The sequence below is a fragment of the Dendropsophus ebraccatus genome, chromosome 7, assembly GCF_027789765.1.
Source record: "Dendropsophus ebraccatus isolate aDenEbr1 chromosome 7, aDenEbr1.pat, whole genome shotgun sequence".
Lineage (NCBI taxonomy): Eukaryota > Metazoa > Chordata > Amphibia > Anura > Hylidae > Dendropsophus > Dendropsophus ebraccatus.
The window spans coordinates 42,727,463-42,799,551 of NC_091460.1; the positions used below are offsets into that span (position 1 = coordinate 42,727,463).

General features: G+C 44.0%; 1 protein-coding gene across 1 annotated transcript; it reads left to right on the forward strand.

Moving 5' to 3' along the window:
* The first annotated feature begins 10,619 nt into the window (after positions 1 to 10,619).
* Positions 10,620 to 16,990, forward strand: DRD5 (dopamine receptor D5). The gene is made up of 2 exons (XM_069976151.1): positions 10,620 to 10,679; positions 15,674 to 16,990. The coding sequence occupies exons 1-2, from the start codon at positions 10,620 to 10,622 to the stop codon at positions 16,988 to 16,990; spliced, it is 1,377 nt and encodes a 458-aa protein (XP_069832252.1).
* Positions 16,991 to 72,089: the final 55,099 nt, after the last annotated feature.

The following is a 72,089-nucleotide window of genomic DNA, read 5'->3' on the forward strand; positions in this document are numbered from 1 at the left end:
TCCTCTAGGGGCCCACTCCCGTTTGTTACTACATTTTTTTTGTTAGTAAAAAAGAAAAAAAAGTGTAGTAACAAAGGGGACTGGGCCCCTAGAGGCCGCATGTGACAGTTAGGGGCCACGCCGATCCATACTGGGGCCCCCGAGCACCTGTCTTCCATCACAAACCTTCCCTACAGCCGAGTAGGAAAGAGGACCTTTGAGTCTGAAGGACCTTTGATGATGTCACGGGTCATGTGATCGGACACATGACCTGATCGAGGACAGCAGGTAGGCTCTGCAAACTAAGTGTCCTGTATGTGCTGGTTCTTCTACTTGTTTTGTGTATAGAGGTCCTGCTGTAATATATCTATATCTATTACAGCAGGATATATATATATATATATATATATATATATATATATATATATATATTACAGCAGGACCTCTAAACACAAAACAACTAGATATCTGTATCTCCTATCTATCTACCTATCTATCTATCTCCTATCTATCTATCTATCTATCTATCTATCTATCTATCTATCTATCTATTTCCCTATCTCCTATCTATCTCCTATCTATCTATCTATCTATCTATCTCCTATCTATCTATCTATCTCCTATCTATCTATCTATCTATCTATCTATCTATCTATCTATCTATCTATCTCCTATCTATCTATCTCCTATCTATCTATCTATCTATCTATCTATCTCCTATCTATCTATCTATCTATCTATCTATCTATCTCCTATCTATCTATCTATCTATCTATCTATCTATCTATCTATCTGCTATCTATCTATCTATCTATCTATCTATCTATCTATCTCCTATTTATCTATCTATCTCCTATCTATCTATCTCCTATCTATCTATCTATCAATCTATCTCCTATCTATCTATCTCCTATCTATCTATCTATCTATCTATCTATCTATCTATCTATCTATCTCCTATCTATCTATCTATCTATCTATCTATCTATCTATCTATCTATCTATCTATCTCCTATCTATCTATCTATCTATCTATCTATCTATCTATCTATCTCCTATCTATCTATTATCTATCTATCTCCTATCTATCTATCTATCTATTTCCCTATCTCCTATCTATCATATGAACATGGTGAGACCTCTAGTTCTCCTATATACAGGCCCTGCAGTGATTATATATATATATATATATATATATATATATATATATCACTGCAGGGCCTGTATATAGGAGAACTAGAGGTCTCACCATGTTCATATTATAAATAAATATATATATATATATATATATATATATATATATATATATATATATATATATAATGCTGGTGCTGCTAGTTCTCTAGTATACAGCTCCTGCTCTGTGTGTGTGTATGTATATACACACACACACACACACACACACACACACACACAAACACACACAGAAGGAGCTGTATACTAGAGAACTAGCAGCACCAGCATGATATATATATATAATCCTGTCACTGTGTCTGACTCCTCCAGAGTCCTGACTACTGCAGAGATCAGGAGATGCAGGAGGAGAAAGATATGCAGCAGCCGCATGTTTCTTCTGCTGCAAATCTTTCCTCGCCTGTATCTCCATGATTTGCTCCTCAAAGGGGCCCGCCGAGGCTCTGTCGCCCAAGGGCCCACAAAAAGCTGGAGCCGGCCCTGGCCGGGACGATTCCGCTTTCTGCCAAAGAATGGACATGTCAGTTCCTTTAGCGGAATGTGGAATCCACCCGGCCATAGAATGGTGTCTATGGCACTGGCGGATATGTGCGCCGCCGTGAACGGGTATGAGCCACGGAATCCACCCAAACTTCTTTGCGTGGATTTCGTAGTGTGAACCTACCCAACAGCAAAAATATAAAAATTTTCAATAATTTTTTTTGTGAATGAATTGGATCTTGATTTATCAAAACCAATAACAGTGAAACCTTTGGACTACGAAAGAATACTGTATCAGTAAAGGAGTGGGTAATTAGTTATCTCTCCCCTCCCACACAACGCCCTAGGTGGCTGCAGGGAGAGGATTTAGGAGGATCTCTGCAGTTCTACAGGGTTCCCTGACGCGAACAGGCACCAGAGGAGAGCTGGAAGGCTTCTGATTGCTGGCAGAGTTGATCAGGTAGCAGTGGGTTAAAATCTTACTTACTTTCCAAGTTACAATTTTTAAAAATTGTTAGCTTGTCATGCAAAACGCTCACAGATCGAGTTACTTGTAGTCCAAAGTTTCACTGTATGTATCATTGTAAAAAGGTTGACTGCTAGTCTTTAAAGGGCTTGTCCAGCGAAAATCTTTTTCTTTCAAATTAACTGGTGTCAGAAAGTTATATAGATTTGTAATTTAATTATTAGCTGCTGTTTTTCATGCAGGAAATGTTTTATTTTTAGTCGGACACAGTGCCCTCTGCTGACATCTCTGGTCGAGACAGGAACTGTCCAGAGCAGGAAGGGTTTTCTATGGGGATTCATAGAAAACCGAGACAAAGTTCCTGTCTCAGCCAGAGATGTCAGCAGAGAGCTTGCTTCACTGTGTGCAGGGGGAGGCTCTGATGCGGGCGCACGCTGATGCACCCGCATCAGAGCTCTGCGGCCAGACAGATCATCCGGATGATCTGGGCAGAGACCGGGCACGGAACGCATGGTCTCAATATGTTGTGTAAACATAGCCTAAAAATAAAACATTTCCTGCAGCTAATAAGTAAGGGAAGACTTGAGATTTTTTATTAGAAGAAAATCACAAATTTATATAACTTTCTGAAATCAGTTGATTTGAAAGGAAAATATTTTCCCTTGACAACCCCTTTAGTGCTGCCCATGGCTCAGGTAGCATGAAAGTAATTTTAGCAATTAAAGGTATACTCCGTACAGTACTTATCAGCTGCTATATGTCCTGCAGGAAGTGGTGTATTCTCTCCAGTCTGATACAGTGCTCTCTGTTGCCACCTCTGTAGATGTCAGTAACTGTAGAAAATCCCCATAGAAAACATCTTCCACTCTAGGCAATTCCTCTTATGGACAGAGGTGGCAGCAGAGAGCACTGTGGAAAGAATACACCACTTCCTGCAGGATATACAGCAGCTGATAAGTTTTTTTTTTAATGGAAGTAATTTACATAAAAAAAGTATCCTGAGTACCCCTTTAACCCAAGATAAACCATTTACAGATACACTTACTGTATTACTACCGTATGAGGGAAATACTTAACAAATATTCTCATATAGCTATTCTAATATATCTCTATATTATAATTTTGTACAACTAATAGAAGAAAAGTCAAAGCTCTGTAAAAGCAATCTACCATTATGACCCAAAACATTTCCTTTCTTAGCCCTATCCAAGGCATTGAACTCCTGATTCATTCCTTTGTTACCTACAACTTCATACCCATTAGATATACTATTTCACTCCATTTTCAACCATTTCTTGTTCCATTTCATTAGGAAGCCATACAGTTGTTCATTTATTTCAGGGACATGCTCTGTTTGCTCTGGATTTCCCTGTTAATGGATCGGCCCAAGACTTATCCAGACAATTGTTTGTATTGATCCTGCATATTATAATGCACATGAATGAGGTCAGCGTTAAGGACCGAGAGCTTGTTTTAATTTATTGTATTAACCCCTTCCCGTCAGTAATCTGTATATATACGTTTCTACTGCACATACCCCGTGTAGGAATGTATATACACGTTCCTGCACTGACGGGGTTTCCTGATGTGAGCGGGACCGCTGCAGTGAGAGCAATCCCGCTCACATCAGTGTCCGGGCCGGAGGTGATGAGAGGCAGCTGCAATCCCACAGCTGCATCTCATTAACCCCTTAAACGCTGTGATCTTTAAGGTGCTCAGTGACAGATCAAGCATGTGCTGTGCTGACAGGTGGGGGTAAGCTTCTTACCTCCGTCCTGTCGGATCGGAGATAACACTGATCTATGCTATGCTATGGCATAGCATAGATCAGTATATAAAATCTAATGATTGCCTCTTTTACGGTGAATAAAAGTGTAAAAAAAAAAAAAGGATTAAAAAACCCCTTATAAACCCCCCTCTCAATAAAAGTTTTAAAGACCCCCTTGCCCATTATAAAAATAAAAATATAAAAAAATAAATAAATATATTATATATCGTAGCGTGCAGAATTGTCAGATCTATTAAAATATAACATTATTGTTCCCGCACGGTGAACGTGGTAAATGGAAAGAAGAAAAAAAAAAAAAAACGGAATGGTGATTTTATTAAATTATATCACAAAAAAATTAGCAATCAAATTTTTTCTGTTACACCAATATGATATTAACCAAAAAATAGAGATCATGGCACAAAAAATGACACCTCAACCAGCCCAGTAGGTGGAAAAATAAAAGCGCTATGGCTCTTAGAAGGCGGGGAGGAACATTGCATTAATTTGACCTAGACTTTTGTGCATCAAAGTGCTCTGTCTTGAAGGGGTTAAATAACACAGAATTAAAGGGGTTTTGCCATCTTGATATATATAAGCACAGCATATGCCATAAATCAGGGATATCTTATATTGGAAGTGACAACCCCGCTACAATATCTCTGTCAGCGTTTCAGCTCTTATAATATAGCATGTTATATGATTTCAGGTAAAGTAAATGAACCCTTTGGAATTTCCTGCATATCCAAATCCATTACTAATATAATGTGGTCTGCTTGTTACTGTATGTATGTTACAAGTATCGACAAATGCTAACTAACCTAAGAGTAGGACAAAGTAAATGAATGTTTCCTGCAGCTGCAAATAAAACTTGTACAAGATCGAGAAATAATTTCAGTTCATCAATTTTTCCGTGAAGAATCTTAATCAAGTTAAAGTCAGGACCTTCCTTTTAACTACCGCTTGGTTAACTTATTTGAGGGCTTTGTGTCAGTGTTGTATCAGCCTTCATCTTTTCACCTTGAGGTCATGGCTGCTGCCATCACATTCTTTTGTAAAATATTTTGAATCACATTTGAATTAGTTGCTCCATTAAAGGGAAACTATCAGCAGGTGAGAAGCATCACATATCACGCATGGGGCACTGAGGGTAAAGGTAGATTTATGTGCTATTAGGAGTTTAATCGCTATGCTAATTAGGCGTTTTGGTGCACTGAGGGTGGTACTACAGTCTCCAGTGCACCAATCCGCTCCGGCAGACACACTCTGCTAACATTAATTAGGTAAATGGGCCAGTAAGGGGTCGATTGGGGCACTTTAGGGCAGGACTACCACCCCCATTGTACCAAAACACCTAATTAGCATTGCGATTAAACTCCTAATAGCACGGAAACAGGGCAGAGGATGAAGGTGAGAAACCTACCCTCATCCTCAGCTCCCCGTGCGCTATAGGGACAGATCAGCAGGTTAGATTCCTCTAACTGCTCATAGTTTCCCTTTAATTATTGCAAGGCTTCTGGGCCCAGAGGCAGCTCCAAACCATGCATTCCCTCCACCATGCTTTATACTAAAATTTCCTCTTATTCGTATATGGAACATCCAGGTGGTCTTAAGCAAACCTGACACACAGGGCCGGCCTTAGCTATGTGCCAGTGGCGTAGCTACGCCACTGGCACATAGCTAAGGCCGGCCCTGTGTGTCAGGTTTGCTTAAGACCACCATAGAGGCAGAGTAGGCAGTTGCTATGGGGCCCGTGCAGGAGGGGGGCCTGGGGGAGAAGATAAGAGCGTGTTCTTCTGCTTAACCCCTTATGTATTGCAAGTGTATTGGTGTGTAAGTGACCCAATGTTTACTTACATGCAGCAACACAAAAAGGGGTTAACAAGCAGAAGACAAAGAGATCTCCTCTGATAACCTCTGACCTCTGTTCTCCAGCTGCTATGCAGATGTCAGGGGTTATCAGTGCACAAGCAGTAAAGCAGATATCTCTTTGTCTCCTGATCTTTGGGTCACTTACACAAAGCAGTACATAAGAGGTTAAGCAGAAAGTAGTCTGCTCCTGCACCTACAGTATGTATTTAACCATAAGGGTGCCTAATGGGCCCTTTTAGGTACAAACAGTGGGCTAACAGAGCAAGCAGCCATTGGCTCTCTGCTCTGCCAGTCACTCTTGTTGCTGCTGCCAGGATTCTGCCTCTGGCCACAAGAGATTACATTTTTTGGCCACATCACAGAGCATATACTATATATATATACTTATATGTGCAGTGCTTTGTGTTGTGCGTAGGGGAGGGGGGGTTTTACATTTTTTTGTTATAGGGCCCAATGAATCTTAGCTACGCCCCTGCTATGTGCGACCAGTGCGGTCACACAGGGCGCCGGCTGCCAGCCTGTAGGGGGGGAGGGGCATTGGGATAACATAGTAACATAGTAACCATCTACTTAGCCATCTATGGCGCCCCCTGCCTGCTGCTGTGTCCTTAACAGTAACTATTAGTGCTTGCAATAATTGCTCATAGTTATGCAGCAACACTGCCTCCCTGTGAGGCACTCCTGTGACTCACAAGAGGCTGCTCTCTCCCTGCTTTCTGGCGCCGGCGCTTGAGTTACAACACTCGAGCACCACTTAGAAGAGGAGAGGCGCACGACCCAGGTGAGTATAAAAGTTTTTTTGTTATGGAGGATGCCTGCAAGGAGGCAACACTTTGGGGGGTGGGTGGGGGGGTGTATATACTACTGGGGAAGCACCTTTAGGGGGGTCTATTTCTCTTTCTTCTAAGCCTATAGGCAGGGTCAGCCTTGTATTGCAGGTATTAGACGGATCTTGCATGCCCAGAGCATAGGCGTATTATACGCCATGGAGAGGCCATAGTATACATACAGTGTAGGGTCTGCCTCGATATGAGTCCTCCTTATCGTGGTGAGGCAGTTTACGCTGTTTGCAAATAGTAACCAAGAGACTCATTATTTTTGTGGGAATTTTTTGGGCAGTTGGGGGGACTGCTTTTAATTATTTTCATGTCTATGGTGGGTCTGTATCTTGCTGTTGCAGTGAGCTGTTGCATTTTTCTGTGTTTTTGTGTGTCAGCCTTGTATTGACTGCTGCCCTTTATTCCCTTCATATGATGTACTCTCATATAGTGCTCAAATACCCACAACAAACAAGCGTGTCAGTAAGGTAGCTTAGCATCTTTGCCTTACTGGGGATCAGTCCCTCTGCCTTTCTTTAGGGGGGATGTCCTGACTGTAGAATCCTCGGTGTAGACAGCGGTTTTCCTATTATCCGGTTACCCAACCTCTTGGGTTTAGCACTGCATTCTGGCTGTCTGTCTCAGCATACAGAAAGAAGTCTGGTTCCAGTTAAAGGCTCTGTCCTAAGCCAGGCCGGTTAAGGGACTGCAGCAGGAACTCTGGTCTGTGGTCTGTCTCCCAAACACACTGGAAAGAACTAAGAACTGAACTAGAATTAACTCCTGGCAGGAAACCCCTATCTTATATAGGGTGGTGTGACAGGAAGTCAGAGTGAAAGAGAAGAAGTGTATAGCGTGAAGGAACAATTAAGTTAACACATAGAACATAGCCAAACCTTAAGACTGCAGCTGTGCACAGGGGGAGTAAGACACCTAGTGGCTGTAGTGGAGAACACAGCTAAAATCACTTGGTGTGACACCTAAGAGAGTTACTTTACCTGGGTGGTATAAGAACTTAGGGAACTACCTGTGGTGAGACACTACATATACACCACACAGTATGGTGGTCAAATAACACTGCAATATGGTGATTAAATAAAACTTCTATACAGATGGTATGGTATTCTATACCATAGAGTTTAATATACTGCACAATAGGTGAGCAGCATAGTCACATAAAGAAATACCCCCTATAAAGTACCTACAGTATATGGTGTTATAGAAATACAATGATATGGCAGCTAATACAATACTGAAATAAGCTGACATCCCAGTCAGGCGGCGTGTAGAATAGATGTAGTCTCCTATTCTACACAGGCATTGTTTAGCAAAAGCACATCTGCTATATGAATATACATAGTGACAATGGTAAAAATTGAATTCTTTGAATCTATTTTATACTTTATAACTTTACCTTTCATTTCTCACCTGAGATAACATCAGCAGTTTCATGAATACACCTTCTGTATAATACATTTGAATAATTCCATCTGGATTCTCTATCATGTAAATTGTCAGAATCTCAGGTCAATGATTAAATGAATGGTGAATCCTATGCTGCACTATATCTAGCGTCTGATAATATGAACATAGACTGTATTGTCTTTTCCTAAGAGGAACAGCACGGTAGTTACTGTCAACCATTGTGACTGTCATTGTCATTAAAGGGGTATTCCCACCTGGGGTAGTTAGCCCCTATCCACAGTATGCACAGAATAGGGCCTAACTACCCCAGGTGGGAATACCCCTTAGAATAGGAATTGCAGGGGTCTGACTGCTGGAACCCCCACATGATCTCAAGGACATGGACCCAGAAGGACTGTAAAATCATTGCTCTTCTCAGGAGAGTGCGTCTTGAGAAGAGCATAATATGCATTTCCGAAAGGGAACCCAGAACCAATCCGTCCTGCCCCTGGTCGGCCCACCCCCCAGTGATTACAAATGGACGGGGCTGGCCGGGGGTGGAATAAACAGTGGTCGGGGCGGTATCCCTGCCCCCAGTGCTCCTAACAGCTTACTGGGCAGAGGATTTCAGAATAAACAGCACAGGAATGGTGCCAAGGATGAAGGTAAAAGTCATTTCTTTATCCTCAGCGCCCTGTGCAGTATATAGACCCCTTAGAGTGCTGCCTCAAGAAGTATATACACGCTTGTGTCCTCCCCCAGTAGTATATAGACCCCTGTGCGCTCCCACAGCAATATATAGATCCCTGTGTGCTCCCCCAATAGTATGTAGACCCCTGTGTGCTCCCCCATTAGTATCCAGACCCTCTGTGCTCCCACAGCAGTATATAGACCCCTGTGTGCTCCCCCAGTAGTATATAGACCCCTGTGTGCTCCCCCAGTAGTATCCAGACCCCCTAGGGTGCTGTCCCCAGTAGTATATAGAAGCCCTAGGGCTGCCCTGAACAATATGTAGGCCATCTAGAGTGCTGCACCCAGCAGTATATAGACCCCCTAGGGTGCTGCCCTAGCGGCATATAGACCACCTAGGGTGCGGCCCCCAGTAGTATATAGACCCCTATGGTGCTGCCCCCAGTAGTATATAGAGCCCCCTAAAGGTGCTTCCCCAATAGTATATAGACCTCCTCCTTAGGTGCTGCCTCCTTGCAGGCATCCTCCATAAAAAAAATGCATTGGGGTGGATAAAACTCAAAAATGTGTTCATGATTCAGTTAAATACATTATGGTGCGTATAACATTTACAAAAATAATACCTACTTGTTTCAAGTCTTGAAACTTAGTCATTGAGTCTAAAGCTTTACATATCTTAATGAGTTTATGCATGTAGTATTGCAGCTGGGTTCCATTGAAGTGAATAGAACAGAGTTGTAATATCGCACACAATCTGAAGACAGGGGTGGTGCTTTTTTAGAAGAATACCAAACCATGTTAGATAACCTCTTTAGGGTGTGCCTTATTTGATGGGATAAGGCAATATTCTTTCTGTAGACACACAAAAACATGAAAAATGCAATGGCTCAATGCTAATAGCAAGACATAAACCCAACACAGATAAGAAAATCCCTAAAAGCAGCCCCCCCCCCTACTGCTCTAAAAAAATCTCCATAAAAATAATGAGGCTCTTGGCAAACTATTTGCAAATATTGTGTACCATCCCACCACGGTGGCCTCATACACGAGATGGACCCAACACTAACTGTGGCCTCTCCTGGGCTAACAATAAGCCTATACTTTGGGCCTGCAGGGTCGAACTAATACTAGCCAAAATAACCCCCAGGGTGGGATGGGTGGAGTGCACGACCAAGCAGAGGCAGCCACTCCTCCCATATGGAACACAGACAAAAAGACAAAAAAAAAACAAACAAACAAAAAAACATGATCATCTCTCCTCGAACAGCATTCACACTAGGCAGGTGCACATTGCTATGGCTGAAAATGCATATCTGGGTTTATGTCTTATATAGGTATAGATCGGAGACTATTAGGAAATACTGCTGGAATTAATAGTTCTGCCATAATGATAAGTTATGCTTTATTATTTCCAAAAATATTAAAAGTAAACCTATTAGAGTAAAACTTGTCTGCTTGTAGGTATTACAGTGGGTATGTGATATTAAAGATTTTGGCTAATTGCGTGTCACATACTATTAAGGTATCTTTAAGCAGTGGCTTGGGCTTCTTCTATGATACATACAACCTTGTGTCTACCACAGTTACATGTTCTGTACATATAGAGATGATATACAGGTGTGATATATAACTGTTTGTTCTTCTTACAGTGAGAACTATATATCAGTTGAATATTCTTTGGGCATGATGGGACTTACAGTTCTAAAGAACTAAAGAAATTTACTGTACAGTATAATATGGTGCTCTAATATAAAGCTTCTAGAGCCCCTTATTGACTTGCTGTCTATAGTGTATACTATGACAACGATGTCATACCTCATTCACATGCTGCAGAAAAAATCTGTGCATAAAAATCACTGCATTGCAGATTGTAAGATCCGCAGCATGTTCTTTCTTGCTAAAATAAAAAAAAAAAGAAGAAATAATATAAGGGCAGACTAAATGGACCATGTCTTCTTTTCTGCTGACAATCCTCAAACTTCTAGCAGCTTTAGTTGGTAAAGTCACAGTAAGTTAATCTAAACCTGGGATAAACATATAGCTCCTGATCCTGGGATCATTTACATATGGAATTCTTCATACTGGAAAATAGTCACATCACATAAATGTTGCTATTGGTTACACTCTTTGTAAAAGCCTGTACTTTTAAGAGTAAGTGGTGATGTAGTAGTACCAGAGTTTTGCCACAAGATGTCGTTATTGCCAGTATGTATACCCAGATATTGCACAGTTGTAGTACCCAAAGGGTTATTGTTTTGTTTATGCACCACATGGGTCTGTACACCAATGAGAGTTCTTTCTTTTTCTCACCTATCATCTCTCTCTTTACTTTTACATTTGTACTCCTCACTCACTCACAGCACAGGTTACACATGCTGTAGGAAGTAAGTCACATGGGTAGAGGAAGTGTAGGGTATTTTGTCTTTGGATTCTGTAGAGGAAGGAGGTGAGCTAGAATGCTCTCTACAGCAGTCAAGTTGGGCACTGGCTCCTGCCAGGTCTCCAGTCTGAGTAGTGGTCTAGACAGACAGCACATGCAGCTAGACACAGTTTCTCCTCAAGCAACCTCACAACACACTATGCAGTGTTAAAGTGACTCTGTACCCACAATCTGACCCCCACAAACTGCTTGTACCTTCGGATAGCTGCTTTTAATCCAAGATCTGTTCTGGGGTCCGTTCGGCAGGTGATGCAGTTATTGTCCTAAAAAACAACTTTTAAACTGGCAGCCCTGAGTCAAACTGCCGTGGCCTAGATTGTGTATGCATTAGACTTGCACACCCTCTTTGTCCCTCCTCCCCACCCTCCTCATCATTAGGAATGCTCCAGGCAGATTTTCTACTATTCCTCACCTGTGTCAGCACGGAACATGGGCTGGATCATTAAGGCACCTGTGTAATGTTCAGACAAAAGAAAATGTGCTAGGGGCATTCCTAATGATGAAGAGGGTGGGGAGGAGGGACGCAGGGGCGTCACAATGCAAAGGCATGGGTACTCTAGGCCCCACCAGTTTGACTCAGGGCTGGAAGTTTAAAAGTTGTTTTTTAGGATACGGACCCCAGGACAGATCTTGGATTAAAAGCAGCTATCTGAAGGTACAAGTGGTTTGGGAGGGATAGATTGTGGGTACAGAGTCGCTTTGAGCTTCCACTAGAGAGGATAAGTCAGGGATCATCCTAACCCACACCATGGACAAAGAGGAACACAGTGCAGGACAGTATCCAAAAAGAAGTAAAGGAACTGATCCGGATAGAGCAAAGTTTCTAGAAGCCTATGAACTCTATCTTGCAACGCGGATGTAATCAGAGAACTCTGACCACTCTGTTAATCCCAGGTAACAAGGTCTAGGGCTTGTGTCACCCTCTAGGATGGGTCACCCGACACTAGTGGGCAATAGGTAGTGCAAAGACCATACAGTCAAAACACAGGCACAAGTATTCTCTTTACTCTCAAGTATTCTTCTATTTCTACCTCTGAAGTTCAGGAAGAACACAGTACTACTTTGCCTGGGACTCTCTCGAAATCATCCTCTTTACTCTTCCGATCCTCTACTGTATCACTCCCTCTACTCTCAGTACAGATCTGAACTCTAAAGTATTACATAACTTATCGAGTGTAAAGTATTGTATCAAGGCAAAGCTTTATTATCTACTGTCTACCTCAAGTATCTTCAGAGTAAACAAGATTATATTTATGCTAAAGAGACTCTGTGATTCCTTGTCAAGTACTGACACAGCACACACACCTTCCTTGGGTCATCTCCCCTTTCTGTGGGTGGCAGTGCCAATAGTCCGGGTGGGTCACTATTGCACTTCGGACGTTATAAGTACCCGACAGGTCACTGTCCACAGGGGGACAAGGTATAGTCTGCACACTAAAATAAAAGCAGGTGTGCCACCATACCTGTGTGCCCAACTGGCACTGGCGTCACAACAAACTACCACTGGGCAAGGCAATATCTCGGCCAACCACCACGGGAGGGGCATCATGCTTAACAATCTGGCAAGTGATCGGCCGTACCTCCACACCGGAGGTCACCACAGAGGCATGGCTACATATCACAGCATAAAGTATGCTGGGACTTGCAGTTCTACCACTGACACCTAACTGCTAACTGACAGTATTATGATGTATTATTTCCTCAAGAACCCTGCTTTAGGAAGTATTAGATTAAAGTAATAGCAGAGGATAGATTAGGCTATTGTGGGGACTTACACCAAAGAAATACTTACTTGTAACCTGTGCAGTTGAGCAGGAGACCAATAGGTAGGGGACCCATTATCACTTTAAAGGAGAACTCTGGGCAAAATCTATTTTTTAATATGTTATTAAAGTAAGAAAAGTTAGACAAATTCCTAATATACACTAATTATGGGAAATGCACAAATAGGGGGAGATTTATCAAACTGGTGTAAAGTAGAATTGTCTTAGTTGCCCCTAGCAACCAATCAGATTCCACCTTTCATTCCTCACAGATTCTTTGAAAAACAAAAGCAGATTGGTTGCTAGGGGCAACTAAGACAATTGTACTTTACACCAGTTTGATAAATCTCCCCCCTAGTGTTATTTCCTTTAATTTGATAGATCAGGCAGGCTTCAATTTCTGTAAAAAAAAAAGTGACATCTCGACCTCCCTCAATATACCTGAAGGGTCCAGCAGGGGGCGTAGTATATGTAGAAGTATATGTAGAAGTGTACAAGTCTTTGTAGAAAGTATGTGTAGTGGAATGAACGCTGCCCCCCCCCCCTCTCCCTGTGCTGCCTGGTGCCCGTGCATTTCCCTCCCTGTGCTGCCTGGTGCCCATGCATCTCCTTTCCTCTCTCACTCTCTGTGCTGCCCTGTGTCCATGCGCTTATGTCCCTCCCTTCCTTCTGCCCAGTGCTGCCCCATGCTGTGCAGCGGGTTGTGTTATCTTAATCTGCCGCTCACCCTGCTGAATGGCACTGGGCAGCACTGGGCAGGATGGAGATGAGCACACGGGCACCAGGCAGCACAGGAAGGGAGATGCAAGGGCATACTTCTAGATATACTGCGCCCCCTGCTGGACCCTTCAGGTATATCAGGGGGGGGGGGGGGTTGTAGAGAAATTGAAGCTTGCCTGATCTACTAAATTGAGAGATATAGCATTATATGTGCATTTCCCATAATTAGTGCACATTAGGAATCTGTCTAACTTATGTAATAACATTTTAAAAATTCATTTGCCCGGCGTTGTCCTTTAAAGAAGTTATCCAGAATTTAGAAAAACATAGCTATTTTTTTCTAGAAACAGCACTACTCTTGTCCTTAGGTTTTCTGTGATATTACAACTTCAACTTACAGCTCCACTCACTTCAAGCTGCAATACCATATCCAAACTGAGCACAAGAGTGGCGCTGTTCCTGGATAAAAGCAGCTATATTTTTCTAATCCTGGGTAACCTCTTGCTGTAGCAGGTTCCTACAGTCTATTAGAGTAGCCACTAGAAAACAAGGGACCATATGCTGTTCTTAAATGGGGGTCCACTGCTGCTGCCTGTGTCCAGTCTGTAGTTATAAGTATTCACATTATACACTGCTGATGGTTATACATGTTTTTGCTGGGACATTTAGTTCTACCACCGACATCTCTTATATATATATATATATATATATATATATATATATATATATATATAAATATATAGTAATGAGAATTCTATACAAGCTCTGAATAATGTAATTTGTTTCTCCTACAGTAGATACTATGCAATAGCTGATTAATACAAATGTAATGACTGTATATATGACTGTCATGTGTAGGATAGTAGGATATGCTGAGACTTATAGTTCTACAAATACCTCCTGACTGATCTTATAGAGACACATTCACTCTATAGTAAGGTGCATTTCTTAAAGAACCCTGTGATCCTGTCTTATAACAGCTGCAGGATGTATAGCAGACTGTAGAAGCCCAGGAGCTGGCTGGGACTTCCAGTTCTCCCATAGCAGTAGACACTGACACCAGCCTAGCTGATAAGTGTCACTGTCTTCAGACGATGCTAGAACAATCATGTTACATGCATTGTCATTCTGCATTCCCAAGTCATTTGCATTGTCTTCTCTCTGTGAACGTGAAATGTTTTTTACTGGTGATATTGAAGTGGAAAATACCAGTGATCTTGATAGGTTCAGAAGGTTTCAGGTCATACTCAGCAAAAAATAGCCACAAACTGCCTTACAATCTGTGCACAAAAGTGGCTGCTGAGTTGTATGTGACCAAGGAGCATAACATTGTGTCTGCTGGAAGAAGCTTTGTGTATGTGCTGCAATTATGTCATCCCTAACCTGGCTAAACCATGACTGATGGTGACACTTCCATGTGAAGCAGAAATAGCACTGTGTATAGCAGGGGGGGTGGAAGGACACTGCTTGCCTTAAGGCACGACTACACGTCCTTCATATCTCACTTGGGGCTGGCTGCATCTGGAGTGAGGTTCTAGCTGTGTCCTAAGGAATTCATTGCCACACACCAGAGCCACAAGGCAGGTATTTCTCTCTGTGCAAGTGCCTCTTACCCTGAGAGGGTTAATGATAAGACTGCAGCAGAGGAGATTAGAAAGCTGCACATCAAGGAGACTCTAAAATGCACTCCAGAAGGTGGATGCAAGCTGGACTTCTCACCTTGGATGGATATCAGCCCTGCAAGTTTCTAAGGTCTGGGAGCAGCTGAACAGTATCCAGTCCTAGGAAGTGGAGTGCAAGCTTTTTGGGTAATAATGCATAAGGAGGCACAAGGATCTGGAAGCTGGTCTGTCTCCAGCTGCGCTCTTGCACCCAGCTGGGTTGCTTTCTGCAGCTGTGCCATACAGACAGCACTGAGCATAGACTGCAAGCTCTCCAGAGAAGAAGACAACGCAGGGGGCTAGAAGAAGACTGCTTCACATGGAGGGTACCTGTCCTGCTGCCCATCCCATCAGGGTGGCACTATGGCATCTGTGGTGCCCCTATTTCTGCTTGGAGAGGAGTAACACTGCCTAAAAGTCTCCAGAGATGGTAATGAATAGGAGCCTTTCCCAAGAAGTGCAGCACAGAAGGGAAGTGGTGGCAGGACAGATAGTCACAGGGAGTCTTCTGTCCCTTCTCATCTTGTGGACCCTTTTCGGTAACATCTTGGTATGTACAGCTGTCATGAGATTCAGACACTTACGTAACAGAGTCACCAACATTTTCATTGTGTCTTTAGCTGTCTCTGACCTCCTGGTAGCCCTCTTGGTCATGCCTTGGAAAGCTGTGGCAGAGGTTGCAGGTCACTGGCCATTTGGGGAGTTCTGCAATATCTGGGTGGCTTTTGACATCATGTGCTCCACAGCCTCCATCCTTAACCTGTGTGTTATAAGTGTGGACAGGTATTGGGCAATCTCCAGCCCCTTCAGATATGAGAGGAAGATGACCCAGAAGGTGGCAATGCTGATGATCAGTGCTGCATGGACTTTATCTGTCCTGATCTCCTTCATACCAGTCCAGCTAAACTGGCACAGGAATAGGAAGGATATCCCAGCAATGAATAACCACACTGCAGAGAACTGTGATTCTAGCCTGAATAGGACGTATGCAATCTCTTCCTCCCTGATCAGTTTTTATATACCTGTAGCTATCATGATTGTCACCTACACCAGGATCTATAGGATCGCCCAGATCCAGATCAGGAGGATATCCACCTTGGAAAGAGCAGCTGAACATGCCCAAAGCTGCAGGAGCAACCGTGTAGACTGCAGAAACCACCACAATAGCCTGAAAACTTCCATCAAAAAGGAGACAAAAGTTTTAAAAACTCTCTCAGTCATCATGGGGGTGTTTGTGTGCTGCTGGTTACCATTCTTTATCCTAAACTGTATGGTCCCATTCTGTGACAGGTCTTCTGGAGACCCCAAAGCTGGACTGCCATGTGTCAGTGAGACCACCTTTGACATTTTTGTCTGGTTTGGCTGGGCTAACTCTTCATTGAATCCCATCATCTATGCTTTCAATGCAGATTTCCGCAAGGTCTTCTCCAGTCTCTTGGGATGTGGTCATTGGTGTTCTACCACCCCTGTTGAAACCGTCAACATCAGCAATGAACTCATATCCTACAACCAAGATACCATATTCCACAAGGATATCGTGACTGCCTATGTCAACATGATACCCAACGTGGTGGATTGTATAGATGACAATGATGAGACTTTTGACCGCATGTCTCAGATCTCCCAAAACTCTGCCAACATGGAGATGGCCACCACTTCAATGTGCGACCTGGACTGTGACACAGAGATTTCACTCCATAAGATTACCCCTTCCATGCCAAATGGGTTCCATTAAAGCAATGTTTTCTCATGTCTGCTTATAGTGATATTATTATCATTTGGTGCCATCAACATCATTCCCATACATTGAAATAAGTAAGTTATGATGACACTATAGTATACCTATATTAAAGTTATGTGAGTCTTTGTGTGTTTCATATATGGGGATAATATTGTTTTATTAACATGTATGGGAACTAGACCTTGTTTTAAGCACTTTACTCAGATCTACCCTACATGTTGTCAATGCATAGGTTATTCAATGTAGGGTAGTGTTCTGTATCTGTGATACAGGAAGAATAATATGGTACTGGTGCAGTAGAAGACAATTGCTTTGTCCATATCTTCCTTTATCATCTATTCTGGTCCACCTTAAATCTAATTGTTTATGGCCAGAACTTTTGTTTATAAATAATTGGAACATACAATGAAACCTTGGCTACATTGTAACCGCCTTGCATTACAGTCCCTGCAGATGTCACAATGATTTTATCCCCCTTGTTACCCAACTAACAAGCAGGTTATGTAAGCCCCAAATGTTATATAAATGTAAAAACCTAAAGCAGATTTCCATCTGCTATTGAAAGGGTTAAACCAGCTCACAATAAGGCATCCACTGCTATAATCACTTATTGCTGTCTGTGAGACTGAATAATCCTCCTGTAAAGCTGCTCAGTGTTTCTAAAACACATAATACCAAAAAAAAAAAAAAAAAAAAAGCAACTCATGATACAAAGCCCTATATGCTGCTTGTGAGATGTCCACAGTCCCAATGTGTGTAGAAGAACATTGCCAGCCCCCCCCTCCCCCCTCCCCAGCAGATGACTCCATATCCCACATTGATGTCTGTAGTGCTCTACCTCATAAAGGTATTGGTTTCATTGCTTTAATGAATCAAGTGCTCTTACATAGAGGGATATTGATATAGATATAGTGACTGTGTAATAATGTGACTGCAAAGTTAGTGTATTGTGTGACTATCAAAGAAAACCTATGTATTTATTTTCTTTACTTTTGGACAAGTGCAGTTTAACTATTGCATCATGATCTCACTGACTGTAACATTAAATATACATTTTTATATATATTTATTTTTATTTAATATTAATTTATTGTATGTATTTATACAGTTAATATAAATTGCCAATTTGTAAGAGGGGAGGTGTCTAAAAGAAATGAAACAGTACATAAGGTATTCATTAAATGGGCACCTATGGGAGGTGGTGAAGCTGTTGGAGGTGGATTAAGACCTGGGCTCTGGGGCCTGAAGTGGCCCAAAGGTCCTTCTCACATATCAGTGCAATAATACCAGGGGGCCCATATGCTTTTTTCACTGGAGCCATTGAGCCTTAAGCTATGGATCGGTGGAAATATGCTGAATTTGCATCCTTATTGGTATAATAATATATATATGATATGCTGATGGAGCTAAGGTCCATGGGGGTTATTTCTCTATGCTCCAAAGCCAGGTTCTCCCATTGATGTGGCTGCTACATTTCATGCCAAATGAGGAAATAACCATCTTCAAGCTATTATCATAAACCTGCGACTCTCCTCCTGCTGCACAACTACAACTACCAGCATACCCGGATAGACTAAACCTGGTGATCTTGGCACTTGGTGGCCTTATTATTGTATATGGCTAATTGACAATAGGAAGTCAATCCATGACGCTCCTGATGGATATTATCATATTTTGCTAATAGAGCCAGATAAATAGTATAGTGAGCTATAGTAATCTCGTGTATTTATGAGGGAAGTGCTTTCTCTCTCACGAGTGACAGATGGGTGCTATGTTTTATATGTCCTTACTTACCTTTCTCCGTGGTTCAATATAACCGGAAATCTATGTTGACAGTTGATCAGCTCATGAAAGAAAAAAATCAATTAAAAAACAAACATAAAAACCCCCATAAAAACACAACTGGGGATGTATATGCTATATGTGTCTTTGTATGGCCACCTAGTGGCTGTTATGTTGAATTGCAGCCTGGTAAGAGTTTTGCTAAAATGTCACAATATTGTACCAAATTAGTATCATGAGAATTTAGAAATGGTTTGTCTCAAGATTAAAGGCTGCATCACAGGGGATAGCTGGGTGATCAGTAGGGGTCAGATCACTGGATCATGAGAATGGAAGTCAGTCGCTCCCGAGTAAATGGAGCAGCAGCATGCATGCTTGAACACTTCCCTGTTTATTCTCCATGGGAATTCTGAACATTGCTGAATACTAAATTGACCCATATCTGGAAGTACCATAGGCAGTAAATGTAAAAGTGGCTGAGCATATGTACATGTATACATGGTGGTCATTGGAGAGCGGGGTAGAAAGAAGTGTAGAGTGAGGTAGGAGCACTAATTTCCTGAATACTTCAGACCAGTTGCATAGCTATGGCAGACCAGGCAGCTCCTATGGGTCCCGTGTGGCAGGGGCCCCCAGCAGAGCATGGCCTGCCTCCATGGTACTATCTGCAAGTTTAACTAGCTGACATTTACCACTCCAGCAGCATCACAGAGCAGCTCCCACATATGGGCAACCCCCCCCCATCCCCTGGGTGGAGGTCAGAGCCGCTCTTATACTCATAGGGCGGGTGCAGACTGAGGAATTCTCGCGAATAAATTCAACGGCTCCATAGACACCATTCTATGGGCCAGCTGATTCCGCATTCCGCCAAAAGAATTGACACGTCAATTCTTTCGGCGGAATGCGGAATCAGCCGGCCCATAGAATAGAGTCTATGGAGCCGGCGGAAAGGTGCGCGGCTGTGAGCGCGTTCTAGCGACGGAATTCAGCGGACTTTATCCACAAGAATTCCATAGTCTGAACCCTCCCTCACTCTGCTGCCTTTACATAGGACAACATAGGTGACAGATCCACTTCAGAAGTGATAGTGTTTGCAGTCTTGATGTTTCTTCTTATTCATTATGGCTACTGATAAATAAAGAAAATAGCATTTCAGCTATTCTCCCTGCTAGCTATTGTCTTGCTGGATTCTAATACAGATTCTAATAGTAAACAATGGCAATTTAGCTAATGACAGTTGTATAGTCATGAAGCAAGCTCTAGATGACGGCACCACGCTGTGCCTGTTATTGTTATTATAGAAGATGTGTAGTTAGATGTAATCATTTACAGGGGTTGTGGCACCCCACAGAGCTTACAATCTAGTGTTAATGTCATCGGTACAAACAGCCTCCTATGAATTTAAATAACCTGCAGCTGTGCCTGAAAACTCACAGAGCCAGGGAGAAAACCTGCACATTTCTAAGGGAAATCCAAGCAGAACGATCTTCTTATACGTCATAGACATGAGATCTCAGACCACTACTTGTTTCTAGAATGAAAGGTCTCTATAAATAGCTAAGCCCCCTTTAGAGATTTTGGTTATTGGAGATCTGACACAAGAGTCTAAGCAAATTGCTATTGATTTGAATGGACCCTTGGATAGAGCATTGTTATCAGATTTCTAGTAACATTCTGACCACAGATGAATCAGAATACTGGAAAGACCTTAATAGAGAGCAGAAATGCTTTGGCACTGCCCAGAGATTTCTCTTATAAGGCTGGGTTCACACTACATATCTTTCAGTCAGTATTGTGGTCCTCATATTGCAACCAAAACCAGGAGTGGATTAAAAACACAGAAAGGATCTGTTCACATAATGTTGAAATTGAGTGGATGGCCGCCATTTAATGGAAAATATTTGCTGTTATTTTAAAACAACGGCTGTTATATTGAAATAATGGCCGTTATTTACTGTTATATGGCGGCCATCCACTCAATTTCACCATTGTGAGAACAGAGCCTTTTTTGTGTTTTTAATCCACTCCTGGTTTTGGTTGCAATATGAGGACCACAATACTGACTGAAATATACGTAGTGTGAACCCAGCCTCAATGTGAATCTGACACAACATCCTACATACATTGTCATTGACTCAAATGGTCTTTTGTGTAGTTATCCAGTAGCAGAACTCTCTGAGCAGTGCAGTGGGGATTGGAGGGTCTGTGGAGCCCTTTCATTCATTTAGTGGAATCTCTATACAAAGTTCATTCTAAGGCTGGGTTCACACTGCGTTTTTGCAATTCCTTTTTTTTGCAAAAAAACGGATAAATCGGATAAAAAAACGGATGCAACTGTTTGCATCCTTTTTTCCATTGAGTTCCATTATAAAAGAAAAACGAATCAAAACGGATCTGTTTTTTTTTTTATGGACACAAAAACGTGGTCGACCACGTTTTTGTGTCCGTAAAAAAAAATATGGATCCGTTTTTTTTCTCCTTTTTTTTATAATGAAAGTCAATAAAAAAAACGGATGCACACAGTTGCATCCGTTTTTTTCCATCCGTTTTTTTTGCAAAACGGATTGCAAAAACATAGTGTGAACCCAGCCTTAAAGAGAAAGTCCTGTGAAGTAGAAAAAGGTAGGTGGTGGGGGAATAATAATAATAATTATAAACAAAGTAAACTACTGTTGCTCCCAGGTCCCGCTGACGACTGCCAACTGTTATTTTTGATTGGAATCCAGGTAGTCACAAACCCAGTGACTGTGGCAGTGTCCCACCCCAGTCATTAATTGGCTGAGTAGGCAATCTATCACCCAGATACATGACATTGCAGCTTGAAGAGCTGCAGGTGGCCAGCCACTGTCAACAGGATCAGGGAGAGGCGCTACAGGGCTTGGGATGGGTAAGTACACTTTGTTTATTGTTCCACCCCCCCCCTACTTCCTTCCTTGTAGACATGTCACAACTTATGTACAGACACTTTAAGCGAATGTCCCATCAGGTACATTCACTTTAACCCCTTAGTGACCGCCGCACACATATTAACGGAGGCCACTAATGGGCTTTATTCCGATGCGTAAGCCTTTTAACGGCGGGCGCATCGGAATAAATTACCGCCTGGCGGCGGCAACAGTAATGTACACTAGTGTGAAAGTAAAAAAAAAAAGTGAAAAAAGTGTGCTCCAAACACAACACAAATGCATTACATTCCCCATACACAATAAAAGTTGACATAAAAGTGATCAAAAACACAAATCATATACATATTTGGTATTGTTACGTCCGTAACGACCCAATCTATAAAACTATATCAATTACACCACACGACACGCTGTAAAAAAAAAATAAAAAAAACAGTACCAGAATAGCAGTATTTTATTAATCTGCTTTAGAAAATACGTTATAAAAGAGATCAAAAGTCATATACATATAAAACTTAGTATCAATAGAAACTACAGATCTTCCCGCAAAACCAGCTCTGTCGCGCAAAAGATAAGAACGCTATGGATCTTGTAATGTGGCGACAGTTTTTGTGGGTTTTTGCTAGAAAGATAGTTGCTATTGCGCCAAAGCGGTAATAGTTAAAAAAACCTACACAAATGTGGTATCGCCGTAACCGTAGCGACCCAGAGAATACATGTATTATGTTATTAGTGACCTCCAATACAGATTTTTACAGCGATCACTAATGGGCTCTATTCTGCTGCCATCAGCTCTTTATGGCGATGGTGCAGAATAGTGCAGCACCGCCGGTAATACCCAAAGCCCCCTCCTCTCAGCTATCGGAGGTAGCTGAGGAGTTGGGGCAGAATGTGGGGTCAGTCCCGGCCAATCCCCTCACCGGCGATTGCCGTTATTACCAGTATAACGCCGTCCACCGGTAACGGGCATTGCCAGCGCAGCTGACCGCTTTCAACTCTTCTCACAGTGAATTCACAGTGAGAGGAGATGAAAACATGTCCCCCCCGTCCACAGAATTAACCCTAGTAACCTGGTCACTGACCCTCCCCTCCCTGGGCGGCCATCTGATCCAAGATGGCCGCCGCCATCACTGTGAACAGACTCTGTGATGGATTCCTACAAATGATCAAAGCTCCATTCTCTCCACCACCGGAGGTGGCAGAGAGCATGGGGCAATGATCGGGGACCACCCGGTGTGGTCCCAGTACAAGCGATCAGCGGTATATACTATATACCGCTGATCGCTTGTTCCAAATGGTGCCGGCACTTTTTTACTCCTGTCACCAAAGTCAAAAGCCGCCCCGGATTAGCTGTAACCACTCCAGATTACCCGTCACCACCCCAGATTACCTGTAACCACCTCAGATTACCTGTAACCACCCCAGATTGCCTGTAACCACCCAGATTGCCCGTAACCCCCCCAGAATGCCCGTAACTCCCCCTCCAGATTGCCCGTAACCCCCCCAGACAGCCGGTAACCATCGCAGACAGCCCGTAACCACCACAGATTGCCCGTAACAATCGCAGACAGCCCGTCGCCACCCCAGATTGCCTGTCGCCACCCCAGGTCACCAGTGAACACCACCAGATTGCCCGTCACCACCCCAGATAGCCAGTGAACACTCCCAGATAGCCAGTAAACACCCCCAGATAGCCAGTAAACACCACCAGATTGCCCGTACCCCCCATATAGCCAGTAAACACCCCCAGATTGCCCGTACCCCCCATATAGCCAGTAAACACCCCCAGATTGCCCGTAACCACCCCATATTGCCCGTAACCACCCCAGATTGCCCATAACCTACCCAGATTGGCACAGACTGCTCATAACCACCCTAGATTGCCCATAACCACACCAGATTCCCTTTCGCAACCTCAGATAGCCAGTAAATACCCCGAGATTGTCCATTACCACCCCAGATAGCCAGTAAACACCCACATATTGCCTGTAACTAAAATGACACTTCTTCCCTTCTGAGCCCTGCTGTGTGCCCATACAGTGGTTTATGCCCACATATGGGGTACCGTTCTACTCAGGAGAACCTGCGTTACATATATTGGGGTGAGTTTTCTCCCCTGTTCCTAGTGAAATTGAGAAATTTCAAACTAAACAAACATGTTATTGGAAAAATTAAATTTTTTCATTTTTACGGTTTAGTTTTGAATACTTTCCTCCAATACCTGTGGGGTCAAAATGGTCACCACACCCCAAGATGAATTCTTTGAGGGGTGTACTTTCCTAAATGGGGTGACTTTTTTTTGGGGGGGGGGGTTATTCTGCTGACACTACAGGGGCTCTGCAAACGCACCTGGCGCTCAGAAACTTCTTCAGAAAAATCATGCACTGAAAATGCTAATTGGCACTCCCTTCCTTCTGAGGCCTGCTGTGTGCCCATACAGTGGTTTATGCCCACATATGGGGTACCGTTCTACTCAGAAGAACCTGTGTTACATATATTGGGGTGAGTTTTTTCCCCTGTTCCTCGTGAAATTGAGAAATTTCAAACTAAAGGAACATATTATTGGGAAAATTCTATGTTTTTTCATTTTTACTGTCTTCTTTTGAATACTTTCCTCCAATACCTGTGGGGTCAAAATGGTCACCACACCCCAAGATGAATTCTTTGAGGGGTGTACTCTCCTAAATGGGGTGACTTTTAGGGGGGTTATTCTGCTGACACTACAGGGGCTCTGCAAACGAACCTGGCGCTCAGAAACCTCTTCAGAAAAATCTGCACTGAAAATGCTAATTGGTGCTCCTTCCATTCTGAGCCCCGTTGTGTGCCCATACAGTGGTTTATGCCCACGTATGGGGTACCGTTCTACTCAGGAGAACCTGCGTTACATATATCGTGGTGAGTTTTCTCCCCTGTTCCTCGTGAAATTGAGAAATTTTAAACTAAACAAACATATTATTGGAAAAATTCTATTTTTTCATTTTTACCATCTTCTTTTGAATACTTTCCTCTAATACCTGTGGGGTCAAAATGGTCACCACACCCCAATATGTATTCTTTGAGGGGTGCACTTTCCAAAATGGGGTGACTTTTGCAGGGGTTTTATTCTGCTGACACTACAGGGGAGCTGCAAACGCACCTGGCGCTCAGAAAATTCTTCAGCAAAATCTGAACTGGAAATGCTAATTGTCGCTCCTTCCCTTCTAAACCTTCTGTGTGCCCATACAGTGGTTTACGCCCACATATGGGGTACCATTGTACTCAGGAGGACCTGCGTTACATATATTGGGGTGCATTTTCTCTCATGTTGCTTATGAAAATTATATACTTTAATCTTAACAAATATATTATTGGAAAATTTCTATTTTCCATTTTTTTCCGGCCTAATTGTGAATACTTTCCTCCAGCCCCTGTAGGGTTAAAATGCTCATTATACCCCTAGATTAATTCTTTAAGGTGTCTACTTTCCAAAATGGGGTCACTTATGGGGATTTACAATATACAAGCCTCCTAAATCAACTTAAAAAAAGAACTGGTGCCTAAAAAAAAATCAGTTTTGGAAATTTCATGAAAATTTCATAATTTGCTGATACATTTCTAACCCCCGTAACACCCTAAAAAAGTGAAATATGTTTACGAAATGAAGCCAGAATAAAGAGGACATATTCATAATGTGACTTACTAACTAATTTTTGTCATGTGACTTTCTTTTTTTAGAAGCAAAGAATTTCAAAGTTCGTAAAGTGCAAATTTTTCATGATATTTTGATGTTTTTCACAAAAAAAAACACAAGACAGTGACCAAATTTTGCCACTAACATAAAGTACCATATGTTACGAAAATACAATCTCAGAATCGCTAGCATATGTTAAAGCATCACTGAGCTATAAGCGCATAAAGTGAGACAGGTCAGATTTTGAAAAATGAGCCTGGTCATTAACGCCCAAATAGGCTTGGTCCCTAAGGGGTTAAGAATTACCCATGTATAGAACGGCGCCAGCGGTCCACGGCGCTGTTCTATTCATGGGTACCAAACAAGGGTGAAGCACTGAAGGCGGTTTGGCCTCCCCTTTATGACGCGACTCCATTAGAATTAATTATCATTTAAAAATTACCATTTAAAAAAACCTCTGACATGTCATAGCGACATGTCAGAAGTTTCTATCGGACGGGGTCCAGGTGCTGAGACTGATTGCTAGAATGATGGGGCAGACGAGCTCAGCAGCATGCGTTCTGTCCCTTCTTCTCTGCTATAAACTTGTAATACGAGCAATCTGTGTTATAATGGGAGCCTATGGAACTTCCGGTAGACTGAATCGCGGGAAGTTCGACAGGTTTCCATTACAATTCCATGGACTGCTTGTATTAGCAGTTACAGCAGAGATGAAGGGGCAGAGAGCGCAAGCGCAACATTATCTGGGACCACCGGATGATGTTGTGCTGGTGGTTATGATACAGCTCAGCCAGTGGTGGTACTGTTGTGACGCCAGTGATGGTTCAGCCACGGGTGTGGTGGTATGCTTGCTTTTAGGTTATGACTGGCAGTATCCCCCTGAAATGGTTGGTGACCTGCCGGGCTGTGATGGGTCCCTTTGGCTCCTGTCCTTGGCGTCCAGAGTAGTGAGATTACCCACCCATACTGTTGGTACCGCCACACACAGAAAGGGGAGAGTGACCCAAGGTGTATAGCCGATATGTATAGCTGCTGGTGCAATGATGACTGAGTCCCAGTAAAATAAATATAATGGCTTTACTAACAGTCTCTTGTAATACAGAATACTCTGGCAGTAAAGAACTTCTTTTGGTACAGACTGAGTTTCACTGGATCTGTGCTGGGAGATACGTTAAGTGCTGATATAAAATAGAGGTAGATATTGAGTGTTGAGCAGTGAAGATAAGAGGAGTTTGTCGTGAGGGTCCCAACCCAGGGTACTAGTGTGCTCTGCCGGAACTTTGGAAAGAAGAATACTTGAGAGATATTTGCGCCTGTGTTTTGACTACACTGTCGCTGACTACCTTCTGCCCTGCAGTGTTGGGGTACCCGTCCTATCAGGGTGACACAAGCCCCAGCCCTGGTTACCTAAGAGTAGCTAAGTGTCCAAAATTATCCGGTGTCACCCGCGCTATGACATAGAGTACATAGACCTTTGTTATGGTACCTTCTATCCGGCTCAGTTCCTCTGTACTAAGCAGTGGCGTAGCTACAATGAAGGCAGGGAAGGTGACTGCTATGGGACCCCTGCAGGAAGGGGGCCCGAGGAAGCCTGCCCTGCCTTCATGGTAGATACCCCGCTCCCCCAGGGGTCCAGAGAGGAAGAGGGACCCCCACTGCACTGTTCAGCCCCCTCACTGTAGTGCCGGGTGAGCGGGCTGAACAGAGGAGCAGGACCTGCCAGACGGCACAGGAGAGGGATGAAGGACCTTTGGGTCACATGACCCAAAGGTCCTCAATACTTCTCTGTGAAGATCAGCCCGGACTACAGAAGGAGGAGGGGGAAGCCTGGGAGCTGTAAGTGCTGTGTATGTGTGTCAGTGTGTGTACATATGTATCTGTGGGTATATGTATATGTCAGTGTGTGTATATATGTATCTGTGTATATATTTATATGTCAGTATGTGTATGTATCTGTGGCTATATATGTGTGTGTATGTCAGCAATGTCTGTAACACTGGTGTATATGTGTGTGTGTTTGTGTATGTCGGTAGTGTCTCAAGTGATTGACAGGTTTGCTCCCAAAGATGTTCTGCAGCAGCTTCTATTAATGTTGGGCTCTAATAAAAGAACCCACCACTAATATCTGCTGCATTTTCTTTTATTTCTGGTTGAGCATTTCTTATTACACTGAGATGATTTTCCTGTGTACAGTCTATTCATGGTGTATACATCAGCACTAGTGTAATCACATTACAGCGTATATATGTGTGTATCTGTATATACGTTAATGGTGCCTCTGTGTGTGTATATGTGCGTCATTGTCTGTGTTTGTCTGGGGGGGGGGGGGGGGGGGGGCGTACAGGATTCATGGGGCCCCATACAGTTTTTTGCTATGGGGCCCCATGAATCCTAGCTACGCCCCTGGTACTAGTATACCACCCCGGAACTGTTTAGAGAGGTTCAGGGCTCACATTATCCCCGACTTATCCTCCTTTTGGGGGCTAACACTGCATAGTTACTTGGGCAGATAAGTTGAGGAAACTGAGTGTCTCTGGTTGCTCCATACACGTGTTTCCCAACTCACTAACACAGCTGGACTGTCCCGGATGGGGGTCCTGGCAGAGCCAGGCCCTGGCTTACTTTAACAGGGATGCCTGTTCTATGTGTGTCCTTCTCCCCAGAGAATTAGAGGGAAACTGACGCTACACTTCCTCCCACCAAGTGACTACTTCCTACAAGGGTGTGTAAGAGCCCCTGTGAGTGGTGGAAAACAGAGTGTGCAAAGAAAGAAGCATAGGGATAAGTAAACGTGAAAGAAGTATCTACATTGGACCACAAGATCACACAATACAAAAAAAACAGCAACCCTGTGTTCACTACAGCTGTGCAATATATACAGGCTCACATACAAAATACTGACATCTGGTGGTTAAACCAATAAATATTTCATCACCACATAACCTTTGAGTGAAGGGCTTTTGCGACAGGTGCCATATAAGGAGCACCCATGGTGGAACACCACATCTATCTATCTATCTATCTATCTATCTATCTATCTATCTATCTATCCATCTTTCTGTCTGTCACTTTTGATCTGCCCATGTCATAGCTATCCAGCCATCTTCCCCATTTCTCTCCATACATCTGTATTATCTACGTATGTCCCTTGTGCCTACATAAGTATGTTATAGGCAGGAACTCTTCTCAGTACACTACATTATCATTGTTTTGAGGGAGTAATTCTGACTATATTTGTAACCAAATAGATTTCTTGCTTTTCCTCCTTTACAAATCTACAGGGGTTATTTAATCTTTGCTGAGGGTATGCCCTAATGGAGATGACTCCAAATATTATCGTACATTGCTCTTGAAGAGAACAAGGCAGCCAATACAAATACATCAAGAAAAACAATCCCATGTATATTGCAGCAAAGGACTTAAGTATGTAAGCAGTGAACCGCAGATGACTCTACAACAAAGATAAAGGGGTGGGGGCATTATTTTATGGTAATGTATTCATCTTGCTATCTGGGGATATTCCCCTTTAAAAGCTATTTTTAAGGATTGAACAATAAATAATTGTTGTTACGTATGAATGATTCTGCTGGGATTTACTACACACAGCACTGAGATACATGTGGAATAGAAACGACAAGCTTCTGTATTAACTGTTTCATGGCTGCAATGTTACAGCCTAGTAAAATTATAATCAGGTACATTGTAGTAACATTGACACCCCCAAAACCAGTTGTCACACCAGTGTCTGCCCCCGGGGGTCTCAGCAAGCCCTCTCGCCCTTTTATAATATATTGCTTATATATTATCAACATATTCCTTACCAGTATGAATATGTTCTTAGTAACATGGGTGGAATCCAGAGGATCTGCAGAAATCACAGCCGTGCCTTGTAGTCAAAGCACTGTCCCCCCTCCCCTGCCCCTATTGTCACACCATAGTCTCCCCATGCCAGTATTGCAGACCAGCATCTGCTTTCTTCAATCATATTGAGACCCTTTCCACCAATAGTCACAGAAACTACAACTACCTTGCACAGTCGCACATCTCCTGCCTTGTCCATCTTGTTGCATACTGTACTGCCACTACTACTACTATACCTACCAACCATCCCGTATCGCAGTGCATGGGAAATACTACATCCTGGGGGAGGGGGGTACTTATGGAGGGATGCCTGCCTAAAAGGGAGGATATTAGCTACACAATACCTACTGGGGAGACTTAACTAACAGGTAAGGGCCTGACTACTATATGGATGCACTGAAGGGGGCCTGACTACTATATGGATGCACAGAGGTGGGCCTGACTTAGGGCTGGGCGATATTATCGCGATTAATCGTATATGTAGTCTCGGTAACGATAACTGACGATAATAATGACACGTCCCTTAGGTAAGCCACACCCCTTTTCAAGCCACACCCACTTGAATGTGCCAACCTGGGGATATTTTGTTTTAATAGATTTTTTTTTTTAAAAGCAACTCACGTAGCATCAACACAAGGCTGGGCTGTTTAGTCTATTGTCATTATTATTATTATTTGTTATTATTAGGGGGTCTTGGCAGATACCTGGACGTGTATATACAGGTATACAGCCACTACAGGATGTGTATACACAGGTATACAACTATGTACACACTGCAGGATGTGTATATACAGGTATACAGCCACCACAGCACGTGTATATACAGGTATACAGCTATGTACTACATAGCTGTATATCTATGTATACAAGTCCTGTAGTGTGTAGATAGCTGTATACCAGTATATACACATCCTGTAGTGTGTACATAGTTGTATACCTGTGTATACACATCCTGTAGTGTGTACATAGCTGTATACCTGTATATACATGTCATCTAGTGTGTACATAGCTGTATACTCATATATACTCATCCTCTCGTGTGTACATAGCTGTATACCTATATAAACACATCCTGTAGTATGTACATAGCTGTATACCCATACATACATGTCCTGTAGTGGCAGTATTATGTATGTATGTACACACTACAAGACATGTATATACACAGGTATACAGCTATGCAAATTCTCCATTAAAAACACATGCACACTCAGCTAAGCTGAGTATTCATGTGTATTAGAGGATCATAACAGATAGCTGGGGGTGGAGCATGGTGCCCCACGAATTCTGTTTGAGCCCCCCCAACCTTCTGCCCCCCCCCCCCCACCCTCTGGGAGCACATCAAATAGAAGAGGGGGCAGCTGGAGCAGGGGCATGGGGGACAGAAATTAGAACCAGAAACAGGGGCAGGGTGGCAGTAGCTGGGGGTGATCTGGGTAGAAGGGTGGGCAGAACTGGGGGTGATCGTGGCAGAAGCTGGGGGTTATATGGGCAGAAGAGGGGGGCAGAAGCTGGGGGACAGGGGCTGGGGGGGTTATCTGGGCAGAAGGGGGGCAGGGGCTGATGTGGGCAAAGGGGGGAAGATGCTGGGGGGGGTCATCTGGGCAGAAGGGGGTTGTCAGGGGCTGATCTGGGCAGAAGGGGGGGCAGGGGCTGATCTGGGCAGAAGGGGGGGGCAGGGGCTGATCTGGGCAGAAGGGGGGGCAGGAGCTGATCTGGGCAGAAGGGGGGGCAGGAGCTGATCTGGGCAGAAGGGGGGGGCAGGGGCTGATCTGGGCAGAAGGGGGGGCAGGAGCTGATCTGGGCAGAAGGGGGGGGGGGCAGGGGCTGATCTGGGCAGAAGGGGGGGGCAGGGGCTTATCTGGGCAGAAGGGGGGGCAGGGGCTGATCTGGGCAGAAGAGGGGGGCAGGGGCTGATCTGGGCAGAAGAGGGGGGAAGGGGCTGATCTGGGCAGAAGGGGGGTTGTCAGGGGCTGATCTGGGCAGGAGGGGGGGACAGTACCTCCTCCGGCCCTGTCACCCCGCTAAGTACGGGCACACACGCGGCCCTCCCGGCAGCCACCTCCCCCCACCCTGGACAGCCGCTGACCCGCTCCACATACCCGGCCCCCCCGGCCGCACGCACCCGCAGGTCCCCGGTCTCTGGAGGAGGAGGCCGCAGGGACCGCGTGATGGACGGCGTCGCTGCAGGTGGTGGAGCTGTATAGTGGGATCGGGGGTCACGTGGTCCCTACGGATATGTGGAGCGGGTCAGCGGCTGTCCGAGGTAGGGGGAGGTGGCTGCCGGGAGAGCCGGGTATGGGGAACGGGTCAGCGGCTGTGCGGGGTAGGGGGAGGTGGCTGCCGGGAGAGCCGGGTATGGGGAACAGGTCAGCGGCTGTGCGGGGGGGGTGGGGGTGGGGGTGATGCGCTGCTGCGAGCTGTCAGACTTCTGCAGGGCAGGGGATGGGAGAACCCCTGCCTTAATAGTATATGTGCACCCTGGAACCCAAGCAGGTTAGGAGCGGGGACGCAAGGGAGCTGAGCAGGTCTAGGATGTGGCGGGGTGAGGGAGGGGTAATACCGCAGATACCGTCCTGGCAAAGTTGTGGTCGGTTAACCGACACCAGGGACGGTATCGGTATTTTTGCGGTATACCGCCCAGCCCTAGCCTCACTACTATATGGATGTACAGAGGGGCCTGACTACTATATGGATGCACTGAAGGGGGCCTGACTATTGTATGGATGCACAGAGGTGGGCCTGACTACTATATGGATGCACAGAGGGGCCTGACTACTATATGGATGCACAGCGGAGGGCTTGACTACTATATGAATGCACAATGGGGACCGACTACTGTATGGTGGCACAGGTGGGTGCCTATATACTTTTTGAGGACACAGCCTTTCTAATATGTGAGGGCACAGGGGGGCCTAAGTACTACTTTTAGTACTTAGTACTTGTTACAGTGTGGAGCAATACAAATGGGGACTTTACACAAAGGTTAGGATGTTGCTGGAGCAAAACGCCTAAAATGTTTTGAAGATCCTGCGGAGACAAGTTGTTGCTGGGAGAAGTCTTTATGATGGCCGGGCCAGATGGAGAACAAAATAAATAAAAGTGACTCATTGGCAGTGAAGTCATTGGAAGTAACTGCACTGTAATCACTCACATGGTATGCAGAGCGTGTCTATCATTGGTATTTCCCTCTATATGGGTCAGTATATAGGGGTATACTGGTCTTTGTATAGTGAATCTTTCTTTCTAATGATTTGGGGGTATTAGTCACTATGGGATGGTAATGTTGGTGGTATTAGTCACTATTTGATGGTATGATGGTGATGATATACAGTATGCTTCTTATATACAGGTATCTCAATAGTTCTTCATTGGTGGCCCCCAAGATTAGTTCCACTGGTGGGGTCCCAGGTACCCCAATCCCACTGTCAGGATAGGGACAGGGAGACACAAGGACAGGTGAGCCCTGAAGCTGGCACCCGCCCCACTGGCCCTACCTGCTTGCCCCAGATGCCCTAGGTGGCAAACGGACAACTGGACGGCAGTCCCTGTAGTGCTAGGGTGCAACACGAAACAAAACAAGACAGACACACACAATAAGAGCGAGGTCAGAATTCCGGGTCAGCAACAGTCTAGCGACGAGGTACAAAAACGTCTCCAAGGGATAGTCAAAATACAAGCCAAAAGGTCCGGTAAACAGGAATATCTAAGTCAGGGAAAACGCGAGGTCAAGAAACACTAGGAGTACTAGGCTCTATCGCAGGCAAGATACTGAGACAGGGGATTATACTTATAGGACCTGTAGTCCCAGCCCCCAAGGCGTGATTGGGGCTGAAGCTCCAGGTCCTGCCCAGATACTGACAGCTGACTAGTGAGTCAGCTTTCAGTCCATGATTAGTGAACTCACTACACCTATGTTGATCTGTCAGGGAGTGAATACTGGCCACTACTACAACCAGGGGCGTAACTAGAAATGGCTGGGCCCCATAGCAAACTTTTGATTGGGGCCCCCCCGCCCCCCCCCCCCCCCCCTCTCGATCGACCACTATGCCATCAACACACTCAGCTCTACACAGGTCCTGTACACCATATAAATTACAGTACAGTTACATCAGGTGACTTACAGGAGACGTCTTCTCTGATCGGAGTTCTTCCCTTTTCATTTTCTTTTCCATCTGTCCTGGGCCGTTATGAGAATTTCTCCGGGCCACGAATCCACAGAATCTGCCAGACAGACATATTAGGCTCCACACTCTGTCACCATCCTCATCTCTCTACACACTGCACATCTGTATTGGCCCCTTTACACCCACATTTAGTGGGTAGGCTGACTCTATGTGATCCCATTTTAGTATATGGCCCTCCTCTCTGTCGCCCCTCCTTATAGATAGCTTCGTTATGTTGCCCCCCCCCCGCTGTCCCCCTTATAGATGCCCCCCCATGTTGTCTCCTTATAGATGGTCCCCTATGTTGCCCCCCCTATAGATGGCCCCCTCTTCCCCTATATTGTCCCCTTATAGATGGCCCCCTTTCCCCCTTTATTGTCCTCTTATAGATGTTTCCCTCTCCCCCAATGTTGTACGTTTATCTCCCCCTATGTTGTCCCCCTCTCCCCCTATGTTCTCCCCTTATAGATGGCCTGCTCTCCCCCTATGGTGTCCCCCCCTTATAGATGGCCCTCTCCCCCCCCTTCCTTATAGATGCCCCCCTCCCCCCCCCCCCTTCCTTACAGATGTCCCCCTCCCCCCCTTCCTTATAGATGGTCTCTCTCTCCCCCCTCCCTTATAGATGCCCCCCTCTCCCCCCCTTCCTTATAGATGCCCCCCTCTCCCCCCCTTCCTTATAGATGCCCCCCTCTCCCCCCTTCCTTATAGATGCCCCCTTCTCCTCTCCCCCCCCTTCCTTATAGATGCCCCCTTCTCTTCTCCCCCCTTCCTTATAGATGCCCCCTCCTCTTCTCCCCCCCCTTCCTTATAGATTTCCCCTTCTCTTCTCCCCCCTTTCTTATAGATGCCCCCTCCTCTTCTCCCCCCCCTTCCTTATAGATGCCCCCTTCTCTTCTCCCCCCCCTTCCTTATAGATGCCCCCTTCTCTTCTCCCCCCTTCCTTATAGATGCCCCCTCCTCTTCTCCCCCCTTCCTTATAGATGCCCCCTCCTCTTCTCCCCCCCTTCCTTATAGATGCCCCCTCCTCTTCTCCCCCCCTTCCTTATAGATGCCCCCTCCTCTTCTCTTCCCCCCTTCCTTATAGATGCCCCCTTCTCTTCTCCCCCCTTCCTTATAGATGCCCCCTCCTCTTCTCCCCCCCTTCCTTATAGATGCCCATGCCCCCTTCTCTTCTCCCCTCCCCCCTTCCTTATAGATGCCCCCTCCTCTTCTCCCTCCCTTCCTTATAGATGCCCCCTTCTCTCCTCCCCCCTTCCTTATAGATGCCCCCTTCTCCCCCCCTTATAGATGCCCCCTTCTCCCCCCCCTTATAGATGCCCCCTTCTCTTCTCCCCTCCCCCCTTCCTTATAGATGCCCCCTCCTCTTCTCCCCCCCCCCTTCCTTATAGATGCCCCCTTCTCTTCTCCCCTCCCCCCTTCCTTATAGATGCCCCCTCCTCTTCTCCCCCCCTTCCTTATAGATGCCCCCTTCTCTCCTCCCCCCTTCCTTATAGATGCCCCCTTCTCTCCTCCCCCCTTCCTTATAGATGCCCCCTTCTCCCCCCCCCCCCGAGAAAAGCAAGTTTAAAAAAAAGAAAAAAACTCACCTAACAACACGCTCCCCCGTCGAGCCTTCTTCCTGTCACCCCCTGTCTGATACGCGGCTGCCGTCTGATGACGCGTCCTAGCCCCGGCAGCGCGCGTATCATAGAGTTCTGTGTGGGCCTGTAGCCACGACTTCCGGCACACGTTTCTGTGCCGGAAGTCGAGGCCGCAGCACAAGCCCACACAGAACTCTATGATACGCGCGCTGCCGGGGCTAGGACGCGTCATCAGACGGCAGCCGCGCATCAGACGGTGGGTGACAGGAGCGCTGTGGACCGGTCCCGTGCTCCTCCTGGCCCAGTGACTCCTTTTCCCTATGGTTGGGGAAAGGAGTCTCCGGGTCGGGAGGAGCACGGGACCGGCCCCCGGCTACAGCACCCGGGAGGCATGCTCAGCCGCCGGGTGCTGCAGGATATGTCAGCTCCAGGGGCCCGCGTCACGGGCCCCTGATGCGGCGGGGCCCCGTAGCAGCCGCTACGGCTGCTACGGCGGTAGTTCCGCCAGTGACTACAACCATGAATAGCAGAGCAGAGCAAAACCTGACATGCAGTCTGGCTGCTAAGGACGCCGAGCCAAACGCATAGCCCGAGTCCTAACACCCACACTGGGTTCAGCATTGTACAGTGTTGTCCAGTAGACACTAACTCAGTGATAAGTCCGAGTGGATCAGGTTGTAGAGTTTTATTATCGAGGTAGGTTAACCTCTTGTTTTTAGTCTGTCCCATGAGTATAGAAGGGCCTCCGAAATTTAGGTGACAGGCTGACAATATTATTGCAGTTAGGCTATGTTCACACAGTATTTATGCTCAGTATTTTGGTCAGTATTTTTTAACCAAACCATGAGTGGATTAGAAACACAGAAAGGCATGTTCACACACTGTTAAAATTGTCACGGCTGCGGCGGCGTCCCGTGCTCCGGGCCGCCGCCGCAACTTCCCTCTGCCTCATGCAGCCGCCGGGGTCCATGTACAGGGACCCGGCGCTGCTACTAGTTCGGCCCCGGGGGGCGCCTTACCTGGCCCCGCTCCTGTCTCCATCTGTGTCAGCTGGCGCGCGCGTCCCCGTCTCCTAGGGCGCGCGTGCGCGCCGGCTGCCTCAGATTTAAAGGGCCAGTCCGCCCTTAATTGGTAGTTGCACCAACCACTCCCTATTTAATCCCAGCATGCCCCACCACAGGTGTTGGAGCCTCTGCATGCTTCCCATAGCATTTGGCCCAGCTCCCTGTTGTTCCTGACCTCAGTCCTTGTTCCTGTCCGCTGTCCTTGTCCCTAGTCCCTGCCCGCTGCCTTCCAATTGTTCCTGAGTACTGTCCGCCACCTGCGATTACGCCTACAGACCTCTGCCTGCACTATCTCCTGCCTACTGCTCCTGCCACGCCACGCCTGCCGTCACTAGCAACCAAGCCAGGGGTAGCAACCTGGGGGTCGCCTGCCGCAGCAAGTCCATCCTGCCTTGCGGCGGGCTCTGGTGAAAACCAGCGGCCCCTTAGACTCCGCTCCCTGGTGAGGTTAGTGCCATCGCTAGTAGGCGTTACAGTAGGCTCCAACCATGAATCCCGGCGAGCTGCCTGATATCCGTGACGTAGCCAGAGTGGTCGCTCAACAGGCTCAACAGATCCAGCAACAGTCGCAGCAGATCCAGCAACTGACTGCCGCCTTACAGCAGCATACTACAGCTCTGCGCTCACCACCTCCTGCAGCCTCTTCGAGACTTCGACTGGCTCTCCTGAGTAAATATGGAGGCGGTCCCAAGTTGTGCAGGGGATTCCTGACTCAATGCACCATGCATATTGAACTCTTAAGTAGTCAGTTTCCCACCGAGTGCTCTAAGGTGGCTTTCATCATCAGCCTATTGGAGGGTAGAGCTCCAGGCCACGCCGCTGTGGGACCAAGATGATCCTCTTGCTGCCAATCTCCGAACCTTCCTGGCCGAGTTTTGCTCCGTCTTTGAGGAACCTCCCCGTGCCTCTTCAGCTAAGACTGCTCTCCTCAACCTCTCTCAAGGGAGCTCCTCTGTTGGTGACTACGCCATCCAGTTCCGCACCCTGGCAGCTAAATTAGACTGGAATAAGGCCGCTCTAATAGCCACCTTCAAGAAGGGCCTGTCCAGTCAGGTGAAAGACGTGCTCTCCGCCCGCGTCCTCCCTACACCTCTGAACGATCTAATCCTACTGGCTACCAGAGTCGACAACCGATTTTTCGAGAGAGAGGAGGAGGTCCGGCAAGAACAGCGACTAAGCCTGCCCTTTCACCATCACCGCCTGGCACCGGTTTTCCAGAATCCTGTTGCTCCAGTACCCCAGTCGACTCCTGAAGTTCCCATGCAAGTAGAACGAGTTCGCCTGACCCCTCATGAGAGAGCTCGCCGACTGGAGCTGAATCTCTGTCTCTATTGCGGTGGCTCTGATCACTTCCGGCAGAGATGTCCCCAACGCCCTCAGTGTCCGGGAAACGCTCGCACCTAGGTCCGGTAGGAGAGGCCTCCCTAGGTGTGAATGCCACCTCCCCAAGATTGTCTATGCCAGTTTCCATCCAGACACCCTCAGGACAAACTTACCAGACTACTGCCTTCATCGACTCCGGGTCTGCAGGCAGTTTCATTGCTGCTACCTTGGTCCAAAGATGGCGGCTACCCGTTATCCAGCTAGCCTGATCCCTGTCTATCTCCTCGGTCACGGGCGAGACTTTTGCTGAAGCTGTGCACTACCAGACTGCACCTCTAGTCCTCCAGGTGGGTGCTTTACATCAGGAGAAGATCTCCTTCTACGTCTTGCGCTATTCCTCTTCCGACATCCTGCTGGGTCTACCTTGGCTGCAACTACATACCCCTAAGCTAGACTGGAGAACCGGGGAGATTCTCAGTTGGGGTCTGGACTGTCCTAACCGGTGTCTTGAGGTCTCCTCAGCCCAAGTGCTCTATGATGTCACCTGATTCCGCTAAGCCTCTATACCGGCCTACCGGCGGAGTATCAAGACTTGGCTGACGTCTTCTCTGCCAAGGAGGTGGACTCTCTACCCCCTCACCGGACGTACGATTGTTCTATAGACCTCCTTCCTGGAACTTCTCCTCCGCGTGGTCGGGTATACCCTCTCTCCGTACCGGAGACTGAAGCTATGTCCTCCTACATCCGGGAGAACTTACTGAATGGTTTCATCTGAAAATCCACGTCCCCTGCTGGCGCAGGATTCTTCTTTGTGCAGAAGAAGCACGGTTCTCTTCGCCCATGCATGGACTACCGGGGACTAAATAAGGTGACTGTCAAGAACAAATATCCTCTTCCGCTTATCCCCGAACTATTCAACCGTCTCCGTGGAGCCAGGATCTTCTCCAAGTTGGATCTGAGGGGAGCGTACAATTTAATCCATATTCGTGAAGGAGATGAATGGAAGACCGCTTTTAACACCAGAGATGGGCACTATGAATACCTGGTCATGCCATTCGGCCTATGCAATGCCCCAGCGGTCTTCCAGGAATTCGTCAACAACATATTCAGTGACCTCCTCTATGTCTGCGTCACCGTCTATCTTGACGACATTCTGGTCTTCTCCCCTGACCAGCAGACTCACGTGACACAAATACGTCTGGTCCTACGAAGACTACGGGCCAATCATTTGTACGCCAAGCTGGAGAAGTGCATTTTCCATGAGCGCAGCCTTCCGTTTCTTGGCTATATTGTCTCCGATCGGGGTCTACAGATAGATCCAGCCAAACTCTCAGCTGTTCTCCAGTGGCCACGTCCTGTGGGACTCAGAGCTATCCAACGCCTCCTAGGATTTGCCAACTACTATCGGCAGTTCATCCCACATTTCTCTACCCTGGTCGCACCCATCGTGGCTCTCACAAAGAAGAAGGCGGATCCCAGGCATTGGCCACCTGAGGCCGAGCAAGCCTTCACTAGCCTAAAGTCTGCTATTGCCTCTGCTCCTGCTCTAGTCCGCCCGGATGCCACCAAGCCAGTTTTACTTGAAGTCGACGCATCTTCAGTGGGCGCTGGAGCCGTCCTCTCGCAAAAGGACGCATCAGGCAAGACCAGAACCTGTGGGTTCTTCTCAAAGACTTTCTCCCCTGCCGAGAGGAACTATACTATTGGCGACCGAGAACTCTTGGCGATTAAGTTGGCACTGGAGGAGTGGCGTCATCTCCTAGAGGGGGCTAGGCATCCGGTCAATATCTACACGGACCACAAGAATCTTCTATACCTCCAGTCGGCCCAACGTCTCAATCCCCGGCAGGCCAGGTGGTCGCTTTTCTTTTCACGTTTCAATTTCGTTATCCATTTCCGTCCGGCTGAGAAGAACGTGAAAGCCGATGCTCTCTCCCGAGCATCTGACATCATGGGACAAGAGGACTCTCCTCGCCACATTATACCTCCCGATCGCCTAGTGCCAGTCGCCACATCTACTTTACAAAGATTGCCTCCCGGAAAGACCTATGTGCGCCCTGCTCTTCGTAGACGGATTTTGAAGTGGGGTCATTCCTCTATGGTGGCCGGGCATCCGGGAGTTCAAAAGACTGGGCAATTGATCTCTCGCCACTATTGGTGGCCCAGCCTACTCCAAGATGTCAAGGACTTTGTGGCATCCTGTACCATCTGTGCCAGGAACAAGTCCTCTCGTCTATGACCTGCCGGCCTACTTTAGCCCTTGCCAGTCCCGGACCGTCCCTGGTGCCATATAGGCATGGAGTTTGTCACAGACGGCATGGACTTTGTCACAGACTTGCCTACATCTGCGGGTAACACTGTCATTTGGGTTGTTACTGACCGCTTCTCCAAAATGTCCCACTTCGTGGCTCTTCCTGGACTACCATCCGCTCCTCGCCTGGCCCAGTTGTTCTTTCAGCATCTCTTCCGCCTACATGGTCTTCCTCTTCATATTGTGTCAGACAGAGGCTCACAATTCGTCTCCAGATTCTGGCGTGCTCTCTGTTCTCAACTCTATGTGAAGCTGGACTTCTCGTCAGCCTACCATCCCCAGACCAACGGGCAAGTGGAAAGGGTCAATCAAGTCCTTGGCAATTACCTACAACACTTTGTCTCTGCTCGCCAGGACAACTGGTCCAGTCTGCTTCCATGGGCAGAGTTCTCCTACAACCATCTGGACTCGAGTTCCACAGGCAACTCACCCTTCTATGTGGTCTATGGGCGTCACCCTCGTCCTCCTCTACCTCTCTCTCCATCCTCTGAGGTCCCAGCCGTGGAGGAATTGTTGTCTACCTGCAGTCGATCTGGGAACAGACTCGACAATCTTTGCTCATGGCATCTGACCGCATAAAGGACCAGGCGGATAAGAGAAGACCTGCCACAAATTTTCTCCCAGGTGACAAAGTCTGGCTCTCGGCCAAATATGTCCGACTCAAGATTCCCAGCTACAAGTTGGGTCCTCGATTCCTCGGTCCTTTCTCGGTGCTAAAACGCATCAACCCTGTCACCTACAAACTCCGCCTACCCCCTACTACTTCCATGTTTCCCTCTTAAAGCCAGTGGTCCTCAACCGATTCTCCAATAAGTCTTCGGTCACTGCTCCTCAAGCCGTCTCTGATGACGTCTACATTGTTAAAGACATTCTGGCCATGAAAACTGTCAGAGGAAGACGGTTCTTCCTAGTGGACTGGAGAGGATTTGGTCCTGAGGAGAGGTCCTGGGAACCCGAGGCTAACATCCTGGACCAAGATCTCATCAAGAGGTTCCTGCAGGCAAGAAAGAGGGGGAGGCCAAAGGGTGGGTTTTGTCACGGCTGCGGCCCGTGCTCCGGGCCGCCGCCGCAACTTCCCTCTGCCTTATGCAGCCGCCGGGGTCCATGTACAGGGACCTGGCACTGCTACTAGTTCGGCCCCGGGGGCGCCATACCTTGCCCCGCTCTTGTCTCCGTCTGTCCCGGCCGGCGCGCACGTCCCCACCTCCTAGGGCGCGCGCGTGCCAGCTGCCTCAGATTTAAAGGGCCAGTCCGCCCTTAATTGGTAGTTGCACCAACCACTCCTTTTTTAATCCCAGCATGCCCCACCACAGGTGTTGGAGCCTCTATGTGCTTCCCATAGCGTTTGGCCCAGCTCCCTGTTGTTCCTGACCTCAGTCCTTGTTCCTTGTTCCTGTCCGCTGTCCTTGTCCCTAGTCCCTGCCCGCTGCCTTCCTATTGTTCCTGAGTCCTGTCCGCCACCTGCGATTACGCCTACAGACCTCTGCCTGCACTATCTCCTGCCTACTGCTCCTGCCACGCCACGCCTGCTGTCACTAGCAACCAAGCCAGGGGTAGTGACCTGGGGGTCGCCTGCCGCAGCAAGTCCATCCTGCCTTGCGGCGGGCTCTGGTGAAAACCAGCGGCCCCTTAGACTCCGCTCCCTGGTGAGGTTAGTGCCATCGCTAGTGACGGTTCAGTGGATCCACGACTCCAGGCGTTACAGAAATTGAGTGGATGGCCGTCATTTAACAGCAAATAACAGCCATTATTTCAAAACAATGGGCGTTGTTTTAAAATAAGGATAATTATTTGCAAATGACGACCATCCACTCGAGTTCAACAGTGTGTGAATGTAACCTTCCTGTATTTCCAATCCACTTCTAGTTTTGGTTGAAAAATACTGAGCAAAAACACAGTGTGTGAACATAGACTTAAAGTGGTATTGCTACCATTTATAGTTATTCCCTTTCCACAGGATAACTAGATGATTGGTGAGGGTACGACTGCTGGGATCCCCACTGGATAAGGGATAACGTGATTGGTGAGAGTCCAAACTGCTTTGACCCTTACAAAATATTGTATAACTAGGTGATTGGTGAGGGTTTGACTGCTGAGATCTCCGCAGGATAGGGGATAACCATATGATTTTTGAGGAAAAGTGGTAAGCTTCCCTTCCTGCTCAATCTACAGTACTTTTTACCATATTTTCTGCAGCCAAAAAATTAGCAGAATGTGGAGCTACCTTTGGGTATGGTTGTACGGCATTGGGTATAGGATGGGTATGGATGCATGGGTATAGAGTGTGTCTACGTGGCTATGGTCATGAGGGCCACAGTGCATACATGTTTCTGGTGTCCCACCATGGGTGTTCCTTGTATGGCACCTGTCGCAAAAGCCTTGTACTCAAAAGTAAAGTGGTGATGAAGATATTTATGAGTTCCGCCACTAGATGTCAGTATTTTATGTATAACTCTGTATATATGTGTTGCACAGCTGTAGTTGCTATAAGGTTACTATTCTCTTTGTACTCAGTGATTCTGTGGTCCATTGGAGATATTCCTTTTCTCTCTACCTATCTATAAACTTCTTTCTTTGCACACTCTCCTCTTCACCACTCACAGGAACTCTTGTAGGAAGTAGCCACTTGGGGGAGAGGAAGTGTAGCGTTAGTTTCCCTCTGATTCTCTGGGGGGTAGGACACACATAGAACAGGCATCCCTGCTGAATTTAGCCAGGATCCCTGTCTGGGACAGTCCATCCGTGTCAGTGAGTTGGTCCTAGACACACGTGTATGGAGAGCTCAGAGACTTTCACTACTTATACTATAACTACAGACACTATGCAGTGATAGACACCAACAGCAGGACAAGTCAGAGACCACCCCAACCCCCACCGTGAACCTCTCTAAACAGTGCAGAGCAGTGTCCTTGGACAGAGGAACTGGCCCGGATAGAGCAAAGCTACCATAACGAAGGTCTACGTACTCTATCTTGCAGCGCAGGTGAAACCGGGACACCTTCGGACACTAAGCTTCCCCCAGGTGACCTAGCACAGGGCTTGTGTCACCCTCATAGGACAGGGCCCCTGACACTGCAGGGCAGAAGGTGGTTAGTGAAGCACGGGCACAAGTATTCTACTCTCAAGTATTCATCTCTCAAGTTCTGGCAGAGCACACTACTACCCTGGGTTGGGGCTCTGACGTCAAACTCATCTCCTCTTCTCTTCACTGCTCAACACTAAGCTACGCAAGTGTTCTAACTCAACACTTAAAGTATCTCCCAGTACAGATCCAGTGAACACAAGTCTCTACCTAAGAGATTTATTACCAATTTATTACCACTGTATCCTGTACCATGAGACATTATTAGTGAAGCCATTCTATTTATTTTACTGGGACTCAGTGATCATTACACCAGCACCTACACATGCCGGCTTATTTTCTGACAGTCTAGGTGGGTCATCTCCCTATTTCGGACCACTGTGAAAAGAGCGCAAGGGACCCATCACAACCCGTCAGGTCACCGACCATTGGGGAACAGTACAGCCAGCCACAACTAAAAGTAGGTATACCATCACACCTGTGTGCTGAACTAGCACCGACATCACGACATTACCATAACTGGCTGGGCTGTACCACAATACCAACCACAACAGAAGTGGCATTACCACTAACACCTTGGTACGTGACCGATAGTAGTCCACCACATGTTTCTCTTAACTTTAAGAAAAGTTGGGAGGTATTCTACTACTACTACTAGCCCTACCCAGTCGCACATCTCAAGTCTTGTCCATCATGTGCAATATATGACTTTTTAGGGCAATCTGAGTGCTTTCAATTCAGATGGAATTTATTTGGATTGAACTTGATGACCATTTGTAATAAAACAAACATATTCATTTCCTCTTGTGTCCAACACTGTTCAGTTGACCATGTACAATTATTAATAAATAAATAAATAAGTTAAATAATTAATAAAATCATATACAAATACATCAGTAAAATAAGATGAAAATCAGAAGTTGGAAAACAAGTCAGAAAAAAAGTAACCTTTGTAGACCTGTAGAAGAAGGGACTGGTATAGCCCATTCTAAAGGAATGAGGTTAGAAAGTGTATAATTGTATGAATGAATAGGAGGGAAATGTATACTTGGTGAAAACTATTGTTTTGCAAATGCGTTATATTTGTAAGATGAGTTTTGTTATAATGCTGTCTTATATCTCATATGTTAGCTTGATGCCGGTCCTAAATTGATATTACTTGCCATATGTTCTTCTAGACATAGGATTAATCTGTATGAGAGTTTCCTGTACCAGACATTTATCCATGAGATTAACACAGCGTGGTAATGTGTATTGGAATCTAGAAGTCCAATATCCAGTTTTATTTTCTATCCTAACAATGTTGTGTTCTGTAGAGAAAACCCTGATTACTGTGATTTAAATACAACTAAATATTATTTGTCCTCTGTAAAACACAAAGAATGTTCGTAGCTTCATCAGAGATATAAATGACAGGGTTATAAGTATTAAAGGGGTATCCCCATCTTGCAGAACTCGTAAGGGTAAATATTTTTGCAAATACATTAATTTACCAAACTTGTCTCCTCGTCCTGATATGCTGCTTTTTCCTTTCCATTGTTGACAGCTTGTTGTCTAGGTTACCAGCCACCACTCTGCTCTAAAATAAGTAGTCTTGCTTTTTTCAACTTTTTCACTTGGAGGGGCCCTGGTTGGGGGCAGGGTTTATATTAGCTACCTTTTTTTTTAGCCAGACATATCATGAGCGATTTTTTTATTTTTCACCAAAAATATTGCACATCAGTAGTCCAGTCAGACCCCGATGTAGTTTGTTAGCCTTTCTTTACAGACTTCGAAAAAATATTGAGATCGGCACTGCTAACGGCTCTGTTTTATACTGGAAATTGTGTGTGGTCACATACAAGGGTGCATTCAGTCTTTGACGCGGCGGTGCTCACTAAGGTAGAGACAGAACCATCTGGCAATATACAAAACCACTTCATAGAAGAGACAAAAGAGGGCACTCACCCGTTTCTTGACTTCTTTATTCGTTTACAACTTTCATGAAGCCATAGTTCTTTAGCGTGCACTCCTCGGTGAGGACGCCAACCCCTTCACAGACACCTGACAGCTGTTTCACTTACGTACTTCGACTGACGAACACCGAGTGTACCCCCGAAAAAAAGAACAAAAATTGTGCAATATTTATCTAGGACCATGCTCCCATTGATAATTCTTTTGCGCAGCACATAAACATGGTGCTAGCAGAAAAAAATTGTGCTAATGCTACATACCTCATATATCGCTATTCCTCGACATTATAAATATATATACAAATTAGTAATGTAACTATTTTTTTTTAAGCCAGCCTGCTTCATTTTGAAAGTTTTTTTTTTCTGGAGATGTGTCTAATGTTCTTTCCCTAATACTGATAACAGCACAGCCCCTTTGAGTACAAGTCACCCCAGTTACCGACGTCTACAGTAGTTTGGCAACAACCTGAACCACTTAGTTACAATTATTTACAAAGGTAATGACTAGACTAGAGATGAGCTAGACTAGAGATGAGCTAGACTAGAATAGAGATGACTAGAGATGAGCAAACGTTTCAAAAGCTTGGTCGGCAGGTTTGCTGAACTTTGAAGTAGAGGTTTATTCGAACAGAACCTTGAATAAACCGCACTAAAACTGCTATACGATTGCAGGCGTTTAGCTGTTTTATTGCAGTTCGCTCAGGAATACTTACCTGTCTGTGCTTTTCTGGTCTACTTCTCTGGTGTTCCCCGCTGATCGTAGCTACCAAAATCAAGCTCAGCTGTCACTCTAGTCTCGGGACACTGGCCATGGTGCTGTCACATCTCAGTCAGTCAGTGATTGGCAGAGTGGGCTTTAGGTGGCTACGATCAGCTGAGGACACTGGCGGAGCCCGGACAGGTAAGCAGAGCATACCCTTTTTTTGTTTTTTATTTGCATTAAATTGTGAGCCTGCCTTCTTTATGAATCCATTCTGAACTTTGCAAAAAGTTTTGTTTGGTATCAAAACAAATATTTTGCAAACTTCTGAACAAATCTCGGTTTTTGAGATAAGGTTCTCACATCTCTATCCATGACTATCCATATTTTCAAAATGTATTTGTAGATGTATCATTCAGCAATCCATAGTTTGCAAGTCGTCTAACAGGGACAGCCTGTGAACAACATAATATCAAGAAAAGAACATATGCCCGAAGTCTGAATATATCCTATGTTATTACATTCTAATTACAAATGTCATAATCCCACGGTAGTCTGTAAAGAAGAAATAAAAAATTAAATTTAAATTAAAAGTATAAGGCTGGGCTCACACTACGTGTCAGGACGGGGAGGTAGCGATAAGAAACGACAGTGAGCCCTAGGCCTGAAACCACCCACTGTCCCTACCTACATGCCTCAAATGGCCCTAGGCAGCAGCGGACAACCACGAAGGTGGTCCCTGCTCTGGTGTAAGTGTAACACAGAACGAGACAGACAATCAAACACAAAGGAGAGTCAACAAGCCAAAGTCAAAACCAAACAGGCAACGCAGTACAAAAACAGTAAACAACCGGATAGTCAAAGGTCAGGCGGGAGGTCAGATAACAGGTAAATCGAGCAGAGGAATTATGTACGGGGATCGCAGGAATAGACAGGGGGAGCTGGGATCAGGGTATGAACCTTAAAGGCCAGCGATGAAAGACTGTCTCAGCTTTCTTTTATGATGATAAAGAGCCCGGTCCGGATCCCCACTGGACCGGCGTTCTGATCCTTAAGGTTCCGGACAGGCAGAGAATAAAGTCAATCAAAAAACCTTGCTCAGCTGCAGCAATCAAGTCTGGCAGAGCTCAGTGTAACTCCTGCATTGTATAATTAGTAGGCTCTCTAGCAATACCCCTAAAATATTATTTTTGAGACAAATGTAAATCTCGAAGTATAATTAAATCAAATGTAAATATGTAAATATAACACTTTATCTAAATCAAGATTAAAATTCATAAAGACATATAAACAAATGAACATGTAACTACACGCTTACAAAAAAATCTCTGTATATAAATCTCATGCGGTTGCAAATGGTATAATACAGGATATAGACTTGATTATTTGTAGGTTAAAATAAATATAATGCGGTTAAAATTAATATAGTACGGTTAAGTCCGCATGTAGTTGTTGCATACGGTGCGGTTAAAACCGCATGCGACTAGTGCAGGGCCCTTGCAAATCGCCGTGATTTATTACTAATATATTTGATCAAGTCAGTTATTACTGTTCTGTTTATCAGTTCAATATAAATTGCAACAGTTATTGGCGCTTATTAGCGTTTTCACAGAAATATGTTAAAATAGATTCGGTGGAAATCCACCTCTCACCAGTCTGAAGACTCTGATTCTATGAGGTCTGTGGCCGCAGACTGGTGGGCTCCATTTGCAACTCATTACTGAGGAAAGAGCTGAGCAGTGCTCTGAAACGCGTATAAAGAGTTGCTACTACTATTGAATATACTGCAGAAATATACTGCCATAACCACCTACCACCGGTCCCACCATTTATTAGCTCACAGCATAGTGAATGCATACAAATACTCCTATGCTGACAGAGAACACGGGAGCAGCTCTTAAGGGTAAACACCCATCTGATGTCAGGAGAGACAACCGAGCACTGAGCATTCAGCTCCAAACCGCACAGAACTCTAAACAAGACCCTGTGCACACGACACGAGGAACACTGAACATGAGGAGAGCTCCTGACGACATCTTCAAGTAAATAACCCTCTGTCTGCTCCCACCAGTCTGCGGCCGCAGACCTCATAGAATCAGAGTCTTCAGACCGGTGAGAGGTGGATTTCCATCGAATCTATTTTAACATATTTCAGTGAAAACGCTAATAAGCGCCACTAACTGTTGCAATTTATATTGAACTGATAAACAGAACAGTGATAACTGACTTGATCAAATATATAAGTAATAAATCACGGCGACTTGCAAGGGCCCTGCACTAGTCGCATGCGGTTTTAACCGCACCGTATGCAACAACTACATGCGGACTTAACCGTACTATATTAATTTTAACCGCATTATATGTATTTTAACCTACAAATAATCAAGTCTATATCCTGTATTATACCATTTGCAACCGCATGAGATTTTTTGTAAGCGTGTAGTTACATGTTCATTTGTTTGTATGTTTTTATGAATTTTAATTTTGATTTAGATAAAGTGTTATATATACATATTTACTTGTGATTTAATTATACTTCGAGATTTACATTTGTCTCCAAAATAATATTTTAGGGGTATTGCTAGAGAGCCTACTAATTATACATACTAATTAGGTCATTTGGTGCCAGCCAAGTAGTGCACTAGCTATACACCCATTCCATAACTGCACTAGAGAGGTAGAGTTCTTACACCAGAGTTTTTCCATTAACTCCTGCATTGCTTGAACCTGAGAATCAAGCAGGTGTGTCAAACAAAAGCCAAAACAGGCCCAGTTCACACCAGGCTACTGCACATTCCTAACACTAAGTTTTTGCAATCCATTTTATGAGAAAAACTAATTCATTCGTTTTGGTCCATTTTTCCATTGACTTCCATTATAAAAAAAAAAACAGATTAAAGCGCATCCGTTTTTTTTTAACGTACACAAAAACTCAGCTGCGTTTTCATCCGTTATTTTTATAATGGAAGTCATTGGAAAAACAGATCAAAATGCATGCACACAAATGCATCCGTTCTTGCATCTGTTTTTTTCTAAAATGGATTAAAAAACGCATTGCATAAACGTAGTGTGAACCTAGCCTAAGTAGTTTATTCTTCTATCTGCCACTGCAGGAGAACGAAGCGCAGACGTCTCCTAACCTTGGACACAACCGGCACACTACCGGACTCCTATATGGACCATAGACTCAGACTCACATATCTGGGGACATTTGGGGACATAGATCGGTATTAGTCACTGCTAAACGTTTTTTTGACGTTCCCAGCCCCTACCTCGTGGGACAGTGAGTACTGCCGTCTGAACCCGTGTCCATTTTTTGAATCTATGCTACATAAATGTGTTTTTTACACTAATTGCATAAACAGATGTGTTGCTTACTAAATGCTGTTTATACTCACTACCCAAATACTCCTGATGATGACATGATTATAGTTGACTGAAACGCGTCGAGTAAGGGTGTATGTGGCAGCACTTCTGCATATAACTCTTTAAAGCCGTGTGGAGTCTGTAGTGACCGACGTTGGTCATACTTTGGTGACCGACAGAGGTCAGGGCTAACCTAGAGGTCAGGATTGACCTACGGACCACTACTGATCTTGGACAAAATTGATTTGTCACTAGTTGCGACGATGATGACTGGATGACACATAGATCATTGTTAACCCTAGTTGTCATAGATAAAGACCAAGTGGACGGTTGTGACGATTAGGACACATAAAAACTGAGTGGACAAAGAGAGATCTATGTCCCATTGTATATATTTGTATATAACTCTTTTGTGGAGACTAAATACACTTTGCTTTGCTGACTGCTAGTGATTGTACAAACTAACAGTAGCCAATAAATATCCTTTGTTTTACGCACAGCCCTATGTTTGTACCTGTTTTTTTCTCTGAAGTTTATTCATTCTCATGTTTACCACATGAAAGAAATTAGATGGAGCTCGGGATGAAAAGCAAATCAGGCAGCGAAGTTGAGAGGGAAGCAGTTGGTGGGGGTCTGAGCATTGAGACCCTGAATGATCAATACTTTTGACACATTGTAGAGTTTATTCTAATGACAGGGGCACTTTAAAAGAATGATCGAAATGAAAAGGTAAATTTTTGAAATATTATTCAGTTATTCTACAAGAATTCTTTGAATCCACAGAAAAAGGAAAAACCTTGGAAACTGAGCTGCTTTGAATTTACTGTAGAGCTAATATAATTGTTACCGAAGAGACCTAGGACTGAAGGGAAGTGACAATATCTTGGTTATAATACACTCACAGGTAATAACTGGTAATGTTTGCTTTTCACTATTAAAAATGTTTTCTAGCACATTGAATGCCTTAACAAAATGTCAGATTGCTTCACATATAATACACTTTTAAAGGTTGTTCTGAATAATAACACTTATAAGTAAGAGATTACATTTCTGAGGACAGACACAGGACTAAGTGAATCCTTGCAACCAATGATAGTAACAAACTATTCTGCTGGTAAATGATGTTTCCCAATTGACACATTGTACTTCATGAAATACAATTATAGAGGCCATTACACAGCCTATTTGTTTTAAAGAGAAAGCAGATGCCACCCAGTGTGGAATTTGATTTCAGTGCTCCCCATCTCTCTATCAACCCCCCCCCCCCGCCAGCGCAGCACTCAGGATCTCAGAATCAGCAGGACATATCCTGCAGTTACATCCAGTGACTCACAGGGGGCTTCTTCTCTGATTAGTGTTATTCACTTTTCCTTCTTTTATCCATCCAGCTCAAAGTTTCTCCTGGCCATAAATCCTCTCTCTACTATCTGCTAGAAAAACATTTTAGGCTCATTGCTCCAACAGATATAGAAGTTAAGTCCCCCATGTCCCTATATAATAGTCAGGTCCCTCTGTGACCCACATAGTAGTTAGGTATTTTCTGTGCCCCTTTATAGTGGTATAGGGCCCTATATGCAGTAGTACAGACCCTTTGAACAGTCCCCATACAGTATCAGGCCCCTCTGAGCAGTCTGCATTCAGTGTCAAGCCCCTCTGTGTAGTCCTCATGTAGTATCAGGCCCTTATGGGCAGTCCCAATATAGTATAGCCCCTGTGGTGTAGCAGCCCTTGTATAGTATAACCCTTTCTGCTGTGTTGCAGCCCCAATGTCGTAGAGGCCCTATGTGCAGCAGCCCCCTGTAGTAAAGCCCCCCAATGGGCGGCACTCACATATAGTAAAGGTCCCCCCGTGCAGCATTTGTGGCCTCTTGTGACTGCAGGCATAACGCAGCCTGTGGTCACAAGAGGGCTTGACAGAATAAGGAGCCAATGGCTCAGCTAAATAAGTGTATTTATAATTGAGTTTGGTTCAGTAGTTTTGAATAGTTGACTAGTCAGACTAAATATGGAATTTCTTGTGGTAAAGGGGTTGGCCATGATTAGAAAAACATGGCAGATTTTTTTTCTTTCAATAAAACAGCACCACTTATCCTCAGGTTGTGTTTGATATTACAACTCGGCCTTATTCACTTCAATTTAACAGAACTTTTATTATCCTGGATAACCCTTTTAGGTTTTATTCACACATGCATTTTAAATGCAATAGCCATCATTTAAGTTACAGTAATTAATCATTTAATTGCTGTCCAACTGTCCATCATTGTATTACTGCAATGAAACTCCAACATTTGCGAACATACCATTAAGAAAGTTTGGACATGGGTGCTGACCAGCTCTTAGGACAACCCCTTTATTAGAAAGCGCCACTACAGGAGAAGTGAGGCAATGATTACACAGATAACATTCTAGTCAATGGGCTGTCGATAAAATGCAGAGTTATGTATGTGTGTGTGTATATACAGTACACTGCATGGAGGGCGCAGAGGAGGCATGTACTGTATACTCTATCAGGGGGAAAATAGAGTCTTTATACATTAAATGGGGGCGCAGATTGATGCTATATACTAGATGGTGGTAGAGAGGAGGCCTGTATATTACATAGGATCACAAAGAGGGCTATATATACCTTATATACCTATTCTTTTGCACAGAAAAACACCTCCACTCCACCTTGAGGTTGTATCAGGCGCAGGTCCAAAGCACAGATCAAGAGAGTATAAAAAATATAAAGTATAAAAACTATTTATTAAAACAACTAAAAATGTGACACAGCGTTGCATTTTTAGCTGTTTTAATAAATAGTTTTTATACTTCATCTCTTGATCTGTGCTTTTGACCTGCGCCGCATACAACCTCAGGCTATGTTCTCACAATGTATATTTTCGTAAAACCAAGGCTGTTGTACACGGCCCTGATTGTTACAAAAATATACGTTACTTTGCTGTCTATGGGATCGCGGCCGGAGCGTATACACATGGTATACGCTCCGGCTGGGATCCCTAGCGAAGCCGCAAACAACTGACATGTCAGTTTCCTGCGCCACTATTCGTTGAATAGCGGCCACAGAATACCCTCGCTTCATAGTGTGCAGTTGAGAGTTCTGATGCGGGTGCGCATGGAAGCGCCCGGATTTGAACTCTGCGGCTGCAAAGATCATCCGGCCAGTACTGCACTACCGGCCGGGATGATCTTTTCAGAGACCGGCCGTTCCGTGACCAGTTCGGGTCACAGAACGGCCGGTCTCATACCTTGTGTGAACATAGCCTCAAGGGGGAGTGGAGGTGTTTTTCTGTTTGAATTCTATCCCATTGTGGAGAGACCTGGGGAGTGGCTGCGGTCCGTGCCATGCTAATACGAGTGTTGTGCCTCTTTTGGTGAGAACTTTTCAGAAATTGCTCCTACCTGCTGTATTGTTTGTCCTGTGCTATGGAGAGCTGCTCTATTTTCTATTGCTATTCTTCAGCAAGACACAGTAGACGCATTAAGTGTGGGGGGGGGGGGGGGATTTTTATGTGGGCTGGTGGGGTCTGTGTGCTAGGGCTGCTCTTCAGTCCCAGCCTTGCCCTGGTAATGTAGCAGTAAAATATGTAGCATCAAATAAATGTCCGTTCTTGTAATGCATTGACGTTCTGGTTCTACCACAATGGGAGCTCATTACAAGATTGTAAGAGATCTGTGGGTCAAATGTAGTAATTAGAAAACTAATCAAACTAGGGGTTATTTATTTTAGAAAAAAGATGCCTTAGGGTCAATCTAATTACTGTGTACATATTGCCATGTCCCAGAGTGGATGTTCCACTGCTGTTTGGAATGTGTCGCTCGGTAACTCATGCTATACTATATAACTATATAATGCTTTGAGACTGAGAGTGCATTCTGCACTCCCATCACTAGATGTCACTGTGATTTATGTACTATTTAGCACAGCTAGGGAGAGGTACTTGAGGGGTTAACTGTCTTACTGTATTATTTACCTTATTTATGCCACTGTTGTTTGGGGTGATTTCACCTAACTAATCCTTGAGCTGGGTACCTTACACTATTCCACCAATCAGAGTGAGGGCCTTCCAGTTTGTTTCTGTCCAATCACAGGATAGTTTATACCCTGAAAAAAAAAATAGTTTAGTGAGTTCCAGTCAGGATTTCTCTAAAGAAGGTGTGCATCAGAGGGAGCTCCTGCTGTCGTTTTCTTCCAGGGCCTGGCTGAGGCCAGGTCCCCTGTGTGGGACTTTATGCCAAAAGACTTATCTTTATTTCCTCTCATATACGTCCATCTTAACTATGCTTGGATAGGAGCCCACAGAGAGTGAAGATAAGGTGTCAAAAAGAGACAAATCTACCTAGGGTGGGCGGCTACTCTCTCTCTTTATCTGGATAACTTAGACAGGATCTTTAGTCAGTGGCTAGGTAAGTGCAGATAGCCAAAAACTCCACTGATGTCACTAGGTTTCCTTAGGTGTCCTCCCAACGGCTAGCTCTACCCACAAGGTGGGGCCTACGTTCCTGGTTCTATGTCACTTTATGCCCATAGAAAGCATTAGGAGGAAGTTCATACCCATGGCCATAGGTACTCTTTCTCTAAAACCCCCACAGCTGAGTACCTTAGTGTCTAGTTGACTCTTATAACCCTGAAGTAACCCTTAGCCCACTCCTCTCCTCCTCAACGCAGTTACTTCAACTCCAAAGTCAAGCTAATGTCAGAGACTTTGCCAGTATACCTGCTCCAAGCAGAGATTAACCCAAGTAACCAGCTGAAGTGATTCTTATCAAGAGTGTATATATGCCTATCTGATTCAACCAGCAAGAAGCTGAGTATATTTATCTACTACTCTTATTGAAAAAAATGTGAAGCAGACTATTGCCTGTATTGCACTGTATTAGAGAAAAGACTTTGTATTATATACTGCACCACAAAATGATTCATGCAGTAAACAATTGTTCCTGCTTAAGTCACCTGAGACTCTGTGGTTGTTACACACCTACACCTGTACTACAGACTGTTCTATTTTTTTTTTTTAAAGTGTGTGTTGGTATACCCAGGGGTGGGTGTATACCACTCCTGGCCACCATGAGAAGTGCCTCAGGGGTACATTACCATCTTGCCCTAGACAACACCACCTGACTCCCCTGGGTCACCACACATATACCTATCATAGGTAGGGATTCTTTACTGTAAGAGCAGAGACTAAAGAATTTTCCGACACAGGATGTTGTATTAGCGAATGTGTTGAAAAGAATTGCAATATCTTCTCTCTACGACATTATATTTGTTAGATTACCTGAAATAGGTCATTGATCCAGGGGTTTATTTTGATTTCCATAGTATAATTGAAAATGATTTGTTTTCCAGAATAGGAAGCAATTGGCTACTTCATGGTAGAAGCTGTATTGTCTGAATCAACCCCAAGCGTGATGGAATTTTGTATACATGTTTTATTATAGTCAGTATAAGTTAGTTTTATTCTACTTTGTGCTTATTAGATCAAACACAAGGTCTTTATTGAGTGTCCCCTGACCAAGCAAGCATTGTGTGGATTCAGGAAAACATCTGTTCTTTAATTAAATGTCATTAGATAATTTGTATCATTCCAGTGAATTTAATGTATATATGCTTAGGGCTAACATTCTTTCCACTATGTTTATCTCAGTACATGGCAAATGCAGCATCATTATGTACCTGCTGAATGGTCCAAAGATTTGTATAGTAGCATTGTTCTAACATTTACAGCAGCTAAATTGCTAACTCAAATACTCTAGTCTAAAGTTGCCCTCAAATAATTCCTCTTTTGCCCAGAATAAAGGCATTTTCCAATAACCAAAGTTATATCAACCTGGTGTCCATTGTCCAGAGACATTGCTCATCCACTGTGGCTGCCGGTTAGGGTCATAACAGCAGTTGCCAACTGTATTTGATTCTTTGCATGGGTTGCTATACAAAGACCCATATGGATGCAAAAGCATATTCTGCTTTTTTTTATTGCCTTAAATATTCTTGCATAAGTCAAAAAAAGAAGATGCATTCACATTGCTTTGTTTTTACTGTTTCCATGTTACTCCCTTTAACCATCTTCTTACCACTGTCTGTAGGTTATCAAGAGTGCAGATATTAAGGGGTGACACATGACAGAAGGATCAGACTACACACCAGGTTTGCTTGTAGTCTGTAACCATGGAGACACGTAGTACAGTAGGTCTACACAGGAGATGAATCCACAAAAGTTGGAAGTTGCTGAAAAAGCTTTGACGCACTGTTGTCTTTTTATATCTTTCATTGGGACACCTCTAGACAGTTGCAGCATCATCTTCTTGACCAGTGGTAATGAACACAATTTTTGTTTTTGTGTTTTTGTGTTTTTTCTTTTTGGGTTATAAGTGTAATAACTCCTCTATTTGTGCATTGATGGAGCGACGTGGAGGCTTGTTGATTACAGAACCAATTATGTTATTTAACAATACTCTTTATGTTACCATTAGCACTGAGTGAGCAGTAAAATGCTTTAGTGCTAATTACTCACGTCGAGCATTTTTCTATACTCCAGTGCTGGACTTGAGTAACGACCCCCATCGAAATCAATGGGCGAGCAGTTAACCAGGTGCCCCTTGCTGGGCAGAGGGGAGGGTGCCTGGTTCACCCCCAATGTGTATTGCAGTTAGGTATTGGATTTTCTAATTTTTGTATATTTTGTCCCTTGAAGTGATGTGTGAACGAAATATACAAAAATTTGAACCAAATAAACGCAATGCGTTACTGCACACATTAGAAATGTGGCGTACGCTGTCAATTGATGGCATACTGTTGGCATTCTCATGTGTATTAAATAAAGGATATTTTTGTATTTATCAACCACGAGTGCGGGATGTTACCTTTTTGATGTAGTTAAGACACTGATGTATTTAGCATGTGTGCTCAACACTAGTTTTCATATAACATAAGGAAAATAAAAAAAAAAATAAAAAAAAATAAAATATATATATATATATATATATATATATATATAATAAAAAAAATCTTTGGAATATTTTGTAATGTTATCTTTTAATAGTTTGGACATTTATGTATGTAGTAACTCCATTTTCTTTCCTTTTCTTTAATTTTTTTTTATGGGAAAAAGGGAGGTGACAAACTTTTATTTGGGAGGTTATATTAAAAAAAACAAAAACAAAACCAAAAAACATTATTTTACTTTAAAAAAAAAAAAAAAATTAGCCTTTTTTAGTCCCCATAGGAGACTTGTATAAGCATCAATTTGAGTGCAGTGTACTGTAAGATTAATGATCCATTTGTACAACCTGCCCATTGCAGGCTATAATCAATAAGGTCAATTTACCATGGCAGCCATGGAAGCTATCAGAAGGCCCCCGGCTGCCATGACAATCAGTCAGCACTGTGATTGCATTGCGGATGTGCCGATTGGATTTCTGATAAGAGAAACCACTGTCAAATAACAGTATATATATACCACAAGTGTTATTGACCATGTCATCTGGAGGGTTAAATTATTAGGATTGGCTTAAAGTCTGATATCAGCATCTTCTGGTAAGTATTTGCTGTAATAAACAGCTGGCATTCACCACACATGGTGTATGCTTGGCCTATTCCTTATATCCATACTATACTGGTCATATACATATAACAGGATGGGGTTAATTTTACTTGATTCCAATCTGTTACACCCATGACTCTTCTCTCTATCCCACTGTATCCTTGTGTGCTGATGTGTAGGTGTTAGAGTTTGCTTTTGCTTATTTTTATTTTTTTTGTATACAGTATGTAAAGGCTCTTTTACACAGACTGATCTATGAGCTCTTCTAGATATGCTCCTTTGGACAATAATCGGCCCATGTGTGTGACTTGACCGATGACGTGCTAAGGTGTTGCTGGTGACACCACTTCTAAGGTGTTTGGTCGGTTCTGTTGTATAGCTCAGCTAGAGATGTAAGTGTCATGCTAGTGCTAGTCCAGGACACCAGTATGGTGGTGGTACCTGCTTTTAGTGTGGCTGGCTGTACTCCCCAAAATGGTTGGTGACCTGCCCGGGCTGTAGTGGGTCCCCTGGGCTCTTGTCACAGTAGTCCTGAGTGGCAATTGACCCACCCAAAAATAGAACAGCTTTACTGTGCAGTCTCTTAATAATACAAAACACTTCGGCAGCAAGAAGATAAATCTTTGTATAGACTTCAGTGCTTAGATTTTGTTGTGCGGCACAGATACTTGAAGGAGTAGAGGATAGTAGAGGTAGTTGTAGCGGTGCTTGAAGAGTTTAGAGGAGAGTAGAGGAGAGAGAGGAGTTTGTCAAGGAAGTCCTAACCCAATGTAGTACTGTGCTTTGCCAAAACTTGGGAGAATACTTGAGAGTGAAAGATAATTGTACCTGTGTTTAGACTATGATCTGACCACCTTTTGTCCTACAGTGTCGAGGGACTCGTCCTAATAGGATGATACAAGCCCCACCCTTGGTTACCTGGGTGAAGTGTCCAAGGTTTTCCGTTTACTTGCACTGTGAGATAGAAAACGTAGACCCTCTGGTGGCTTTGTTCTATCCAGGCTAGTTCCTCTTGTGTAGTAGGATACTGCCCCGCACTTTGTAGAGTGGTTCTCGGCATGGGCTAGGATGATCCCCGACTTATCTCCATTTTTAGTGTTTAGCACTGCATAGCAGATATAATAGAAGTACTAAAAGTACTGGTTATCTCTAGTTGTATCTGCACCTGTGTGTCTCTCACCAACTCACTAACTAGAAAACACTGAACTGAACTGTCCCGGACAAGGATCCTGGCAGAGCCAGGCCCTGGCTTGGCTACAGCAGGGGCGTTTGCTCTGTGTGTCCTTCTCCTACGTGAATATGGATAAGACTGAAGCTACACCTCCTCCCACCAAGTAACTATTTCCTACAGGGGATATGTAAGGGACCCTGTGAGTGGTGGAAGGAATGTACTGAAAGGTACTGCAAATAAGTGCTGATCTTTTCGGTGCTTGTTTGAAGTTGTGGACAGATGAAGATCGCTATGTGCAACTGCTGATCTCATAGACCGGTGCTTATTTAGGGAGCTTATTACATGTCTCCCCTTTTACACAGTGCAATGGGTGGCTAATTAATGGCAATTTTTTTACATGTCAGAATGTCAAAGAAGGAGCAGGTTTATTGGCTTGTTGCTGGGCCTATTACATTGGATGATATAGGCCTGTTTGGATAATAATCACCCAGTTCTATCACAAACAATCACTTCTGTTTGCTTATTTGTTTTGTGCTGCTTTTTCTATTTTCATATTGCCTTGAGTTTTCTATCCAGATACTTTAGTGTCTCCATTGGTGTCTACCTGTATGTTTTCCTTTTATGACCTTCCCATTTTGTTTTTACTTGCACCGTGTTTTATCCATAGCTGGCTGGGAACAACCATCATCTTTTGCTTTACTCCATGTTGGAACTGTATAATGATTTCTATGGATAACCGTACAATTCTTCTTGTTTGGACCATGCTTTCTATCAATTATTCATGTCCACAGCTCAGTAAGGTCTTCAAGCACTTTCCCTTTTACCTACACACTCATTTGCATTTGACATGTTTGACGAAAATGATTTGTGCTGATGTTTTAGAAATGCAAATTACTAGATGCTGCCATCATTTACTTAACGTTGCGTGTCTCCATAATTTATTCATCGGCTTGATCTATAAAAACATATGCCGTGCCCGTAAACTAAAATCGTTGGAGGCATGTTTCACAAATTCATAAAGTTCAGCTATTAAACAACGTTTGGTGTCAAAACTATGATTTGTGTATTTGGAAAAAAGTAAAAAAAAGTTTGTTACAAATCCTCTATTATGATCATGTGATAATTTTTTTTTTCTTGCCAGGGGTTGTATACACAGTTCCTAATGTAAAATAGATTATAGCGTGCTCGGGTGGCAGGTAATGTTAGCATCACTCATCACAATTCCTCTTCCTTTCTGGTGGTATTTTTAAGTACAGTGATGAACATAAAGATGACAAATCCTCAGGCGAGCTGTCTGCTGTTTCCCTTTAGCTTCTATGCTGTGTGTATGCACGCGGGTGAATTAGGCTTACAGATGCTGCTCAGACTGTTGCACGATTACATGCTAGAAGAAATTACGACTTGAAAGAAGACAAGAATGCTTCAATTTCTCTCACATATTATGCACTGTAGTGTAAATCCATGAACATAACTGGGAATTCATAATTCATTTATGACATCGACATTTATTTAACCCTTTGTTTATGAATAAAGATGAGCGAACCTCAAGCATGCTCGTGTCGATCCGAACCCGAACGATCGGCATTTGATTAGCGGTGGCTACTGAACTTGGATAAAGCCCTAAGGCTATGTGGAAAATATGGATATAGTCATTGGCTGTATCCATGTTTTCCAGACAACCTTAGAGCTTTATCCAACTTCAGCAGCCCCTGCTAATCAAATGCCGATCGTTCGGGTTCGGATCGACTCGAACCCGAACCCGGTTCGCTCATCTCTATTTATGAAATAAAAACGGATGCTTATAGCAGATGAAAGATTGAAGCTATTTTGGCGGAATTGCTTGACACCACCACACATTTGAGCACCTAAGACAATTGTTACTAGTGCCACCATCCCATTTTTATTACTTGTTTGTAGAGACCATGTCCCTGGTTTTCACTACTCTGCAATTGCAATTGTGAAAAGACCAAACTTCTTTCAAAGTGTTTTTTTTCTTTAGTGTGCCCATTGCAAAGGCATACAGTATGCCTATAGCAAATCAGCCAATGGGAGTTGCAACTTTGTATTATGCTATTTATGGTTTTGAGTCGGCGATCAACTTTGTGAGACAGGTACCTACTCAACATGCAGATCTCCAGCAACCGACCTGTTTCGTGTCTAGACCCAATGTACTTGAAAGCAATACCGATTTCTTCATACTTAAATCACATGAATAGAAATTATCAGGTAGATCTCAGATGCTTACTCACATGCTCCATCGTACATGTATCAGGTACTCTAGTTTAGTTTGCCCTTTGGTATGGACCTTAATCAGGGACTCGGAACCATTAAGACCCGTATTTTTATTGACTACTTATAACCTCATCATTTACAGCTTGGCCCATGTTCAGACATCATATAACATCGGCAGTACCAGCCGAATGATCTTCATTTCTGCTGAAACCCTTGTGCGCCTGCATCCGCATTCACCACTGCACACAATGGAGCATGCGCCCGGAGCCGCATGCTCCGTTGTGTGAACTGTCAGGTTCTCTGTGGCTGCTATTCAAAGAATAGCGGCCGCAGAAAACTGACATGTCAGTTTTTCATGCGGCCGCATGGAATCCCGGCTGGAGCATATACTGTGTGTATATGCTTCGGCCGGGATTCCATTAATTCAAATGCAACATATGTTTTGTATAAATCACGGCCGTTGTTGCAAATTGTAACAAAGGCCGTGATTTATGTAAAACATACATTGTGGGAACATGGCCTATGGTTGTACCAATGTTTTCCAGGCAGCCTTAAGGCTGCATCCAACTTTTGTAGTGACGGTAGTCGAATGCCAATAGCTCAGGTTCGGACAAACCCGAACATTATCCAGGTTCGATCCTCCTCTACATATATGCTTATAGTTTAACACTAGGGATGAGCGAACCTCGAGCTTGCTCGAGTCCATCCGAACCTGATCGTTCGGCATTTGATTAGCGGTGGCTGCTGAAGTTGGATAAAGCCCTAAGGCTATGTGGAAAACATGAATACAGCCTATGACTATATTCATGTTTTCCAGACAACCTTAGAGCTTTATCCAACTTCAGCATACTAGGTATTACTCAGAAGGATAATAGTAATGTTAAAGGGAACCTGTCACCCCCCGTGCCGGGGTGACAGGCTCTCGACCCCCCGTTAGAGCCCCCTATACTCACCTAATCCCGCCGGGTCCCGCTTCTGGAGGTGGTCGGGTGATGAAGATCTCAGCCGCTGCAGCCCGGCGCGCGCTGAGAGATGAGTCCAACGCTCATAGAGAATGACGGAGCGCTGGACTCTCCTGTCATTCTCTATGGGTGTTGGACTCATCTCTCAGCGCGCGCGCCGGGCTGCAGCGGCTGAGATCTTCATCACCCGACCACCTCCAGAAGCGGGACCCGGCGGGATTAGGTGAGTATAGGGGGCTCTAACGGGGGGTCGGGAGCCTGTCACCCCGGCACGGGGGTGACAGGTTCCCTTTAACATGATATAACTTGTTTCCAGAAGGATAATAGTAATGTTAGTATTATATACCTTGTTTCCAACGTGTTTCACCCATCAGATTAGAGCGGGATCATCAGGGAAATCATGCACTCGATTACGGATATATTGTAATACCGAACAAACAAGACATGGGGTTGGATAAATATAAGAAAAATCGATAATAGAGAAAACGATAAAAAATATATTGGATCCCACAATACTGATAAGGGGTGAGAAAGACACCCAGACTGGCTAAACAATAGATGACAAGCATGCTCAGAAACCGAAGTTGTAAATTTACAAAATTGCCAATGTACAAAAGATAGTTATGATTCCATAAACAGTGACACCACAAACCATTGGCTATAAGTCCCAATGCCAGGGATGATTAGATGAACAGTGGCACCACTAGCCAATAGCTATAAATCCCTATGTAGGGGATTAGCAGATATACACAGGAGGTATAAGGTACATGCCCATGCAAGGGATCAACAGATAAACAGTGCCACCACTAGCCGGTTGCTACAAATCCCTATGCAGGGGATAAGCAGATGTACACAGGAGGATTTTTTATTGTTTTCTCTTATCGATTTTTCTTATATTTATCCAACCCCATCCATATGTTGGTTTGCAGCTGTCTTGTTTGTTCGGTATTACAATATATTTCCAACAAACAAGGTATATAATACTAACATAAATATTATCCTTCTGGAAACAAGTTATATCATATTAACATTACTATTATCCTTCTGAGTAATACCTAGTATTTATTGTATTGCTGCATTTGTAATTGTATATATGTACAGCCTTGTTTCAGCACCTACACTGTATGCACCTCACCAGTTTATTGTTTTTTTCCTGGGCACATGTACCAGGCAAGGGACCGTCATGGTGGTTGGGGCCACCCTATTTAGGAGGTGGGTTCCCCAAAAGGCAGGGAGAGACATCTTGACATTCACCTCCCCTCCCTCCCCCCATCAAGTTGTTGCCTTGTTGCCCATGTTTTTGTGATTCGTCATTGGTCAGCACCACCTATCTTTAGGGCCGCCCTCTCAGATCACCTGGGATAAGAAGGCTGCTGCCAAAACCCTGTGGCCAGAGCTCATCTTCAATGAATCCAATATAATATATCCTTCTGTCATCCAGGGACAGTTGATTTGCCTCATACACAATATATCATCAGCCTTTTCCATCAGTCTGATGGCAAATGATTAAAATTCATGTAGGGTAAGAAGACATTATTTCCATCAGTTTTCCCATTCATCCGCCTGAATGCACTGAATGGGAAACCATCATTCTTTCCATATTAAACTGACTAGGAAAGACATACATTTTCCTCTCTGTCATTTTTTATTGAATTCATTATTTTTGATATTTTTCTGGCGTTTTATCATAGCCTTGTCTAGAAGACATTAACAAGCCCCTATAAATGCCTGTTAAGAAAACACGAAAAACTCTATTTTCATATACAGTGGTGCCTTGGATTACGAGTATAATTCGTTCCGGGACCATGCTTGTAATCCAAATCACTCTTAAACCAAAGCAAATTTTCCCATAAGAAATAGAAATGCAGACAATTGGTTCCACATCCAGAAATAATGATTTATTATTCTGAATAGCATGTAAAACAGATTAAACAAATATTCAGAAACAGCAGAATATGTGATATTATAAGTTACTGTACAGTAATGGAGAGGATGGTAAACACAAGGGCGGACAGAGACTGCAGGGAGCAGGAAGGAATGAGCAGGGCGGATGTGAGCAGATACATGCAGCACTTTCTGTCCGGGGAGAGAGGGGTTACAGCTATGGAGAGATTACCTCCACAGTCCTGTCCCCTGATGTAAGCCCCAGCCTGAAGTGGATCTGCCATGATTTGGAAGGTGAGGGAGAATTCATGGGTCAGAGTACAGTGCTGTAGACCCTGCTATGCAGACCATGCCCCTCCTCCACTCAAGCTCCCACCCAGTACAGGGAGCTCTTAAACCAAAGCAATGCTCTTAAACCAAGTCACAATTTTGAAAAACTGTGACCTCTTAAACCAAAATACTCTTAAAGCAAGTTACTCTTAAACCAAGGTACCACTGTATGCAAAAAAATTAAATAAATTTTTATGTCCAACAATAAAAATGTTAAGGAAAAATTAACCTATGGATAGGGGAAAAGTAGGAGATCGGGGGGGGTCCGACCTCTGTACCTCCCGCCAATCTCTGTATCGGGCCCCGCTGGCTCTGTTATGAAGAGAGACGCAGGTACGGCGCACAACCTGTGGCTCTATCGATTCCCATGGAGCTACAGGAAGATCTGAATACGTCAGAAGAACGCTGTATTTGGGGCCAGGGGACAGTTATGGTATATCCTGTGTATATACCATACATGTACCAAATGGTAAAATACTATAAAGTTACTTTTTTAAAAAATTTAGTCAATCCTTGAAAGCAGAGATGTCTGTGCTGCCGGCATTGTTCACAATACAATAGTTGTTCCTACTGAAATAATTTTTGAGGTCATTTCTAATTCTTGAGCATCTATTTGAGGAATGACCTTCAGCTGACATCCCCAATGAGCTTTAGACATCTGTTGTATTTTTTTTTTTAGTAGCAAATATGCTGTCTCTGTTATAAGGAAAGTACTGTACAAAATACTGTGCAATTTTTTGCCGCAAGAGTTAAGAAAGGACTTTACCTGTTTACTGGAGCTTTTCCTTGGAGGAACTCATGTATTCTGCACAGAGCCCTGGACCTTACTCCATTGAACACCCTTGCGGAGTTTCGGAATTTAAACCATGAGCCTGACCATCTCATCCAACATGGGTACAAGACCTTACAAATGCTTTTAGCTTAATTTTCAAAAACTTCAGTCACAATCCATTTAAAGTAAGTTTTCTTAGAAGAGTGGAGGGCTGTTATAGACACAAAAATGGTTTGTCCAACAGCATTTACAGCACATGCCACAGACACACAATTGGATAAAGTTTTGGGCAACTTGAAGACCACTTTGGACTCTGTCATGTTCCTGAAAAATTTCTTTAGTGTGGTTAGAGCATTCTCCTGCTGAAAGAGGCCACTGCCGTTAGGGAATGCTAATGCCATGAAGGGGGGTTTGGGGGTGGGGGACTTGTTTTGAACAATGTTTAGATAGGTTTTCAAAGTTACATTTACATGAATGCCAGGACCCAAGTAATATAGATCCCACACCAGACCCTCCTAAACCCTTTCAGGCCCCAGACCAAATCTCCTTAATAATTACACACCTATAAAAATGAATCCACCTAGAAAACCTAAACTAACAAACCCTAGATTCTAGACCAGACCAGATTAAAAAACAAACAAACAAAAAAAAAATGATAAGACAACTTTTGTTTAGATCAGTGCTTCTCAAACTTTTTCTACTGGAGCCTCACCCAACAGACCATGACAATGCCTGAGCCTCACCAGACTGACCAAGAGGATGCCGGGGCCTCACCATCTGTGGTGAAAGTCCATTTAAAAGCTTAAAATAATGCTAGGGCCAGTCCCCTAAGCTCTTTATACCAATAAAGCAAGTACAAAATTGCAAACAGTAAAAGGACTGTGCAGATCATAGTTACTTTGTAAAAACTGGTTCCCCATCTGGGCCTCACCAACAACTAGGGGGCGCCTCACTGGTGAGGCCCGCCATACAGTTTGAGTAGCACTGGTTTAGACCACTGATCAGATCTGTTTTGTTTAGAGCCCAAACATGTAAACCTCCAGAGAAGACAGCAGGGATGGGAAGAAAAAATATGTAGGACACTTATTAAATCTAAAGGGAGATCTCTACTTTTTTGAGAATCTTGCGCATATTATGGGATGATTTTTAATTATTAAACTGTCCTTGTAATGTTAGAACACAATGTGCAATTTAGGCACACCATGCCTAGTCAGTGTACCTGCAAATTAAGCCAGTCTGTTTGCTGGAGATGGTTTACACTGTTCCTCAAAGGTAAATCAAGTCTTTCCTCTCATCTCCACCCACCCATAAAACTTAGGGCAGCTGCCCCTTGTTCAAATACCAGTGTACCTAGTGCTGTATGTCCACAGTTGTTCAGTGTAAGTGCCTCCTCCCACACACTTCTCAGCAGAGCAGCACAGTGGCTCAGTGGTCAGCACTGTTTGCCCTGGGTTCAAATTCCACAAAGGGTTACCTTGTCACCATCTGAAGGGCTAAAAATCTTTTAAAACCACAGGTACGCTTCAAATACTACAGGCTGGATTGTATTATATAACACAGTGAGTTAACCATATCATGCATGTAATGTGACTGCATCTCCCTGCATTAAAATGAAAAGGCTCAGCATCCTGAGATTCTCATAGACTTTGTTAACGTTGAGGAGGAGGGGAATTCTATCCTGTCAATACCAAGTGATCCGTTCTAGAAAGCCAAGCTACTTTCATTAAATTTTCAGCTCAGTAGTTAGAAATGTTTTGTCTTGTTTATTTCAATTACATTTGGATTTTTGGTTGCTGATCCTATCTGAGACCTAAACTCTATGTTCCTGCTTCAGTGATCATGATTTCATTTATCTAAACTTCATAAATCCTATAAATTGTGCCCTACATTCAAAATAAAGTTCAACAGTGAATTCCTACACAACAAACCACCTCTGACTGCGGCTCATCTTCCCAGGAAACAAAACCATTGGGTAATTACAAAGCCCAATCCTTCTCTCAACCACAAATGTCATCAAGGGAGCGTTGGAGGCTACACACACATTAGAAAGTCGGCCAGACAGTCCTTTCAGAAAGAGACTAAAGGCCCTATTACACAGAACGTATTTGGCCAATAATCGTTCCGTGTAATGGTGTGTTTACACGAAACGATAATTGGCCCGATCGTACGATTAACGATGTCGGAGTAACGTTTTTTTTTCTTCTCATAACGATCAGCGTTTAGACGGTACGATATATCGTATGGAAAAATCGCTTTGCGATCGTTTTGCGATCGCACGCCCGCAGCCCGGCCTGCCCGCAGCCCGCCCCCCCCGTTCATCTGCAGCCCGCCCCCACGGTCAACCGCAGCCCCCTGCGCCGCCCCGATCGCCACCCCCGCCGCCGCTCTGATCGCCACACCCGCCGCCAGCGCCTCGATCGCCACCCCCGCCGTCCCGAACGCCACCCCCGCCACTCTGATCGCCACACCTGCCGCCGCTCCGATCGCCTGCACCCCGCCGCCGCCGTTGCTTCGATCGCCCCCGCCGCCCCGTCCGCGAGCATACGTTACCTGCTCCGCGTAGCAGGTCTTCAAAATCCCCGACTCCCCTCTTCAGTGCATTGATTGGCTGAAGAGATGAGTCGGGAATTTCAAACTGCTCCTCTTCAGCCAATCAGTGCTCCTCTTCAGCGGGGCTGCGGGTGGCGGGCGGCCGGACTATCACGCGTCGACTTTTTACACGGAACGATCGGCAAATTTTTTGCGAACGACGAACGACTATTTCATAACATGTTGAAAGATCAAAATGAACGATTTCTCGTTCGTCGTTTGATCGTTCGCTGCATTTACACGTACGATTATCGTTCGAATTCAAATTTGCGCGATAATCGTTACGTGTAAACGCATAATAGAAGGCAATGATCAGCCAACATGAATTATGTCGGCTGATCGTTGCAGTCCTTTGTCTTTCAACATTGTTAAAAGACAAACGACTCATACAGCAACTATCTGCTGCCATTGCTCCGTGGAATAGGAGCGACAGCAGCAGACTGCTGCTATATGTTATGGGCTGCCCAGACAATCAAGCAATCACCCAGGCAGCCCCAGCAGTCTCCTTTGTACTCACCCGCTCGCCTCTGCGGCGTGTAATAGCGGCAGCAGTGAGCGGGGAGCAGCACCCATTTGCTTCTCATAGTCGCCCAGTGTAATAGGGGCTTACTCCATTGTGGCTGACCATATACTGTATTAAGTGTTTTTTTTTTGGCTGGCCAAGATGATTACAGTTGGACTGGTTAGATTGTTGTTATGTTCGTTACAACAAGGATATCGCTGCAAACAATAAATCTGTTAAGGTGTAGTAAGTGACTATTGATGCAGTGATGGCAATACTGGCTCATGCACTACTGTATCTTGTGTTCATTATATCAGATTTCTCAAATAAGGAGTAAACAAAATGTAAAAAATACTAGATTTTTGTCCTGATATCGGAAAGCATTGGTCTATTCCTAAAAACAGACCCCTATATCTTAGGGCATCTACAAGCCAGTATCTGCTTCTAGCATACTTCTTTGATGTGTATGTACTAAAAAAGCCACCCATGTGGCTGCTATGGGGCCCTTGGACAGAAGGGCTTAGTCCTAATTGGTCCCCTTTGACAACAAAAAATTATATTAGAGGATCACCAAAAGAATTACATTGTTAGCAGACAAGAAGAAGGTGGGAAATAAGCCCAAGAGTCATAAGAAGATGGTGGAGGGAGAAGCAAACCTAGTATTGCAATAGTGACCTCCTTTTATCTGTGCTTTTATCCTCTGATTTATATGACGCTCTATAGAAAACTTCAATAAATATGGATAACGTGTAACATCATTTTTTAACATAGTCCCTTTGCTTTTCCCTGCACTTCTTCTATTGTGGCACAAGCTTCTTTAGAAACATGATTAGTTTTCAAATGGTCTTCCAATTGATCAATAATACATCATCTGTCCAACAAAAACAGTATTCTTGTAAGTTGTGGTAGTGGGCTCAAGGAAGTAAATGTCTTCTGTAGTGTTTTGATGCCGGTGTCTTGGCGTTGACCCAACTGGTCATCAACGTCACCAGTCTCACTTTTGTGTCTTGTAAGGAAGGAGCTGGGCATGATGGATATAAAATGACTCATTATTCGTCTGGCACCATCCACATTTACACAGACTCATTCCAATAAGAGTCATACAATGCTGTACTCTCACTAGTTATTGAATCTGTCTTTCTGACTAATCCTTTATAAGCTACACGCTTATCAGTCCAACAATTGATGTTTCCTATTGTCAATACTATTCCTTCATTTGATCGACAGGTATGATCAGTAGTCATTTTATTGATCCTTGCTATAAAATCTATCAGATGCATCATGATAAGGATATTACCAACTGAAACCAATATACAGTATTAGTACAGAAGCAGTTACAGACTCCGGTGCAGATGTAATCATTATTGTAGTCAATGTATGTGACATTCACTATTATCTATAGTATAACATAGAAGACCATTCATTTGACTGAGCACCATGTCATATGAAAGGTTCCCAGAGCTTTCACAAAACTATTCACACATCCTAGGAAAATGGTAAAAGTTTTGATAACTATAAAGAGCTATAAGAAGAACATACTAAACGTTTTCTCTGTAATCTAAGTTGATCCCATTATGTTAGTTATTTAACCCTCTGAGTGCCGTGATTAATAGCAATCAAAGAATTCATGTACTTATCCTACATGTGCCCACCCTGTCAGATCTCTAATCAGCACTCTTGCAATGCAACAACAGGGGGCTTATTGGTTAACATGGCAGTTTAAAGAAGTCCTGCCATTTAAAAAAAAACAACAACTACTTACCTCTCACCGTGACTCTCCAGGGCTGGTTGGCACTCTGGGACTTCCGATGGGCTCCAGGATCTCAACTGATGAACTGCCCACTCAGCCAGTCAGTAACTGGGGTGGGACACCGCAAAAATCACTGATTGGCTGAATCAGCCGGGTCAGTCATTTTCCCCTGAGTTTTGCCAACATCGGAACTCTGGGAAAATGCCTTCCAGTGGGGGTCACAGAGCTTGTGACCCGGAACTTTGCAGGCACAGGGAGAGGCATTGCATTCTGGAACCTGTAGTACTGTGTACAACTGTTCAACCAGGAAGTGCAGAAACACAAAACAGAACAAACCCCCCCAAAACAAATGAATTTTTGGTAGTTTCAAAACTGGAATAGATACGTAGGTAAGTAATGCTTTATGCTTCTGCGGAAGTTTCATTTTTTTAACCTCTACCTGGAGTTCCCCTTTAACTCTCCAAAGTATTATGAAAGATGATGCGTAGAGGCAAACCAGCGGCACTGTTACATATACCAGCCATAACTGTATTCTTAGAATCCAAAAACAAGAAAAAATGAGAAATAAGAAATAGAAAATGACTGTTTAATTGGCACTGATGCTGCTGTGATCACATGACTTTATCAAAGTAAACAACTTGTAATTTCCTGTTTCATTAACATATTTAAGCTGCTTAGTTCTACTCCATATCATTTAAACAGAAGTGAAGTCTTTGGTTATCCAATGAAAATGAATGTGTGCGGAGGCGGCATGTGATTATACCTAATAACACAATAGAGCAATCATTTTTTAAATTGGAAATGTAAATGAACGCACTGATCAATTTTGCTTAAGGACGGCTGTACATACTATTCAAGAGATTGTAATATAACTAGGCTTTAAAAAGTGCTGGTAACCTTGTGTGGATTGATCTTCTGGATTCATCTCTAGTATTCTTCACTGTCTCATTCTCGTAAATTCTCCTAAAGATTAGATGTTATATAGATTGGTACATGAGAGACAGAAAGACAATTAAAAGTCTTTGTCTCCGACCATACACGGCAGTAAGATACCGCCACAGTTTTAATTATTCCTTAAACCAACCATCATTGTAGCACACTCTGAAGAGTCTCTATATGATTGTAGGAAACTCTGTATGAGCGAGTTCAGCACTTGACAGACCATATAAAATTGTTCTTAATTATGTCATCATTCCTTCAGGTCTTTTCTGCTAAGCTTCTACCCTTTAGGTTACTCTTCATTATTGGAAAGGCATTAATCTTCATATTATAACTTTCACTATTACTATTAATCTTGTAGATCCATTAGTGCTACTGCATGAAAGTAATAAAAAGAATCCTAACAGTGTTAGAATTAAATAACAATGTATGTTCTATACCCAATGTTGTATGGTAAATGGAAAATTTTTAAGGAAAATACAAAAAGTGGTAAGAATTTATTGATATTGAAATCATCAAGAAATCCAGAAAGGTTTGTTATTATGCTAACATTATTATTACGAGTTATTACTGCTTAAAATATTATGATATTCATCGTATAGATTATAAAAAAGAAACAAGTTTGCTATTTACAAGCTGTGAAAAAATGATCTATGACATTTACTTATTTTGTATGGCACCTCCTGGTGTTCAAAGTGTATAGCCCTGTGTACGTCCACCTAATGAACTGAGTGCTGAAGGACACATGCTCAGTCATTCTTCATGTAGTGCATCACACATTTATACATAGGGTAATTTAACCCCTAGACGACCCTGGACGTATAGTTACTCCCTGGAAGTCTGTCACCAGATGACCCTTGACGTAACTGTATGTCCTGGGTGTTTATCCGGCTATGAAGCGCGCTCCGGACCAGATCACGCTTCATAGCAGGTGGGGGCCGGTTTCAGTAAGTGAGGGGGTCCCAATTACTTTCATGGACTGCAGGAGGTCTCTTATCTCCCTCCGTGCGGTCCGATCGGCGCTCTGCAGATAAGTCTGCCACAGGCAGGCTCAATCAGCAGAGCGCCTATTACACTGATCAATGCTATGCCTATGGCATAGCAATTATCAGTGTATGCAGTCTGATGATTACAGGTAATAGTCCCCCAGGGGGACTTGAAATGTGTAAAAAAAAGTCAAAATGTTTTTAAAAATACCTTAAAGCCCCTCCCCCAATAAAAGTTAAAATCACCCCCTTATTCCATTTTATACATAAAACATATAAAAATAAATAAATGAACATATTATATACCGTAGCGTACATAATTGTCCGATCTATTAAAATATAACAATTCTCATCGCGTACGGTGAACAGCGTAAACGAAAAGTGGGAAAAAGGAGCCAGGATTTGCTGAGCTTTTGTAACAACATATACACAAATATGGTATTAATAAAAAGTAGAGATCATGGCGCAAAACATACATTCCCTTAGGTGAAATACTAAAACCGTTATAGGTCACAATAGGCCCATAAATAATTGCCAAAAAAAATTTAATAAAAAAAAAAATATATGTATATATATATATATATATATATCTCATAGAGAATCTGTGTAAACCTGCATATGGTTGTGTTCGGGCTGACCTATAGAATAATGGTATCATGTCACTTTTACCATATAGTGCATTACATAGACACGGGAACTCCCCAAAAGTTACCAAATTGCATTCTTTTTTACAATTTCACCAATTTATATTTTCATAAATAATAATTTTGGGGTTCAATCATACATGTTATGGTAGAATGAAAGATGCCATTACAAAGTACACTTATTCCTGAAAAAAACAAGCCATGTAGATAGAAAAATTAAAGTGCTAAAGCTCTTAGAAGGGGAGGAGGTAAAAACGAAACCGAAAAATGGAAATAGGTGCCGTCCACTGGGTCATTTTGACCGTGGTCCTCAAAGGGTTAAGGATTATTGATAGTAATTTCTGGTGGTCTAGAATTGTTTGGCATTTAGTATTTCTGGTAATATATTACATCTGGTGAATGCCATTGCTATATATTATCCTTGGTGGTCTACGATGGTTATGGTATGAAGCAGATCTGTATAATGAATATATTGTTCTATAAAAAGATCATTAGCATGACATGACTCAATATTTCCTTTATACAATATTTGCATCTTTTTGATATATTATTACTGATAACTGTTGTTGTTTTGTTTTTTTTTGAGGCCAAAGATGAAGAAGAGGTGGAGCTGCAACTCCAAGTCACAGTCTTGATTGGAGACTGAAAATCCCTGCGCTCCAGGCAATGGCTCTTCTCACTAAGTTACTGAGATTGCTGGACAGCTCCAGTTCTGAATTCATTACCCAGGTCCTTGTCTCTTGAGATCCTAGTCCTGCTTTATTGATTGGCTCCACCTCTGGACTTTTCTTCCTTGGGATATTTTTTTGCATAGATCAGGCTCCCTAGGGCCCCGCTGCCATATTGCTACTGTGTACCAAACTCTGATTAAGTATTGATCATGGTCTTAACCTCTAGCCATATTGCTGATTACATAAGTCTCCATTACATCACTGATACCTATATACAGTGGTCACTGAAAATACAATATTATTTGGTTCTGATGAATGTTAAACCATTGTATGTTGAGTCTATGAGTCTATAAC

What these genes read in the sequence shown, in the direction of transcription:
- DRD5 (XM_069976151.1), top strand. Translation starts at nt 10,620, where the DNA reads ATGTCTTCTTTTCTGCTGACAATCCTCAAACTTCTAGCAGCTTTAGTT. An exon ending in CTTTAGTTGGTAAAGTCACA is followed by an intron (nt 10,680 to 15,673) that starts GTAAGTTAATCT and finishes ACTGCCTAAAAG; the next exon opens with TCTCCAGAGATGGTAATGAA.